General features: G+C 35.1%; 1 protein-coding gene across 1 annotated transcript; it reads right to left on the bottom strand.

Moving 5' to 3' along the window:
• Positions 1–22,225: 22,225 nt before the first annotated feature.
• On the bottom strand, positions 22,226–25,486 carry LOC143631607 (uncharacterized). Its single transcript, XM_077100319.1, has 3 exons — positions 24,567–25,486; positions 22,472–22,723; positions 22,226–22,387 (listed from the first exon to the last, which is right to left on the bottom strand). Exons 1-3 carry the CDS (start codon positions 25,236–25,238, stop codon positions 22,364–22,366), a joined length of 948 nt encoding a protein of 315 aa, XP_076956434.1. The 5' UTR covers positions 25,239–25,486; the 3' UTR covers positions 22,226–22,363.
• Positions 25,487–72,089: the final 46,603 nt, after the last annotated feature.

Genomic DNA, 72,089 nt, shown 5'->3' with positions numbered 1-72,089 from the left:
GTGTGATCAAGGGATGTATACAAGTTATACAAAGGATCTTGATCCAAGTAATTAGTTAAAAGTGTTTAGAATGAATTTTTACGGTTGAAATCTTGTAAAAATGAGTTTCCATGTGAAAGATGGGTGAAAACCCGAGATGAAATCGACTCTTGCATGATCAAGAGATGTATACATGTTATATAAGGGATCTTGGTCCAAGAAATGAGTAAAAAGAGTCGAGAACGGATTTTTACGGTTAAAACCTTTGTTTTTATATAAAAACCGACACTTTGAAAGAAATGGTTTGATTGTTGGTATAGTTTGCTTGGTATAGTGTTATTGTGCTTGTAAGTGTTGTATCTAGCGGCTAGCAAAGGCTAGAAACCGAGATCCTTGCGATCTAAAGCTAGAAAACACAAGATAGTTCGGTTTTCGGGTATTTATGAAATTTGGACAGATTTTCGTGTGCTTAGAGTCGGGTCACGAAATTTCACAGAGATGATCTACACATGAAAATATGAGATCTGTGAACTTTTGGTAATTTTTGGATAAAAGATGAATATTTGGTGAATTTAATGCTCGGTTTTGGCCAAAAATAGTGAAAAATAGCAAAACATGATGAAAAATTCCGGAAAATTTAAGATAAGCTTTTTATAACATATAAAAGTCACCCACAAAATTTGAGCTCAGTTGGAAAAGTCTAAGTAGGCTTTTCGGTGAAACGAGTTCTAGGGCTTTCTAGCTCGATTTTGGGTGAAAATGGCTTGAAAAATAAGTTTTAAATTCTGGAAAAATTCCAGGAAGTCATGAGGATGACAGAGATCATCCCAGAAAAATTTGGGATTTTTCTAAAGAGTTTTGTTATTTTTGATATATTTAGTGTTTTAATAAGATTTAAAAATAGATAAATAAATGTAAATATAGGAAAATAAATCTGGAAAAATTCCAGGAAGTTATGAGGATGACAGAGATCATCCCAGAAAAATTTGGGATTTTTCTAAAGTGTTTTGGTATTTTTGACATATTTAGTGTTTTAATAAGATTTAAAAATAGATAAATAAATGTAAATATAGGAAAATAAATCTGGAAAAATTCCAGGAAGTTATGAGGATGACAGAGATCATCCCAGAAAAAAATTTGGGATTTTTCTAAAGTGTTTTGGTATTTTTGACATATTTAGTGTTTTAATAAGATTTAAAAATAGATAAATAAATGTAAATATAGGAAAATAAATCTGGAAAAATTTTGTAAAATTTTCTTTCTGTCAAAATAAGTTTTGTGCAAAATTTCAAGACCCGAGACTAAACGGGTAATTATTTGTGCTAAAAAGAACGTAAAAACAAATATCTAAAGCTTAAAACGTGTAAACCGGCAAAGTTCGCATAAGCGAGCTGACTGGTACACGAAAACTTTAAAAATGGACTATTTTCATAAATCTAAGTAAATTAAGTAAAAATAAGTCATCCGAAAATAATTCGGATGATTTGGGTAATTTTACCCGATTTTACCGTTTCCGGCACCGAAATACCGGAAACGGGCCCCACGGCCAAACGGGGTGTCAAACCGAGCTATAATTTCATCACCTTAACTAAATTGACTGTCAAACTCTAAGCAATGTCACAATCCGAGTCCTTAGGAGTGTCACGGGGTTAACATTGTCCCCGGATCGAGTACAGTACTGGGTTAACAATGTCCCCAGATGTACCGATTAATACGGATTTAGTTTATGGGAATTATATAGTAATGACTAGATATTATATTACAGATCCAGGCACGTAGCTGTTCATTGTATTACCCACAGACTCACAAAAAGGTGAGTTTTCACGAGCCCCTTTTAACGAACTGTTTTAAATATTTTCCCGGGGCGGAAAGCATGATTGTGTTAAATTATCTAAGTACATACCGATCGTATGGAAACACTTGTATATTTATATATATATATATGGTATGATGCATAGAATAGATAATTTGTTTATCGGGTGGAATTGTTCTGGGGTAACTTAGTTCCCAGAGGGTTATTGGATATATTTCTGGGTTAACAGTGTTCCCAGAGGGTATGGGATATGTTTCTGGGTTAACAGTGTCCCCAGAGGTTACTGGATATGGTTCTGGGTTAACAGTGTCCCCAGAGGTTATTGGATATGGTTCTGGGTTAACAGTGTCCCCAGAGGGTATTTGATATGCGCTGGGTTAACAGTGTCCCCAGGGGTTATTTGATATGTACTGGGTTAACAGTGTCCCCAGGGGTTATTGGATTTGTTCTGGGTTAACAGTGTCCCCAGGGGTCATTTAATGTGTTTTTGGGTTAATAGAGTTTTCATTAACGGGCTTAGCATAATTTCATCATTAACATATGATTTTTATACTGATCTATGGTTTATTTAAATTAGTGAAACTCACCAACTATTCGTAGTTGACCCGTTTTCTTTACATGCTTTCTAGGTATGCCCAAGTTGGAATGATTGATATGTGCTTAACTATCTGTGCTACCTGTTGGAAGCTTGCTGCTCTGTATTTTGTAATGAATATATATTAATGTCTTATTGGTAATATATGTGTGTAACACCTAGACAGTAACGCAACTCGCAACGATGTAATATGTTATAAATTAATGTAGTGGTATTTTCTTTATAAGCAATGCTGTTGATATCAGATGTGTCTGTTGCATCCCGTGTACGTTTCCGCTGCGGTTACGGGGTGTTACAGTAAGTGTATATCCAATATGATTTATGTATGAATGAATGCTTGACGATGCATGAACGATCTTCGGATATTGCATGTACCGTCAAGTGATATTTTAAAGATATGATTGATATATATGATGTATAAATGATGTATATATGTATGTATGTATGAAAGTTATAATTATGAATGTATAGAAAGGTATGGTTAGAGAGGGAACAGACCCTAATAATATATGAAAATGTAGGGAACAGACCCTAATAATATATGCGAATGTAGGGAACAGACCCTAATATTATCTGCGAAGGTTATAGGATGAGGTGTATGTATATTTGTATGTATCAAAAGAAAGAATGAAAGTATGATTGTATGAACGTATGGAGAAAGGTAGAAACGCTATGTATGTATATGTACCTTCGGGTGCGTATATAAGTAAATGTATGGATGTATTTTATGTTACTTGTATTAACTAGAACTCACTCAGCGTAGCGGACTTTTAGTATGCACGCAGGTGAGTAGAATGAGGCAGCTAGCTTAAGCGGGGCACATGGTAGGAGAATAAGAGGCTGGCATCTGAAGACTCATGATGTATTTATAATTAATGTTACATTTTGGAAAAACAAGAATGTTTGTTTAAGACATGTTTATAAATTAATATATAATGTCTAATAAAAGTTTTATATTTCGTGAAAGTTTTAACTAACTCTGATAATTGGAACTGTGTTTATGATTAAATCCAATGTCCAATGTAGGTCTCCAATAACGGGGCCTTTCAAGTTGGTATCAGAGCAAAGTTCGAGAGAATTAAGCATCCTACATGCTTAGACTCGAACAGAGAATGGGATCTAAGTAAGAAAGGAATGAAGATTCCAGTTCAAGATAGCCATGTGTTACTCAAGCAATCTTAGTAAAGGTAAAGTGTATGGTTAAATAATGTGTAATGATGTTAGCTTAATTGCTGAAGAAAGTATATGTGTATGTTAGGGACTGGATTAATTGATTGCTGATTGATTAACTACTTAAAACTAGAACTTAGCACAAATAGACTCATAAAGGGAAGTGTACGGGACACGGAAAGTAACGTGATCAGCTAATCACAGCTGGCCACTGTTATTACCTGTTTTCCTTACTATCCTTGTACTAAATAGTTTCTTGAATGATGATGTTTGTGTTTCCTTATAGAATACAAATGGCTGGAGCTAGGAAAGTTGCTGGATAAGGAGGTCGTACGGGACATCGTGGTAGGCCACGTAGGATCCGAGAACCTTCTGAAGAACCAGTATAAACTTTGCGGAAGGACCAAGTGAGACTCTATGAGGGACAAGCCAGAATGAAGGGTATCAACTTAACCCTGCTGTTCAAGCTACCATTGGTCAAGCTGTAGTTATGGTAGTGAAGAACCTGCAACTTGAAAAGTTTGCTGGAAGTCATGCAAGAACTACTGAGAGGTCAGGGGATAATGCTAAGAAAGATAATGAGGGAGAGAAGGGTCACTCGAGTGAAGTTTGATCTGTGAAGGTTGATGGCAGGAAGAGAGGCCGAGGTGGGTGTAACTACAAGTCGTTCAAAGGTTGCGACCCACCAAAGCTGACTGGTTTAGGAGACGCAATCTCTACTCTTCAATGGATAACCGCAATGGACAAGGTTATCTGAATTAGCGAGTGTCGTCCCGACCAAGCCATGGGTTATGCCACTCAGTCGTTTGGTGATGAAGCTATGTACTGGTGGGAAAGTGTGGAGCAGAGGAAGACCCGGGTTGCGATTAAGGCGATGAGGTTGAATGATCTGAAGGAGTTGGTAATGAAGAGGTTTTATGCTGATGCCAAAGTTGAAAGGGCTAGATGAAGTTTCTAAACTTGAAGACGGGAAAGATGACACATCATGAGTATACTGCCGAATTCAACTGAATGTCTAGGTTGGTGCCTGATATGGTTAACACAGAGGCCAAGATGATCAAGTGCTATGTAAATAGACTGCCGCAGAACGTCCGCACGCTAGTCAGAGCAAATAAACATGCTACTTTTAACTCAGCAATGGAACTCGATGATATGGTTTATGATGACTTGGCTGTTGATGATGTTGTGACGGGGGATGAGAGAAAGGATAAGAAATGGGTCAATCATGCTAAGAGACCCGATACTCAGTTGTGAAACTCCAATGACATGAAACAGAAGGTGTGGGAGAAGAAGTCTTGCAAGACTCGTAGTAAGATGCACGGTAGCGAGTGCAAGTGGGGCACTGGTTCGGATGTGTGCCATAAGTGTGGAAAATCCAATGGTGGGTAATGCAAGTTAGGGTTAAATGCATGTTACAAATGTGGGAAGGTGGGGCATTTTGCTCAGGATTGCCATGCAAAGCCTTCATGTTATAGGTGCGGTCAGACTGGTCACCTAGCGAGGGCTTGCACGGGCGGTGAAACTGGAAGAAGTGAGAAGAAGGATGCTGATCAGGCTAGACCAAGGACAAAGGCGTACATGCTGACTTAAGAGCAGGCCAAGCAAATTCCAGATGTTGTGACAGGTACGTTTCTAGTAAACGGTATTTCTGCTTCAGTATTGTTTGGTTGGGTGCAAATAAAAGTTTTGTAACTACACCATTTAGTAAATTAGCTAAAATGAAATGTTTCCGAGTGCCTAAAAGCTTTATAGTAGAAACCGCTAGTGACACCTCGATTAAAATAATGAAAATGGTTAAGAACTGTAAGATGGAGGTAGAGGGACGTGAGTTCCCTATTAACCTGTATGTGTTGACCTTAGAAGGGTTTGATGTAGTTTTGGGAATGGATTGGTTATCTGAGTTTGAAGCTTAAATAGTGTGTAAGAGTAGGATAATAAGGTTAAAGTCCTTGGATGGTAATGCAGTGAAGGTGTATGGTGATAAAGAAAGTTCAGGGCAAGATTGTTAAGGAGAAGATGCGGTGCCTACCTGGCGTATGTTGTCAAAGCTACGGCTGAGACGAAAGAAATGAAAGATGTTCCTATCGTGTGCGACAACCCATAAGTAATCCTTGAGGATCTTATGGGGTTGTCACCGGAGCGAGAGATAGAATTCTAGATAGATTTAATACCAGGTTCCCAGCCCATCGTGAAGGCCCCATACATTCTAGCGCCGTCCGAGATGAAAGAATTGATGTCCCAACTACAAGAACTCCTCGAAAAAGGTTTTATCATACCAAGTGTCTCCCTGTGGGGCGCACCGGTGTTGTTTGTTAAGAAGAAGGATGGAAGTATGAGAATGTGTATTGACTATCGTGATTTGAACAAGCTTACGGTAAAGAATAGATATCGTTTCCACTGATTGATGATCTGTTTGACCAACTACAAGGTTCCAGTTGGTTCTCGCGAAGAAGATTTTGAGGAATTAAAGAAAATACTCATGCAAGCTCCAATCCTTGCTTTAACTTATGGTGACGAGGAATTGGTTGTTTGTACCGATGCCTCGCATCGTGGGTTAGGTTGCGTATTAATGCAATGAGGAAAGGTTATAGCTTATGACAATTGAAAGTTCATTAAAGTACTTATCCAACGCATGATTTAGAGCTAGCAGTTGTAGTACATGCTCTCAAGATATGGAGACATTATTTTTATGGAACTAAGTGTACTATTTACATAGATCTTAAACGTTTAAAGTACTTCTTCAAGCAGAAAGAATTAAACATGAGGCAGAGAAGGTGGTTAGAATTTATAAAAGACTACGACTGCGATATCAAGTACTATCCTGGAAAAGCTAATATGGTCGCCGACGCGTTAAGACGTAAGAATGAGGAAGTCATTGCAACAGTGAAGTCGTATAAGTTGATTGTTAGCTCAGATCTCTTTGACAAAATCATCAAGGTACAGTCTGAGGTGCTGGAAGATGATAAACTAATGAAGAAGGAAAGAATTGTTGGGCAACAATAAGAACTGATGGAAAACACTCATGGTGTTAAGATTAGGTTTGACCGTATGTGGATTCCACGCTCTGGGGATCTCAGAGGTCGAATCTTAGATGAAGCTCACAAGTCGAGATACTCGATTCATCCAGGATCCACCAAGATGTATTAGGATTTGAAAAGAGACTACTGGTGGCCGAGAATGAAGAATCATGTGGTAGATTACGTCAGTAAGTGCTTAACTTGTTTGTAAGTCAAAGCTGAACACCATTAGCCTTATGGGAAGATGCAGCCTTTGGAGACACCTAAATGGAAATGGGAACACATCACCATGGATTTCATAACTAAGCTACCTCGTACAGTTAAACGTCATGATACCATTTGGGTGATTGTGGACCGTTTAACAAAAAGTGCTCGCTTTCAGCCTATACGAGAGGCTATCTCGTCAGAAACGTTAGCAAGTTTGTTCATAAAAGAGGTTGTGACTAAGCACGGAGTGCCACTGTCGATTGTGTCTGATAGGGAAACTCGATTAACTTTAAGATTCTGGAAGAAGTTCCATGAAGCTATGGGAACAAAACTAAACATCAGTACGGCGTATCATCCTTAAACAGATGGGTAGTCTGAAAGGACTATTCAAACCCCTGAGGATATGTTACGTGCTTGTGTCCTAGATTTTGGAGGAAGTTGGGATGATCATCTGCATCTGGCAGAGTTTCCTACAACAACAGCTACCATTCAAGTATTGGTATGCCACCATTCGGAATGTTGTATGGTAGACGTTGTATAACTTCTGTATGTTGTGGAGAGATTGGTCAGAAGGAGATTGGAAGTCTAGAGTTTGTGCAAGAAAATTCTTCAAAGTTCGATCAGATCAAGGCAAGGATGAAAGTTGCTCAAGATCGTCAGAAGTTGTATGCTGATAAGCGGCGGCGACCAATTGAGTTTAACGTTGGTGAAAATGTGATGCTCAAGGTCTCGCCTTAGAAGGGAATTATTCGTTTTAGGAAGAGAGGGAAGTTGAGTCTGAGGTACATTGGACCGTTTAAGATTATGGATCATGTGGGTGAAGTGGTTTATAAGCTAGATTTACCCGAGGAGTTAAAAGGAATTCATTCAACCTTCCATGTTTCTCATATGAGGAAATGTCTAGCTGATGACACGTCTCATGTGCCATTAGTAGATATTGAGGTTGATGAACGGATGAATTACATTGAGAAACCAGTAGAGATAGTTGATCGCAAGGTAAAGCAACTTCGTCGTAAGGTTATACCCTTAGTGAAAGTGATATGGAAGCATCGCAAAGGATCAGACGCTACTTGGGAAGTTGAAGAAGAGATGCTCAAGTTTTACCCTGATTTGTTTAAGTAGTAGTTAGGTTTCGGGGACAAAACCTCTTTAAGGAGGGAAGACTTGTAACATCCTAATTTCGATAATAATAAATAAAAGGAAATGATGTTCGTTTATTTAAATGTGTGTTAATATTTAGTTAAGATTAAATATAAACATAGGGGTATGGACTTGGATTAATAAGGATGGTTAAAGGGTGTTGATGGGCCTTAGGTCCATGAGCTTAAGAGAGTATAAATACTCCCTTAAACCTCCTTAAAACCCTAAAACCCTCATTCTTACCTTTCAAGTTCCCTACACACTCTAAAACACACAAATACACCTCCTCCATACGGCCGCGACCAAGAAAGAAGTATTCAAGACCCAAAACCAAGCTAGATTTTTATAGATCTTGACTATACAAGCAAGATACAATATTCTTGTTGCATATCAAAGCTAACCGTAGCCTAAAAACGCATAAAGGTATATTCTTTATTCTTAAAGGTTACATTTTTAAGAACGGTTTTCCCTAAAACTTAGCTCTAGAGTAGATCGGGTATGAATGAACCATAAATTTATAAACTTGATGTTTGAAATGGACTTAACGAACTCATGGATATATACGATTCATAAAGAAAACCCTAGATCCTGAGCTGGACGGGTTGGGAGACGGTTTCGGGCTAGTATGGAACCATAACAGGAGTTCCCATGTTAAATACCTTTAGATAAGGAGAATAAAAGAAGTGAACATAGAATCTCACTCGAATACAATATGCATGTCGAATACAATGCAGGTCACTAGATTACAATGAATGGTTCGAATACATGCATACACACGATTACAATGAATGGTTCGAATACATGCATACACTCGATTACAATGAATGGTTAGAATACATGCATACACTCGATTATAACGAATGGTTCGAATACATATAAACACTCGATTACAATGAATGGTTCGAATACGGATAAAATCGAACACATTATAAGATTCGCATACAAGGTGTAAACTCGAATACGTAGTAGATTCGCCTACAGTGGATACTCGAATACAATATGTATGAATAAATTCTTGACGATACATGAACGATCTTCTGATATTTCATGTACCGTCAAGTGATAGTTTAAAGATATGATTGATATATATGATGTATAAATGATGTATGTATGTATGTATGTATGTATGAAAGTTATAATTATGAATGTATAGAAAGGTATGGAAGGTATGGTTAGAGAGGGAACAAACCCTAATAATATCTGCGAATGTAGGGAACAGACCCTAATAATATATGCGAATGTAGGGAACAGACCCTAATAATATCTGCGAATGTAGAGAACAGACCCTAAAAATATCTGCGAATGTTATAAGACGAGGTGTATGTATATTTGTATGTATCAAAAGAAAGAATGAAAGTATAATTGTATGAACGTATGAATAAAGGTAAAAAGCTATGTATGTATATGTACCTTCGGGTGTGTATATAAGTAAGTGTATGGTTGTATTGTATGTTACTTTTATTAACTAGAACTCACTCAGTGTAGCTGACTTTTAGTATGCACGCAGGTGAGTAGAATGAGGCAGCTAGCTTGAGCGAGGCACATGGCAGGAGAATAAGAGGCTGGCATCTGAAGACTCATGATGTTTTTATAATTAATGTTACATTTTGGAAAGACAAGGATGTTTGTTTAAGACAAGTTTATGAATTAATATGTAATGTCTAATGAAAGTTTTATATTCCGCGAAAGTTTTATCGAACTTTGATAACTGGAACTGTGTTTATGAGTAAATTCAACGTCCAATGTAGGGCACCAGTAACAGGGCCTTACATATGAAAACAGTTTCACAAACGTAGACCAAGTAGAGTAGATCACATTTGTATGATAGTAGCCACATTGGTATTGTCGCCCTTCACATCAAATTGACACCAAAGAGCGGTTCCAAGCTTCTTGGTAATAAATACTAGAGATTGTTCGACAACATTGATGTTTGTAAGTCCCGAATATGGGTCACTACAATATGTTATCAACCTGAACACGATGTTAGTGCCGAATCCTAACACAATGGTGATTCAAGAACAATGATACGAAATATATAAATATGATGAACATGATGTAATACTCCAAATGCACACGATTATATAATTAAACCGTCTAGTACATGAGATTACACAAATCGGTATTGCTCTCTAGATGGTGGCTCTCAAAGTGTTCAACCCCTAAACTCTATACAATAAGATCTATTTATAGGGAAACCAAAACACTAGCCCAACCATAGCCTAAAGCCCACCGAGATCAACAAGGATCTCGGTTTACATACATAGCCCTAAACGAAACCCAATAAACATATAACTAAGTACAAACCACCAAATATGGACCCAACAATCTCCCCTTGGTTTGTAGCTTCGTTCTTGTTTATTTCACTTAAGACTAGCCTAACCGAAATCCATAGAGATTTCGGTATTACACCAATGCAATTCTTCAACTCGTCTTTGTTTATGTCACTTTAGTCTTGATCATGTCATGGCCTTTTGATATGCGTCAGTCTAACCAAATTATGGCCCAACAATATCCCTCTTAGACTGATGCTTTCAAAACCTTCAGAATCTTTACTTGAATATGATCAGCAACTTTAGCATCTGCATCCAATACTCTACCATCTCCCCCTTTTTGACAGCATCATCCAATTTGAATCTCAGATATTTCATATGCTTCCGTTGCAAGAAATCAGTCTTGAAAGAACAATCAACTTTGATAGAAAGATCAACCAAAATATTTTTGAAAATAATTAAATAAAACAAAATAAGACAGACATATTATTTAATTTTTTTATTTTTTTATTTTTCTAACTTTTGTGATTTTCTTGAAAAGACTTGAAATGAGATCATACCAGCTTAACCAACTATAACACAATAACCGAAATCATATTTCATTAGCAGAAGACAAATTTTAAAACGATTTCTTAACACATTTGGTTCGACAAGAGTAATCAAGAAGTAAAAATAAAATAAATGAAATAAAATAAAACCAAAAACAACAAATAAAACAAATTTAATCACCCGATCTTCTTGTAATTTTGCCAAAATTTGGGATCAAATTTCAGTTTTGATAAAATCACCCCCTTTTTGAAAAGATCCGAACATGGAATCATATTGTTTAAGGTGCTTTCACAACGATTCATGTTCAGCGTTATTATGACATAAAGAAACAGGTTGATAGCAGGTATAATGAACTTAGCATGATTTTCATTGCATCAGTGATATGAATTAGGTTCAGTTCAGCATAAAGCTTAGATGGACATCACTCATGAACCTGTGGTGCCTCCTATCTCTTCTCAAAGCGTATTTGGCTTTCCCCAGATCACCCCAATTTGACTCCAACCCCTAGTGCTTGATCAAAAAATTTTTATAAATAATCAAATAGAATTTTTAAGCTTTAAGGTTGAACGTTGAACTTACAAGCCATCCGGACTTACAGGCCTTTCATTCGAGACAAGACAGGACTTATTTTTGTGCCCCCATCTCTGTAGTTCTAGTTTGACCCTTTAAGCTTTTGAAATACGAAAATTTTATTTTTGCTTCACAATAATCTTTTTTTATTTTTCTTTATTTTTTATTATATATTTTTCCTTTTTTTTATAACATGAGCAAAAATTAGAAACATAATATTTTTGGTGATTAAAACACTAACGGGCTCGTGTATGACTGGGTACTTGTTTTTCTGCCTATCATTCAGAGAGATGTATATGGAGACATGCACATTTCTTCAAAATGACTCTCCACGGTAAGTTTAGCATATATAGTTTATATCACTTCAACTTTTACGCATCATGGAAAGCTACAACATAAATCAATGACTGTTCTAGAGCCTTTTAAGCTTAATTACTTCACCCGTTAGGCACACATAAACAATTTACCTATCATTTTCCAAAGGTTGGATCAATTTTCATTTGAAAATGTTTTGAAACTTCTAAAAAGCTGTTAACTGAATAATAATATCACTTCCCATAAAATTACAGAAGACACACATGTTAAGAATTCAGTCACCCCGGTCACTCTTCAGTTTTCAGGTAAATGGCTATCCCGTATGACCACTAGTGGTTAACAGGACCAAAACACATATGAGAATACGTGTCCCTACAACTTGGAATTACAGACATAATTTTAAGTGAAAGAATTCAAAACACAAACACATCACAAACGCCCCAGATACTTTCAGTCCTTAGATAAATGGCTATCCTGTGAATCTACAAGTAGAACATCGGACCAAATATATACAAATATATGTTCTTCAAACTTGAGCAACCGACATAATTTTAAGCGAGAGTGAAGTTTGAAAGACATAGACAAAACTTTTATAAATTAACATTTTTATTTTTTTATTATTGTTTTTTATACACACACGCACACACTCTTTTTGAATTTTTTTATTTTCTCCCCCTAAATTTGTGCAAAAATTTTGACCGAAAGGAAAACTTTTATGTACAAATTTAACCTCAAAAAGACTCAATCGTCGAAACGTAGTATTTAATAATAACATATGATGAAGTGTGATAGTCAGCCAACTGATGTACTATCATTTCTCATGTACGTTCAAGTCATTTTCTCATTTTAAATAAAACAAAATAAAAAACTATACTTGAAAAACTATAGGTGAACATATTTTTGTATATTTTTTTAAATTAAAATTTTAAAGTCTTTTTGATTGATCAATCTTTCATACCAAAGTGATACGGTTACCTTTTATCTTCAAGACATCATTTTCCCATTTGTGAGAATCTCCCCCCCCCCCCCCCCCTAAGAATAAGCTTGTTGTGAGATTCGGTATCCTTGCGAGTTGAATGTCTGGAACAAGCCTTTTAATATGCAATGTATTCCCTGATTTGTTCCCACGCACTTAGAGAGCAGATTAAAAACGTTCTATCACCCTAAAATCCCATCCAGGCAACAAATGATCCATTTTATGGTTTAAAGATTTAAAAAACCATGGATATTTGCCCTGTTATGTGCCAGGAACAACCCATTTAATAAACAATGAATTTGTGGTTGTTCCTACACGCATAGTGGGATCAGTTGAACATAGGAACCCAAGTCATAAATGTCTTGGGGTTCCCTTGAGCATCAACATATGTGACCTCTTTCCAACTCATATCTTTCTCATCTTTAACAGAATCATTTGTTAATACAGATTGTGTTTGCTGAGTTTTAAGTTTCCAAGTCTGTCTTGGAATAGTGAAATTTGATAGAACACACTTTGGAGTGGAGCAATTCGAATTCGAATTCTTAGAACTCTCAACACTCTTTGACTTCTGAAAATTTATTTTTCTTTTAACAGTTTCTAAATCATTTGAGTGCAAACCTGTCATATTAACTTTGAATCCTTAAGAATCTGTGACCCGTTGTACAGATACTCGTGGTTTTGTAAAATAAGCATTTGTTTAACCACTGGATTTAGATGAAACCTATTACCTGTCACTTGAGAAGCTTGTCTATTAACAGCACGATAGTGACACTCCTTTGCCAAATGCCCGCCGGTCCCGCAGACGAAACACGCCTTCATCTTTCTTCTAATGTCAACGGAAGCACTTGCTTCATGTTGGAATTCCTTCTTAGGAAAGGTTTTTCCATTCTTCTTTCCCCTTGGCACAACCTTCTGATTTTGTTTGTAATAGGGAACATATAGACGATGAACACAATTTCTGGCTATATGTCCCGGCGTGCCACAGTGTAACATGTTTGCCTCTTAATATAAAAAGCACCCAATGATTTATCAACACATGGACATCCGGAGGGTCTGTGAGGACGAGACTGTCCTTGTTGTGCTGATTTCTTATGTGTTTTCCCTTTGTTGTCACAACTCTGTGTATTATTATTAGTACAACTTTGAGTTGTGGTGTCATCTAAGTTTGATGACACGTTAGAATGAGATTCATTTTCACTAGTCTGAACCCCTTTACTGTCAGAATAAACATCATTTACTATATCTGCATATGAAGTAAAAGCATAAAAATTGTTCACACGTTTAAAAACAGCCTTGATTTCCTCTAGGGATCCTGATCCAACAATTTCAGATTGAACCTGTTTACCATACTTCATGTCTTTTATCTTTTCCTCTTGTTCTTTGATAACAGGGGTAGGGACATAATTGTGGTTGTAAGGTGGGGGAACTTGACTGTATCCTATTCCCTCACCTTCATTTTCCTTCCACCACAATTGATTTTCAATCATTGAGTTACCTACTTTACTGGAACCATCGAATTTTTTAAAATCAAGTTCAGCCTTTTCAAACTTACCAGTTATATTCAAGATTTCTAACTTGGAGGCTTCCAGTTTAGCAGTTAACTCAGCAATTTGTTGATTAGCATCTAGGTAATGACAACTCTTTTTTTTTTTAACCAAGAACTTTAAACTTGGCCGAGAACTAGCTTTGACCGAGAACAGATGTGTTGACCGAAAACAAGAGTTAACCGAAAACTAGGTAGACCGAGAACTCCTTTGACCGAAAACTAAGGTAGACCGAAAACAACTGTTATTGACCAAGAACCACAAAATTCGACCGAGAACTAGTGATTTTTTTACTGAAAACTTAGTTGACCTTGGCCGAAAACTGTGAAAGACAGCCGAGAACACCAGACAACTTGTTTGACTAGTTGATTTTGGTAATAACTAAATCCCTATTTTAGTGGAATTTAAATTATTTCCAAATATAAAGCAATCTTTGGTCAAAATTACCTCTGATCTTCTTCTCCGATCGTATACTCGCCAGAAAAATGCAAAGAACAACCCAACCTTGATATCTTGAATCCGTTGATATCACAATAACGAGCCTGAAAAGGTCTATGGCTTTGATACCATTTGTAAGTCCCGAATCTGGATCACTACAATAACCGAAATCATATTTCATTAGCAAAAGATAAATTTTAAAACAATTTCTTAACACATTTGTTTCGACAAGAGTAATCAAGAAGTAAAAATAAAATAAATGAAATAAAATAAAACCAAAAACAACAAATAAAACAAATTTTTGAGTTTTTTGACAATTTGAAACTAATAATTTTGACTCATTTGAAACCTCCTGTGTAACGTAGCTTCAACATACTTTTTTGAAAGTAATCATCCATTAGAACTTCTTGAGTTTTTTGACGATAACGTTGCGCGCACGCAACATATATATATATATATATATATATATATATATATATATATATATATATATATAGAAAATGGTTTAAATAAAAAACAATGGTTTTGTGATAAGTGTGAGAAGGTTTTAAAATAAAGTACACCACCTAAATAGGACACTATAACATGTAAATATGAAACTATACAACTTTTAGAAATTACCAATCTCAACTACTAGATTCTAGATCCAAGGGTATACATCTATTCTTATGCTTCTCACAATACTAATGTTTTTTACATTAACCCTACCCTATATATATATATATTTGGTGTTGTCGTGTCAACTTACTTCGACAATAGCATCCATGAAACTTCAAGACTACTTAATCGGCAACGGAAAATGTGATGTTGTCAGAGGTTTCGAGTATATTAAATATAGGTGTATCCATTTTGTAGGAGTAGGTATTTTTGGTTTTGAAGGGTATAAAATTTTGGAGTGTGAAGTGGGTTTTTGTTATAAAAAAATTAAGTGGTGTATGTTTGTCAGTATTTGTAAAAAAGACACCTACTCGAGCTAGACACCAAACAAACTGAAGGAAATAGCAATAATTAAAGAGTATAAACGAAATTTGTTGGGTTCGTAGGCCTTTTGTGGCCCGGTTTATTATTTGAAGTTCAAAGGGAGACGGATGTAGGGTTGCCAGACGAAGCCCGGCCCGGGTTTAGATTTCTTGTTTAAAAAGATACAAACCCTAATAGTGTGTGTGTGTGTGTATTTGACGTTATGTACTTGTAATCCCTTGTCACTCAATAAAGAATACCAAGTTGCCACCCGTGGACGTAGGTCAGTTTGAACCGAACCACATTAAATCCTTGTGTTGGTTTTATGCTTTCGTGTTTGTGTTCAGTTCGTGTGTGCGTTTAATCTTATCAAGTGGTATCAAGTGCTTAGGCTTGGATCACACGAAGAACATTTAACCAGTTTCTTACGCAGCCGCATCATCGCTAGCAGTCGCTAGAGTTCTGCCGTCTCCGTCGTATGTTTCTTGTTGCCGCAGTAGCGCCGCTAGGACCGACCGCCGCAATTTAGAAAAATGATCGCCGACTAGGGTTTTGCTACCCATCCGTTGACAATCTGAGTTTGGGTTCTATTTGGAAAACAATTAATTTTCAATTACCACTTAGCATCTTGTGAGTATCGATGATGTAAAAATTGTGTCTCCGTTTGATCTTTTTATTACAAGAAGGAAAAAAAGGAGCAGCTTTATTTTGGTTCTGTCTACTTGTGTGTCTCATAAACCAAATCAAAAGGGTGGAGTTATTATTTGATTTGTTTTAGTCAACGTGGAAAGGCATGAGCTAGTTTGTGTGGGCTAATAAATCATTTATTTTTTTTCTCTTTTGGGTTTTTTAATTAGGACGTGATTACATGGGCAGGAGCCCAGTTTGTGTGGGCCAGAATCTTTGGTGCAAGTTTTTATTCGGTTTGTTAATCTAGTGAGGTATCTAAATCAAGATCCTATTTTTGTTAATCCTATTTTTGTTAAAGTATGGTCATCAATATGAAGATATTGTTCAATGAAACGAAGGGCCGGTGCCAACTGCGTTTTCCAGGTTTTATTGTTTTAGTTTAAAGCTTCAGATTTCTGATTTTTGTTCGTTATTCCGTTGCAAGTTTAAATAGGTTTATTGTTTAACACAGCTCAGTAGAAATGTCACACCCCGATCAAAGGCGGCGGAACAAGCCGGGGTGCAAAGGATTGCTCAAGACACTATGACACTATTAAGTGACAATATTTAATCAAGTCATTTATTTCATATATCAATAAACAACACATCTTGTTCGTACAAAACAAACTTAATACAAGTAAACAAATATATATTGTTTATTCGACTAATTACTTAGTGGTCTCAAAACAAGCTATGTTCCTCAAATCTTCGTTCAAGCAATTATCAAACATGTAACAATGCATAAAATAAACTTTGTCAACACGAATGTTGATGAGCAATTTCATAGTTTTGAGTATAACAAATATAGAATAAAATCCACAAACTCGTATATTCAACAATAAATAAAAGCACACAACTTGGATAAACAACTTGAAAATAAATTGATGTGGCTCTTTTTGAATCGGTAACAACCAATCGTACTCGGACAAATGAGCCACCTTTCTATATGGTAACAACCAAATATACTCGAAAAATGAGGCCCTATTCTATTAGAACTTAAGCTAAAATAGTTAGGGGAGCGTATGATGATACTTATTGAGGCAAACCAACCGAAAGCGATAAACACGTTAGCAAGTAATCATATAGAGCATATAACACCAAATCGACCATTTATTTAAGTGAACATATACTATAGAGTTTTGTGGTTTGAGACACAATGTATAAATCAATTTTGTTTGAATACGTATGCAATACGACACCCAAAACGTAAAGATGAAAACGGGGATGAAAAAGTACTCACATGAAATAAATAACTTAAAGGGTTGTTGTGATAAACCGGGATAATAAGTTCAACGAGTGAGGTCTAGGTTAAAAGGGTTTCGGTTTAGAAGATGGTCTTGAAAGTCTTTATAGTAAAAAAATAAAATGACAAGTTAAATAATTAATCAAACTTTGAGGTTTAAAAACACAAATAATTAAGAACTTGAAGTAACAGTTTTTGAAAAGTAAGTTAGCTCGAAATCGGGACTCAATATTCTACTTATTAGTTTTAGTTAACCCTTTGTTAGATATACCAAAACGGGATTTTAACGAGTGTTCGGTTAGTCGGTTGGGTCTTGATAAATAGTCAAGTCCGAACAGACATTACAAAGTGATAAATATCATGAGATAAATTATTTAAAACAAAGACTTAACTAATGTTAGAAGTTCTACTAAAGGAGAAACTCTAAACTTCATCGTTAAGCGAGTGTTCAGTTTTTATCGGTTCAAACTTGTTATAAGATCAAGTTGGATCCGACATACCAAGTACTTTAAAAAAACAATTTAAAATTAGTTTATAAAATAGTTTTAGAGAAAATATGAGATTCGGTGGCTCAAAACACAGTAGTGTGTCTTAAGCGAGTGAACTCGGTTTAGTTCGTTCTTCGTTCGGTCCTTGACTCGAAATAAGACCGAGGATGGTTGCCACATACCCAATACCATAGAACTTGTTAAAATGAACTTAGAAATTATAATACACACATCTTGCTTGTAACATATTAATAAATCATTTTAAATATAAAACATTTAAACAAGAGTTTGGTTTTGGTTCGGTCCTTGACTCGGAATAAAACTGAGGATGGTTGCCTCATATCCAATACCATAGATTTCATTAAGATAAACTTAAAAATAATAATACTCAAATCTTTCATAGAATATGTTAACATAAAGTATTAAACAAAAGTTCAGTTTTGGTTCGGCTCTTGACTCGGGATGAAACCAAAAATGGTGGCCAAATACCAAATATCATTGAACTATTAAAAATGATTTGGAAACTAAAAGTAAGTAATGACTAAACAATATTGATAAGCATAAACAAAATTAAAGCATAAACTAAAGTATGAATTAAAGCATACATCAAGGACTATAATAGTCCTTCATGTACCCTTGCCTTGTAGCACAACACTTCAACTGACCGTGACCGGAGAAGTGAAATCCGAAGGAAACAAGGGGTGTATATTATATATATGTTGCAACATCAAGCTTTAAGTAATAAGAAGTAGTTAGAACAAGGTTATCATTAGTTTGACCTTAAGTAGTCAAACTAACAAGAGGTTGAAGATGAACACTTGGATCTTATATTTGGAGAGATTTTGGAGAAGAAGAGTCACCAAAATGGTGCATGGGACATTGCTTTTATAGTGGTAGAAATATGGTTCATTCATAAGATGTAAAATTGCATGTGATTGGTTAAAATGGTCAACAATGCACAAAACAACAAACAAAAATGAACTTGTGACTGCAGGTATAGCTAGGCGACGCGCGACCTAGATGAGGAGAGGGGTGGTGCGGCGCGGCGCTCCTATGGGGGGGGGTTCCAGCTTTTGATAATTGACGATTTAGGCCCGCGAAGTTCGTTTTATGTCGTCTTTTGCCATAAAGAGGTGTTTTCGCGATCCGACAAGCGTGAGATGATTATGAAACATAAAATCTATCATTTTAATAATATCGAAAGGTTCAGGATACAAATCGGGTCGGTTTACAATACGAAGGCAAAAACGAATCGAATCCCAAAATGACGAATGTCACAAGAAAAACCGTAAGTTCTGGCCCATGCTATTGTTGTGTCTATCTCTGCTTTTATCCAGGTTTGTGTTTAGTCATTGTCATGGAGAATGACGGAACGGTTTCGATACAAATTTTTAATGGACAGAAGTTTGATTGGTGGAAGATGCATATTGAAGCGCTACTTTTTCATAAAGACTAGATGTAGTGCTTGAGGATGAAAAACCAGAAAAGTTGTCAAATGAATATTGGAAGAAGTTAGACAAGAAAGCTAGGGCTTGTATTACTTTGTCATTGTCAGAAGATGTGGCGTCTAACATCATGAAAGAAATCACAGCACGTGGTATGATGGTGACACTATCCAACATGTATGAGAAGCCTTTGGCAGCGAATAAGGTCTATCTTATCCGAGAGCTAGTAACAACAAGAATGAAAGAGAGTGGTCAGTTACAATGCATATCAATAATATTAATTTAATCCTGTCCTGCTTAGTGTCAGTTGACGTTAAGTTTTATGATGAGGTTCAAGGTCTTTTGTTATTAACCTCTTTGCCCGACACTTGGTCGCAAACAATGACTGTGGTTCGTATTTCGTCTACAAAAATTACCTTTGATGGGATTTGGGATCTGATTCTGGGAGAAGATTCAAGACGCGGAAGTTAAGGTGAATCATCAGGCAATGTGTTAGTCACATAAGTTAGATGTAGGGGAAAACAACGAGACAGTGGGGGTAGAAAAAGGAGTCAGTATAAGACTCGTAAAGATATTGAATGCTGGAATTGTAAAAAGAGAAATGACACTTCAGGAATAAGTGTCTGAATGGTAAGAAAGATGTGAACGTATGACGAGGTCACTAATGATGAGCCTTTGGTTTGTAGTGTTGAGAGTAATGTTGATGCTTAGGTGATGTATTATGGTGTATCGTTTCACGCCACTCACTGTAGTGAAACGTTGAAAAAACTAAAGTGTGGGAATTTTGGAAATTTTCGACTTGCGAACGTTGATATTTTAGAGGTTTCGGGTATGGGAGATGTGGATTTGATAACTTCAACCGGTACTTCTTGGACTTCGAAATATGTGAATGTTATTCCAAGTTTGAAGAAACGTTTGATTTCAGTTGTGTAGTTGGATGACCAAGTGAACAATGTTAAGTTCGAGAATGGGCAGTGGAAGATAATCAAAGGGAATCTTGTGGTTGCTTGTGGCAAGAAAATGGGTTCGTTGTATATGGTCGATATGTCACCAAAAGGAGTGGATCCAGTTTTGGTGAAAGACGAAGTCTGGTTCACAGAATCTCGTGGGCAGAAGATGGTCCGCTTTGCAAGTAACAAACCTAGAGCCAAAGTGAATATTCATGATGAACGAGCTAGGAAGGTCAAATCAGTCAGAGGACATCGTGACAGGGGAGCACAGGTCGTGTTTCAGTTACACTTCCAGGTCGACAGTGGATTAAGAAAGCCAATATTCCAACTATAAAAGTCTCTCCAGTGGATTACTTGCCGAATATGGAGAATGTTTGTTTCTCGGGATATATCAAGATCCGGTAGTGCGTTACAGTGGGAGCCAGTAGGGACAGAGAACGGGTCAGGGGCAATTTTAGCCATGACTGACGTGTTGGAGCTCCGGAGAGCTACAACGTGCCTTCAGGTTAATTGATGAGAAGGGGGTGGCAACTAGAATAAGTTTAATGTTCGGATTAAATAAGTACAATAAAGAGTGTAGACGAGAGTGCTCAAGGCCTCTGAGTGGGAGATTGTTGGGTTCGTAGGCCTTGTGTGGTCCGTTTTATTATTTGAAGTCCAAAGGGCAGACAGGTGTAGAGTGGCCAGACCGAAGCCCGACCCATTTTAGATTTCTTGTTTAATAATATATAAACCCTGATAGTATCTCTCTATATATGACATTATGTACTTGTAATCCCTTGTCACTCAAAAAAAATACATAGTTACCACCCATGGACGTATGTCAGTTTAGACCGAACCACGTTAAAGCCTTGTGTTCGTTTATTGCTTTCATGTTTGTATTCAGTTCGTGTGTGCGTTTAAATTAATGTACTACATAATATAAAACAGATAAATGATGAAGGAGAATTGGTAATTAAGGGAAAGCAACCACTTTTATCAGTTATCATGTTTTAGCTTTAAGGGAAAGTAACCACTTATTTTACTTGTGACGTAGCTTTTTGTCCGCTTACCTGTCACTTCATTATAAGTTGTTCGGATATTTTTATCGAGTTATTAAAAATATGCAAAATAATAATAATAATAATAATAATAATAATAATAATAATAATAATAATATTAAAATATTAGTTTTTACCTTGTCCAACATAGAGTGATGAGGGAAATTAGCAAAGTTAGTCATCTATAAACAGGTATATAGAGGAGTCAACTTGGCCTTTGGTGGAATTATAGAAATTGGCTAGGAGATTGTAGATTTATCTACCTTCTTTGTGCATTTGCTCAATTAACTCTCCGCTTTTGCCCCACGGATCCTCACTAGTATCGTCTAAATTTTCCATGGTTTAGACTAGTTTGTAGGTTCTTATGATAATCCGTTTGTGTATGTTAAAAATATTCTTTTGGTTTCTATATGTATTGACATGTGTCATTAGTATAAAAATTTAAATTTAATGAGACGGTAAGCTTGGGATCAACACTGTAACCTGTAAGATAAACGAGTCAAGTCGAGCTAGCTTTTTTAACTTTGTTGGGGGGGGGGGGGGGGCACTTCCATGTTTTATGTATAAACTATATAGAAATTAGATCAAAAACATCATATGGAGTTCATGAATATGTGATTCATGTCGACTTCATATTCTTAAGCATCATCAATTTAGGACAATGATGCCAATAAGAATATCAAGGTCGGTATGGGCTGGTTATAAATTCAGTGATCTACTCCACTATGAAGACTGAAAACAAAATTGTTGTATTAGTTGGAAGCGATCATGAATAACCGTAACTAACCATACAACTTGGCTGTAAAAAACCATAACTGAACAATTTATTTTTCAACATACTGTTACTGTTTGGTCACTTAATTAAAGATGTAATAATGTTACCTTTATTAGCTTAATTTTGCAATACAAGATACACACATGTACATCATCTAAAATACATGTCCTCTTTAAAAGGGGGGCTTTAACATGAACTTATTTGTTTTACTCAACTGCTTTTCACAAACCTTCCCTGCAAATATTATTAAAATAAGATGAATGTCATAATTAATTTAACAAAATCCTATACTACATCACGATAAGTCATGCATATTACCTTAATGCGAGGGCGTTTCTCGGCATTGAGCTTTCGTACTTCATAGCGAACGGTTTTAGCAAACAAGCGGTTACGTCTTTTCTCTTTGTACCTCTGCACACTTGCTTCTCTATTATGAGCCACTGGGCCCGACTCTCCCGCTTGCAATGCATCATCTCCTCCGCTGATACCATTGTTTTCAATATGTGACATTTGTGGAACCGCCCACAACCCTCCATTGCCACCATTATCTTGCTCATCGCGTGCTGTGACCTATACATTTGGTTTAATAAATGGAACAAGCGATGTTATGTCATTTTCAAAACTCGAAATTCAAAACTTCTAGGTAACTAATAAGTGCAACTAATTTGGTGTATCCAACATGTTTTTATTAAAATTGACGATCATGGTGACTAACAAATTAACCTTCCAAACTTGCGGGGGAACAAATGATAAAGTTAAAAGGTTGTGGGAGTAATAATAGTGACAAAGCGGTTTTTTTTTTCTTTTTTTTTAATCAAAGCAACATATAACATATGACATATATATTATAGGATTAATTTCATATATGCCCTTACAAACAACATAAATATTATATATACCCAAGCAAAACTTGAAATATCATATATGCCCTTACAAAGTAACTAAAATATCATATATACCCCAATTCATTAATAATAATTTAATAAATGACCATTTTATTGTTATTTTTCAAAAAAATTAACTTTCATATATGCTCATTTTTAACAAATAAACCATTCTGCCCCTTCCAGTTACATAATGTGTTTATACCATGTGTTATTATTTTAATTTTTATCGACTTTTCTCACAGTAAACGACAACCAAATCGTCTCTCGTCACTTCTTCAAATTGCAAACTATTCAAAGATTTATCGCATCGAATGGTCTAAATTATAAACCTTTTATCGCATCTAATCAAACTAGAGTAATATGGTCATTTTTTAAATTTTTTTAATGAATTGGATATATATGATATATTAATAACTTTGCAATGGCATATATGATATCTTTAGTTTTGTATGGGTATATATGATATTTTCAATATTTGTAAGGGTATATATGAAATTGCCCCTATATTCTAATGTCGTATCTCATATTTAGTCATGTATTCATCATAGACCCTATTACTAATTACCTATAGGGACAGAAATTAATGTTTTATATAAGTATAAAACGTTACTCGTAAATAATTTATCTAACATATTCAATCGAAACCCCTATCCTTGTTTTAGGGTTAATCATATGGTCAATCTGAATACTTGTCACAAGTTAGAGTTTATCCCTAGGTGGAGGTCAATTCAAAAAAACTTGTACGTTTTATTGAAGCTGTATGACACAAGCATTAAAGTGCAAATAGTAGTGGGTCAGAGACGCAGAGGTCATCAATAGCTACAGGCCCACTACTCTTAAAATCGGCCCTTTTACAAGTGGACGGTAGACAATATTATACAATATGCTTCACACGTGTTTTTTTCTTTTTTTTCTTTTTTGTAAAACCATTTTACGGTTTGATTCATTGATATTTATAGTTTTGATCTAAAGTTTATAGTACTTTAGTATCTATTCTTGATTTTTTTAGCGTGGTGAATTGTGATTCAACAGGAAATTGTTCTTACCCAACATAGTTGAGGGTAGTTTGGTCGATGTATTTTTACAAGACTTATCAAAATTGTATAGAGTTTTAGAAGGATCAAGGGATCAAAATTAAAACTATGTAACATATCATAACAAGGATTCTGTTATTTATCTTTTATATTTACACAAGGCACGTGTCTTTATAACAGATAAAAGCAAAGCATGAACACATGTTTTTACAACTGTAATCATTTACTTATATGTATTGAACGGTGCATATACATACACATCTTCATGACATGTCATATCATTGTTCATTCTTAGTCAAGGTAGTGCTTGTAAGAAAATAAGACATTGAAGAGTAGTACTATCTAGATGAGGTACAACAATAATTCATATACCATCAATCATTCATGTTCCTTCTTATCTCATGTATTATTGACTTATACAAAAGAGAATACAATAGTTATTATATGTTTGATATAACCAAGTATGAAAATAGAAGAGAAGAGCGAACTCACATTGATGGAAGAGGGTAAAAAGAAGTCATCATCTTGGAGATCGGGTACGGATTGTGGTTGTGGAACATCCGGATCCGAATTATTATGAATGTAAAGTGGACCCTTGTTGACCCATGACTTGATGATCTTTTCATAGTCAAGCTTCAGTACCAGTTTGCGATTATTATTACCATGATTATTATGACACGTTGATGTTGTTGTTGTTGTTGATGACGACGAAGAGATCTCCGTTAAGATCTTCTTCCTGTTGTCAACCACCTCGGAATAATAAACCCATTTCTCATGATCATGATTTCTGTCGGTTTTGTGTTTTCTCATCGCCGTTCGTACAAGCTCCTCGTCGGCGTAGTTAACCGACGACGGCGATGGAACATTGTCTGTGTTGTGTTCATCATCATCATCATCTTCTTCGGAGCATAAGAGTCCCGTGAGAGTGGTGGCAGATCCGTCCACGTCATCACAAGATGAGAATATGCAAGCCATGTTATCATGTTCTTCCACTAGATTCTCCGGGTGTAGTGGGAAGAGGTTGATGAGTTGTGACGCCTCGTGGTGGTCGGTGGGCGGTGGTTGTGGTGTGGTGGCTGCGAGTTGAAGACGGAGGCTTAAGTATTTGGGCTTACGGAGTTTGGTTCGGGTTTTACGCGTGGATTTGGAATGTTTTGCGATCATTTTGTGGGAATTAAGGATGAAAAATACGATGCTGGTTTGGGTCGGTTGGGGTCTTGTAGGTGTGGTTTTGTATGGATTGGGGATGTTAAGGAGGTGGGGTGATTTGATTGGATAAATAGTGGATATTTAGGAGATTTCCTTTGGATCCTTAGATAAGAGTAGATGGCTCGCACGTGACAACAGTAAAACTTTTCTTGAGATTATATTATTGGTCTTTGTGGAAAGGTGATAACAGTAGACACCTTTCTTAGGAGCAGTAGAGTTGCTTAGAGCAGGGTCCTATCCAGGAATTTTAGTCTGTTGGTGTAAAAAAAAAAGAAAAAAAAGTTACTTTAGAACGAATCAAGTCAAACTAAAATAGGTCAAACCAAACTGGACGGGTAAAAAAGATTTTATTACATAAACTACGTATAAAAATTTAAACAATAAATTTCATTAAACATAATAAACAAAATACATATTACAATTGACTTGCACGTGATTTCATCTTTTGAAATGGTCAATTACAGTTTTATTCATAACACATACAAATGTTTCTTACTCAATACTACAAACTAGACACGTGTTTAATTAATTCACCGATTCACACGTTTAATAAATTCACTGATTTAATTACAGAGTTTTGTCATTATGATCTTCATTTTTGAAAAAACTCTCAACCGTTGTGGTTGTAATAGGCAAACCTAATGTTAACTTTAATTATAGATAAACAAATTAAAAGAGATAGAGTTTCCACCACGACTCTAGCAAGATCGGTAATGCATTTCAAATTTGCAAATATTTCATCTTCTCGCACACTATCATGTATATGCCAAGTTGAGATGCAAGAACAACTTTATCCCAGTTATCAAAATCATATGAATAAAACTCACACAATCTTATTAACATGTTCATCTCCCACTCCCATATAACTTGCAGATTTCAAATTTTGAATTGATAAAGTGGTTAGACAATTACGCAATCTAGGCTTAATTTGTTATTTTTCAAAACAAAATAAAACTTGCGCTTGTAAGTTTATCTCAAGGCATTGGGTTTGGGCACTCAAAAAAATATGAATGGGGCATTTGGATCTTTTGGCCTAATATTTTAGAAGTTTATAAAAGAAACTAAAGATTTGAGGGGTGCATGCGCCCTCTCTGGCCAAACACTGGATCTGCCCCTGGCTTAGAGCATTCATATTCAATAATTCAAAAAAATATCAGTGAAATTTTTATAATACAGTGAGTGGTTTAGGATGTTGTGAGTAGATTATATAGAAATGCAGTGATTTTTCTCTATATTGAAAAGCTACTATTCATGGCCTATAATTTTTTAATACATTTTGAAAGTGATTGTGAGTGAAGGAAAGAGAATTGGTAATGATAAAAATATAAAAAATATTATTTAATTAAGAAGAATTGAGAAAATTTAGTGATTTTTAGTGTAATTTTGGATTTAAAGATAAGGGATTAGATGTGAATGCTCTTAGTAGCTTTTCATGTCATTGTAAGAAATGAGGCTTTTAAGGCTCTTTTTGTAATGTCCCGTTGTAATTTAAAGCTCTTATCATGTTACATACATATATATATATATATATATATATAGGGTGATGTTAATGTACAATAATTGTTTAACGTACGATAGGTACGCGAGACGCTCAAAGGCATAAACAAAAACGCTCAAAGGCAAAAAATTAACGCTCAGCCAAAACTAAAACGCTCAGCCAAAAACCTAAAACGCTCAAAAACGGTTTTCCTGAAAAATAAAAGCAAAAAATTGCTCGATTAACGATCTAAAACTGTTTTTCCGGTGAACCCATAACTAATTGGATATGTATTGACGATTCCGAGATGTTGGGATGTGATTTCATGGATCGATTTCGTTAAATGTAGAGTATTCGCGTACATATTGTACGTTAAGATTTTGTAATCCATCTTTTCTCTCTCTATATATATAGGGTTGAGATAATGTACAATAATGCCTTAACGTACGATAGGTACGCGAGACGCTCAAAGGCAAAAAATATTTAAACGCACAAAACTCTCAGCCGAAAACCTAAAACGCTCAGGCAAAAATTAAAACGCTCAAAAACAGTTTTCGTGAATAAAAGTAAAAACTGTTTATTTCGGTGAACCAATTATTAATTGGATATATAAATTGACAATTATGAGATCGTGTGATGTGATTTCATGAAATATAATTATTCTTGTACGTTAAGCAATTATTGTATTGCATCTTCTCTCTCTCTCTCTCTCTATATATATATATATATATATATGATTGAGATTATGTGAGAACTATTTTGAAATTAAAACTTTGAGAATCATTTTAAAACACAAAAAACGCAAAAATAAAAAAAAATAAAACAAAAAAAAAACGCAAAAAAAAGTAAAAAAACAAAAATTCCTATTTGCAATCCCGATTTCATTAAAAAACGCACTGGTTTAGCTAAATTATACATATATGTATAATATGTACGTATATGTAGATACGTGTGTTTTTTTATACACATATGTATAATTTAAGTTAAATGATAATGTACATGTGTGTACATTACGTAACTAGAGATTCAATGAAATTATACACGTGTATAATACAAAGTTTTTTTATGAAACCGGAATAAAATATAAGAATTTGGTTTTTTTACTTTTTTAAATTTTTCGTTTTTTTTTGTTTTGTAATTTTTTTAAATATTTTTTAGAGGTTTTTTTAGTGGTCAAAAATGGTTTTCAAAGTTCTCACTTTGCAAAGGGTTCTCTTAGGATTCTTACCATATATATATATATATATATATATATATATATATATATATGAAAAGTGAATACGAGTCTGTTAAGCGTCTAAGTTTATATGTAAAACATTCAAAATTACGTTGTTTTAATTAATCTTACATTAAAACTTCCTTTTTTTTTTCTTCAAGGATTTTACGAAACCACCCAAAAAGAGATTAAAATTTTTGATGAAACCTTTGTTTATTTTTTTTGTTTGACTTATATGTTGAAGACGATATAATAGGTTAAATTCAAAACTAAAATTGAGTAGTCGTCAAAGGAATTCAAGTTGTATGTTTCTGATCTTGATTCTTGTTTAGCTAAATATTGAATTGATTTCATAATATAATGTTTTAAGGAATCTACGAATTAAATATTACAGCTAAAAAAACGAGTGAGGATTTCCATGCTAAATTATATATATACAAAAATGAATCAAGAGAAAGAAGGTTAAAAAAAATTAATTATAATATTTTTATTTATATTGTATGAATGTTTTAACTGAATCTATATAAGGAAATCTGTCATAAAAATGGATAGCTTTAATGTACTAATTGATCAAAACGACGTAGTTTTATATGTTTTATATTTAAGCTTAGACGCTTAACAAACTCATATTCACTTTCCTATACACACACACACACACACAAGTTTTTATCCATCCGTATTATGATGTTGTTTACATTATTCGTTTCTAATATTTATATATATTTTTTATTTTAATTTTATTTGTTGTAAAAAAGTTAATAATATACTTAGGATTTATTAATGAAAGACTTCACAAATAAGTGAGATGTTATAACCCGGTTTAAAAGCTGTCTGGTTTGGTGAGACCCATGACCCGTTTTTTATTATAAAATTGTTTCTTAATTATAAATAACTAGTTTTTATCTCCCGTATTACGGGGGGTTATTTTTCATTATTCGTTTGTAATATTATATATTTTTTGGATTTTAATTTTATTTATTGTACAGAAGTTAATAATAACTAAGTATTTGATGATGAAATAGTTTCACAAATAAATGAGATGTTATAACCCGGTTTAAAAGTTATTTGGGTTTGGTGAGACCCATGACCCGCTTATTTTTTTACTATAAAATTGTTTTTTAATTATAAATAATATATATCTTTTTTTAAGGAAATCAAATATTATTTTTTAGTATATCTCTATATTATAGGTTTTTCACATCAAATATTTGGTGAGATTAATTTTTTATTATGAGGGTTGTTTTATATTATTTGTTTCTAATATTTATTTATTTTTTTAATTTTTATCTTTTTTATTGTGTGAAAGTTAATAATATACTTATGGTTTGATGATAAATTATTTCACAAATAAATTAGTTGTTTAACCCGATTTAAAAGTTATATGGGTTTAATAAGACCAAAGACTCGTTTATTTATTTTACTACAAATTGGTTTTTTAATTATAAATAATTTATATATTTTTTAAATAAATCATAAATTAATTTTTAGTATAACCCTGCTTTATAGGATTATTATATCAAATATTTGATGAGATTAGTTTTTAATTTAATGAAATGTTATGACCCGTTTAAGAAATATATGGGTTTGATAAGATCCATACCCGTGAATTCGGGTCAAATGCATGAGAAGCCTCCGTTAAAAAATCAAGCAAATCTGGTGACTCCAAAAAAGGGGGGAGCGGCTACATCACGACACCTAGGTTTTTTGGTTTTTCGTTTATATATATTATAGATATCTTCTTTTAAAAAATCAAATATTATTTTTTAGTATATTCTAATTTTATAGGATTTTCATATCAAATATTTGGTGAGATTAAAATTTTAATTTAGTTAGATGTTATAACGCGTTTAAAGGCTATCTAGGTTTGGTGAGACCCATACCTGTGAATTCGGATCAAATACATGAGAAACCTCAAATTACAAATAAAGCAATCTGTTGGTTTGAGAGAATATAGAGAGCAACCAAAGAGTTATTAAATGTTTCGTTTATATATATTTAAGATTTAATGATTACAAAAATTGTTTCGTAAAATTAAAGCATATTAGAGTTTTTTATTTATTTACAATCTTCAACAATATACATAGTATAATATGTTGATGATAATATTTTAAATTATACTCTTTTCAATCTTTAACAAACACATTTTATTGTTGATTTTTGGATTTCACCAAGTATGTTGTGAAATATATTTTAAAAACGTATATTAGTATAATATGTAAATATTATTTTTATAAAAATTTATAGATATAATATAAATAGAGTTTAAAGGAAAATGAATAACTTAATCATGTTATAAATATAATATAAATGAAGTGTAAAAGGAAAGTGTATAATTATTGATATATGACATATATTAGTGTTGAAGTAAAAAAATTATCAGGATTAACCACAAGCGACACACGTCCCCAACTTTTTTTGCCAGTCAAAATGGTCCAGTACCCATCGCCGTGGATCAAAATCCATTAAGAGTCCAAAAATTGTTTTTGTGGTGGTGGCTTGGACACTGATTCTTCATCAACGTCTAAGTGAACAATTTAGGGTGTATGTGATTCGTATGCTATCTTCCCCTACATCTTTCAAAATATAGACCGGAATAAAAGGGTCAGCGTTAAACTAAACAATCAGATGTGTTTATGGGTTAACAAAGTCAAACATGTTGCAGGCCTAGTATGAATGAAATGTAATATTAAATATATAATTATATATATTTATATATGACCATTTGATAGAACCTCATATCTAATGTCTAATACTATTAAACACGGATCTAGTTCATTGATTACTCTTAATTGATATTAGTTACATATATATATATATATATATATAGGGGATGGTTCAAGAGAGAATTAATTGATATTGTTTTAAGTTTTAAATGCTTAAATCTAAATAAAGAAAATATTAATTATTCTCTTTCTTCAATTAATATAACTAGTAAACTATAATACTTATCTATTTAATTAATATAACTAATTAAATTATTATAATTAGAAAATATTAAGAACTCATTTATTTTTTGAATTTTTATCCTACACAAGTATAATTTATTCATACATTAAAATTTCTTTCTATCCAAAACTAATTTCTTCCAACTCAATATATTAATATCCATCAACACATACTTACATTATGATAAATAATACCAAAAAACTATTTTACATGTGTTTGTATTAGATCTCAACAAAAAACATACAACCTACACAAAAACGTATAATCTACACTTGTTCTAAGAATAAGAAAACATATAACCTACACACGAAAAACATTTAACCTACACACAAAATTCATCATCAATAAAAAACACACGCACACGAAAACATTTAACCTACACACAAAAAACATATAACCTGCACAAGGAAATTTTATCTTACACAAATACAATTTATTCCTACATACTTTTTGTATGTTGTACGTTTTTATTGCTCAAAACAAGTGTATGTTATATAACTTTGTGTAAGTTGTATATTAATTGTTTACATTTAATGGACACATTTGTATGATATTTTTTTATTATTATTTATGACAATAATTTTTATAGGCGTGCAAATTGAAAAAAATATATATATTATGTTTTGATATTTAATGTTAAAAAATACGTTGATATGTGCTAATATAATGAGTGGAAATTATTTTTTTAATATAAAGAAATAGTATTATATGAATAAATTGTATTTATGTTGAATAAAATGAAGAATGTGTAAATAAAAAATAAAACTAAAGTAGTGTTTTTATCTTTTTAATTATTATAGTTAAATTAGTTAGATATATTAATTAGAGCGAGATTTATTATGGTTATATTAGTTATATTAATTGGAGAGAGAGAGTGCATTTATTGTTATATTTACATTTTTTATTTATTTTTAATTATTTAAAACTTAAAAAAAAACTAGTGGTCCATATTCATTTCTTACATTTCTTTCAATAATATCATTTCTTTCTTGAACTCAAACCTATATGTATATGTATATATATATATATTATTTGTATTATGTGTATTATATAATAGATTATGCGAAGTTTGGATCCAGAGAGAATTGGACTGACTATTGTTACTTTAATCCCCAAAACTTAAATAAACCAGAGGTATGAACCTCTTTAAATGGAAGATGGATCATATTCATTACACATGCCGTAACGAATTAGCATCCACTTCGTTACTTTACATATAAATAAAAAAGACATAACGAATCAACTGATTCGTTATTCCCCATTCGTCAACATTCCATAACGAATGAGAATAACCATAACGAACTACATCACATTCGTTAAACATCCGTAACGAATGGGAGGAACAATAACTTAACAATCTAGTTCGTTAAACATCCTTAACGAACTAGACATACTTTAACGAACTAGACTATAATATTGATAACTTTTCGTTATAATAATAATAAATACAAAACAATAAATACAAAGACTCAATACGCAAAACCGTGCACTAACAGACACCCCATCGTCTTGAGCTCTTTGTGTTTAACTTATTTGAAGCGCTATGTTTGCCAGTCCCGATAGCTGTGAATTCCATGCACGTGACATACACGAACAACACGTTGAAACTGCATTGCTCGGTCATAGTCTTCACTACGCTCAATCAATATTTTTATTCTTGAAGAGCACGTCATTGTCAGTCTTAGTCAAATTCACGAGCCACATTGGATCAATAATCTTAATCAGCTTGGTCTTTAAACCCTTTCCCAAAACAATAAAAGCCTCGCAAGTACGATTGTCATAATACCAACGGTTGAAAGATAAATACATATGCTGATTAAGCGTCTTGACTGGTACACGCTTAATCGTCTTTGGCAGTTTTACTTTAAGCACGAGCTTCCTCCAACCCGTCCTTGGATCAATTTCGTCAATACGTTTACGGGTTGGTATCTGCGGCTTAAAGAATTTAAACCCGTGGTTCACCTCAAACAACAAATGTTGATGAAACCAATTTGCTTGGTGATTTCTGATGTGTTGCAAAACACATAGAGTTTTATTCCGATTTTGTGTCGTTTTGTGCGTAAACTGTTAACGAATATAACTTTTTCTTGCATGAAATTAAATGTTTGTGTATATGATAGGTCCCATGTTGAAGAGAGCGAGAAAACGAGTCAAATAAAAAAAGAATCAGCTAAAACGGAGCTCGGATGAAGCCGGTACGCGCGTACGAAGATCAACGAGCTGGAAGTCGAAAAACGTTAGAAAATGGCATGGCCGAGCTACGCGACCTGGTCATACCATTCAAGAAGCATGTGGTAGATTCCAACATGTCCCAAGGCTACCAAGAATGTTCAAGAATCAGCTACCACGTCTATTTTGTCTTCTAGTGGGCCTAGTGGGCTTGTTTTAACCTATTTTATATTAGGAAGGAGGTGATTAAACATATATATAAACCCTAAGACCCTATGAACGATTTTATTCAAGTTTCCAGCCATCCCACACCTGCTCTAGAGGAGAAACCAAGGAGGAAAAGCTTACGGTTCCATCTTTTATCCTTCGGTTGTCGGTTTTGACTATTTTAACGTTTGTGAATTCGTTTTTGGTTTTTAAGCATTCAAACCTTTTGTAATCAGATTTATATGAGCATGTTTATCATTTATATCTATTTTATCTATTGTTCATTGATTATGATTGGCTAAACTTATTTGTTCTACCTAGGTTAGATGATTATTGTTAGGTTTTAATGAGTTTTATGGATTGTTGATCATCATGACTTGAATTGTTAATGAAAAGTTTGGTTTAATATTGAATTAGGTTGTGTTTAGTGGCTGTGAATTTATTAGTTATACTCATATACCTCTTGCTTTGATTAATTGAATAGGTTTTGATTGATTGTTGCTTGTTAGAACTCTTTACTTGGTGTTTAGGGTTTGTTTGCGGGGTGATCAACCGTAGGGTTTAAGTGAGTGTTTTAATTGAATATAATCAGCGGGTGAACACCTTCTTAGAGACCGAGAGGTGATAGGAAGTAAGGTCGTCTCTTAACTTTTACTTGTTAGGATTAAGATCGCGCGAGAGCGGGTTTGGTTCTTGTCGGGTTTGGGTTTTTGAGCGATTAGTTGATCTAATTTAAGTTAAACTAAATTGTTCCTCTATCCTTGGTTGCGTAGTATTCGTCTCCATTAGGGTAGTGTGTCGGTGAGACCGAGAGGAGAGTCAACATTAGAGCACTTTAACAATTCGTTTCCCGGTTTGTTCTTTAAATCAACTAAGTGTAAGTTAGAGTTTGTTGGTGAGACCGAGAGGTGATCTAGCTTCCTTGAGTGAACCTTAGTTGTGTCATCCTTAGGAACCGGTGTCGTGAGAGTCCTCAATCCATTAGCTTATTATACCTTCAATATGATTCTTACCTAGGTAGACGTTTTCTCCGATTGCAGTTAAGTTTCTAAGTTTCAAGTGTTTAGTTAAATTAAGTTAAGTCTAGCTAATTAATTTAGTTAAAGTAAGTTAGGTTAAGTAGTTAATTATTAAAAATCATTTAAATATTGTTAGGAGAGTCTTGGTAAGGGTTAAGTATCATCAACGTTTTCAAGTGTCCTTGTGTTCGATACTCGAACTTCCTTAGTGCTATACTATTTGTGATCGGTACACTTGCTGGTTTTGTGTGGTTTCTTTAGGATTTTCGTTTAATAAATTTAAAGCTTATTTGTGAGAGCATCATTAACAACTACAGTTTATGAAAGGTCGACACGCGAGGGAACGGACATCCCAACGCGGTAATGAGAGAACGTCAGTAATGTTTTCATAGTACTGGACGCCGTTCTCCCATTTAACAATACAGAACTTTAAATCAGAATCGCAAAGCCATGAAATAATATCACCTTGTACTTCTGACACAACTTTAAAGGAAGTCATCTGATTGGCTTGAGCACGTTCAATAGCTTCCACTTGCAGTTCTTTATCAACATACCTGTATGCATCAATAATCTTACGTGTTCTCTTGTCTCTACATACAAACCATCCTTGAATATCATCAACAGATGGATCAGGCTTCGAACCAAACCTTGTGTCAACGCTCTTGCCCTTTGAGACTTTCTCCAACTGATCTTCGGCTTCTTTGACGTTTTCTTCAGTAAATACAGGAGCACCTTGATCAACATATGATCGTTGAAATAGATCAGTGTATTCCTCAGCCGTCACGTCCTCAATCTCGACCTCCTCATCTTCATAAATAAATGACGTGTTCATTTGAATCATTGGATCATTCAAGATTTCCTCGTCATTCTCAACCACCACATCTTTCTCAGTCTCTAGCACCTTCAGCTCATCTTCATTCAAACCCAGCAGTATAGAGATCTGCTCTCGTGTTAAGGACCGTTCCACAAACTCTCCCACTTCTATTTCATCAGCATTCACAATGCTTCTGATTACCCCTGTACCATCAATAAATATAACAGTATTAGCCTTTATCGACTCAATTGGCTTAGCATTCGTCGAGTCTTGATCAACGACCAACTGTTTGTCAAAATTACCAGCAACCCCGCTCGTACCTGCACCGGAGGATGAACCGTGAGTTTGTTTCGTCTCATTTCCCCCTTGCACCTGACTCATCTGGATCTTCATCATCATTTCTGAGCTTCTTTAGTTCATCTTCTTTACATGTAAGCTGTAGAATCATGTCATCTTATTCTTTTATCTTCACCCCCTGAGACGTAACAATATCACGAAGGGCTTTGGTCTCTCTTTGGCAGAAAGAGGCATAGCTCAACAGCTTTCTTTGATTGTCCGTCATACGTTCTTGAGTCAGATGGTCAGCACCCATTTGATTTTCATAAAGATGAAGTAAGATCAAGACCATATTCATTTGTTGATCATGTGTCATAGCATGAAACGATGGAGGGATCGACTGAACGGGACCTTGAGGATGATTAAGCCTCATAAATGAAATATCCATAGGCGGTGGTGGCATCATCGTCGGTGTTGGTGAAACCACCGATGTTGCAGTCGTAGGTCTTGGAAATGTAGATAAAACAGATTGCGGAATCATACCAAGCCTAGGATCAGATGTGAGTGTGGTCGTCAGTGTGAGTTCTGGGGTGTTAGTAGTAAGCGGCACCACCGGTCTTTCATATGCTCCAACTTCAATACATTATTTCGGAGTGTTGGATCGATTACCAAATCACGAATCGCATCCTGAACAAGCAGTTGGATAAATCGTGGATACATTAAGAATTTCTTACGTAGATTCACTACAATACAATTCTCTTTGAGATGATTGAAGATGATCATCTCCGAGAAGTTGAAAGGTTTGTTCAGACCTAATGCGACGAATGCCAATTGAAGCATGATACAGCGTTCATCAAAACCACCTTTCCGTCCACCAAGGCAATGTTTAAGAACAAGTAATAAGTACTTGTATGTGGGACACAAGTACGCCTTGTTATACATGGACATCTCAAGATCACCGGCGTAGAATAATCGGCCAAATAACCCCCTAATCAGCTCTTTATCAAATTCACTCGGATCATCCGTAGTGTCACCAAACCTCAACACTCGTTGGATATCCTTGGCTGATATCACAACCGGTCTTTCATTCACCACAACAGCAATATGATTTTTCATCTCCACATATCTAGCAGTGTTCCAGAATTGACGGATAATGCTTAATGGAACCTTCGGATTTGCTGTGACAGCATAGTTGATACGTGAGCGTCGAATAAAAGCCAGCATCTCTCCAAAAATATCTTCATCAGCAAAGTTTGTACCAACAAAAGCACAAATGTTATGCTTTTTGTCGTACGGGAGTAATGGAAGATCTTGTTCTTGTTGTTGTTGTTGTTGTCAGCCATAACTAATAATAAATAAATCCAAGACTTAGTAAAATGATCAATAAATAATATTAATATAAGTAAAAATTTTATTTTATAATACTTGATAATGTCATTCATTAATAAGCTAATTTGTTACAACAAACATATGTTAAGTTATCACGAACTGACTAATTCGTGATCAAGTAAATTATACGAATTAGTCATAACGAATCAAGATTAAAAGGATGACGAATTAAAGGGCGAATGGAATTTGATTTGTTATCAATTAGTCATAATGGATTTTGATTCGTTAAGCCTTGGTAACGAATTGAACACAAATTAGTTTCAATTCGTTATCCTATGATGAATGGTCACGAATAAAACTTTCTGTTTGACTAGTTATTGTCAAAGTCAAAATTAGCAAGAACACGAACAGTCAAAGATTGAGACTGATTCAATTCTCACATAATCGACGATGTAAATCCAATCAAATGACCCTAAGGATCTTGGAAATACAGCGAAACACGATTCGTGTTGTCCAGTTGGATTAAAAACATGGTTTAACTTACGTAAAATGCATGTTATAAGTATAACTTAGAACCGATGACATAAACGATGAATTAAACCTGGAAATGTTCATCAAAACTGACAAAAAAAAATTGCATTTGAAACCCCTTACCTTGCGATTCAGAATTGATGATCAAAATAGGGTTTCGTTAAGGTTGAGTTTTTCTGAAAAATTTGGCCAGAGTGCCTTTGCTTATTGTGAAGAAAGTGAATAGTGAAACAAGTGGGTTTCACGAATCCATATAAGTAATATCTTGACACCGTTTCCAAAGTGACGAATTGTCTGATTCGTTTAAATTTGAAATAACGAATTAGTCGATTCGTTATCTTCATCGTTACACGTGGCAAACGAATTTAAAATTAATTTATTAATAAATAACACAAATAAATAATGAATTGGTATTAATTCGTGTTTAGTTCGTGCCTTTAATTCGTTAAGTAATGTATAACGAATTAAATCATTAATTACAGAGTGGCGGAAGCGAATTAGGTTAACGAATTGAAATGTAATTCGTTGTAAGTGACCCCAATTCGTTATTCATAAATAACTAACTAGATTTAATTAATTTTAAATTAAATAAATAAATCAGTTAAATAAATGAATATTTAAAATAATAAATAAATCAACGAAATCCCGTATCCCGATGATCAAATACTTTAACAACCTTTACCCAATGTGATAAATTGTAATACCTTAACGTGTTTTACGTTCAAAAACACATAACTTAAAAATGATTAAATAATATGTAAAAGGAAAAATAAAATCTTTTTGGTATTTTGCATTTTTGTTTCAAGATATTTAAAGGTAAAATATCCAAAAATAAAACATAAGACAGAAAAAAAATATATTTGTGTTTTTGTATGTTTTTCAAAAGCAGTACATATTTTAGGATTTTTGACAAGTTTAAGCAGAGAATCATATGACCAAATTGTCCTTCCATCACAGTTTTATATTTCAGCGATATTATGACTGGCGTTAAGTCGGTCATTGATATTGTTGTCAACTTAAATCTTATAACAAACTTTCAAGCGTTTCTGTGATATGATTAAATGTTCAATTAGAGCACAGAATATCAGAAACTATCAGCGTCTAAGCTCGGTTCAAGCTTAATTTGATTTTTACCGTATCACCCCAGCTTGACTTAAACCATTATATTGTTGGTCAAAATTTGAATATATAAAAATTTTTGAGCAATGCATTAAGTTTCCTTTACTATGAGTGAGTATGCACGAGTCCATCTGTTGGCTTACATGCATTGTATCCCCTGGGGTCCGTTTCTTACTGGTATTGAGACACGCACAAGGGAGGAATAGATGTATGACTAACAACAAATTTTGATCAAGTCAGTAGTTTAAATTTGTACGAGGTACAACAGTGATCAAGTTTAATGACTTTGGGTTTGCTCTAAGAGCGAATGAAATATTCATGTATATGAATACCTAGATGGTTAAGCCGCATAAAGACTCGCAGTGTCAAGAATCCTAACGCTTGTTATTTGCTTTATTTTATTTTTGGTGATCAAACAAATATAAGGCTTGAGCATGATAGGCTATTACATTTCTGCCATCCTTACCGAGATTTTTGTTAGAGACTAACACCTCTTTCAATTTGGAATATATTTATGTTTATATCACATACTTTACTCTAACAACTTGTTTAAGACCTATCAATGCACCAATGTAATTAAGCATTCAGTCTTTTAAGCTTATTTCTTGCTAGATATGGGACCAGATGATCAATGTATTATAATTTTCTCTTTTTGCTTCAAAACTCAATTTTGAGGAGCATAATTAATAAAAATTCAATCGCCACAGTCACTTTCAGTCGATAGATTAATGGCTATCCTATCAATCTACAAGTAGATAATAGGACTAAAACATGCAAGCATGTTCCACAAACTTTAATAAATGACATACTTTTCAGCGAGAGAATAAAATAAAACACATAACAATCGCCCCAACTACATTCCATTGTCAGGTAAATGGCTATCCTGAATTTTTACTAGTAAACATCAGGACCAAACATATACACGTATATGTCCTTCAAATGTAAGTAATTGACATAATTTTCAGCGAAACTATGCAAATTTTTTTTTGGGTTTTCTCTTTACATACCTAAAACACAATCTTTTTGTCTTTTTTGAGTTTTATAAAACAAAATAAAACTTCACAATGTTTTTGGTTTTTTGGATTTTTCTATACAAACAGAAAAACACAATATTTTTGGTTTTTCAAAATTTTTAATGTTTTTGGATTTTCAGAATATTTTAAACAGGAAAACACAATATTTTTGACTTTTTCAAAATTTTCAATGTTTTTGGGGTTTTATCTATACAAACTGAAAATACAACATTTTTGTAGTATCTATTTCACCCCCAAAATCCAAAACAAAATAAAATAAAAGAAAAATAAACCGAGAATAAAGATAATTATCCTTGTTTCAGGATATCAGCAAGGGTTTTTAATCCATTTAAACCAAGCAAAAAGTTAAAACGAGTTTTGTCAAATGCCTTGGTAAATAGATCGGCTTTTTGAAAATCGATATGTACTTTCTCAAGATCAATTAACTTCTTTTCAAAACAATCTCGTATGAAATGATATCAAATTTCGATATGTTTCATTTTAGAGTGTTGTACGGGATTTTTGGTTATGCTAATGGCAACAGAGTTATCAATTAAAATTGGAGTAGTAAGAAACTTCAAACCGTAGTCGCGCAGATGTTGTTAGATCCATAAAACCTGTGAACAGCAACTCGAGGCTGCCACATATTCTGCTTCAGCGGTTGAAGTGGAGACCGTTGTTTGTTTCTTACACTGCCAGGAAACAAGCCGGCTTCCGAAGAATTGACACCCTGCAGTAGTCGATTTGAAATTGATCTTGCACCCTCCATTGTCTGAGTCAGAAAATGCGGTGAGTTCAAAGTTATCGTCCTTGGAGTACCATAACCCGATGTGAGGATTACCCCTCAGATATTGAAGAATACGCTTGACCGCTGCTAGGTGAGTCATTCGGGGACTTGTTTGGTACCTAGCACATAAATAAACTGCGAAAATTATTTCAGGTCAATAAGCAGTAAGATACATTAAGAAACCAATCATTGCTCGATAAAGGGTAGGATCGAATGTATCCTCAAATTCATCCGGTGATAAATTGTGACCAACGAAGAGAGGAGTTGAAGGGATTTTTCTGGCAGTTATCTTGAATTGGCTCAAGACATCGCTCACGTACTAAGTCTGGTGAACGAAGATTCCTTTCTCTGACTGATGAACCTGCAACCCTAAAAAGCAGTTCATCTCTCCCATCGAGCTCATTTCGAACTTTGTTTGCATTGACTTCTCGAAATCCTTACATAACTTGTCATTTGTTGACCCAAAGATAATGTCATCGACATATATCTGAACAAGGAGAAGATCATCACCAATATTCTTATAAAATAAAGTGCAGTCTACGGTCCCTCTCTTGAAGCCGTTATCAGTCAGATGGTCGGCAAGCGTGCCATACCAAGCTCTCGGGGCTTGTGTAAACCATACAGGGCCTTGTTTAAGCGGTAAACTCGGTCCGGATAATCAGGATCTCCAAAACCAGGAGGTTGTAAAACAAACACTTACTCATTTAATTTGCCGTTGAGAAAAGCACTTTTCACATCCATTTGATAAACTTTAATATTCTTGTAAGCCGCATAATCCAGAAAGATTCGTATAGCTTCCAATCTTGCAACTAGAGCATATACCTCAGTGTAGTCTATACCCTCTTGCTGATGGAAACCTTGCACCACTAACCATGCTTTGTTTCTCACGATTAGCCCACGATCGTCCTTTTTACATTTAAATACCCACTTAGTCAGAATTGGCTTCTTGACTCTAGTAGGTTTATCTATAAGATCCCATACACCCAGTCGGTTAAACTGTTGCAATTCCTCTTGCATTGCTTCTACCCAAGAAGGATCATTAAGTGCCATACGAGTCATTTTTGGATCTACTTGGGATAGAAAGCAAGTGTATTTGACAAGATTTACAATTCCAGAAGAATGTAAATCCGCATAAGCACACAATACATTATTCTCACTCGAATTAGCAACTTGATGACGTGTTTGCACACCCACATCAAGTTCCCCAATGATCTTGTCCTTTGGATGATAATTATGAATCCTAAGAGTGGGATTCTCAGGAACAACAACATTGTCTGTTAAATTAGTGAGATTCTCCTCAGCATCATGAGACGATTCACCAATCTCATGTGTTTCAGGAAATGGAACCGAGGAAGAATCAACAAAATGACCATCATTAGATGAAATAGAAATTACATCAGATGTATCAGGAAGATCATCTTATGAAGAATCAACATAAACCGAACTAGAAGATCTTGGAGGTAAGAATTGATCTTCTAAATATGCACGAACCAAATCTTCATCCTGTTGGTTCTCCATATGAGTAAAAGAATTAAATAAACACTCATAATCAAACATCCAATCGGGACCTTTTCCTTGGGAAGGTGTTGTGTACCTTTGACAATCAACATGGTACCACTCCTCTACACAACCCGAGGTAAAGTTAAATACTCTCTTCTTAGGTGATGCGTAACTCAAGAAATAACCTTCAATAGCTTTTTCTTTGAATTTTCCCGCATCTTTCTTCAACATAGTACAAGGACAACCAAATGGTTCCAAGTACTTTAAATTAGGTTTTCTCTTGTTTAGAAGCTCATAACTCGTCTTTTGAAGCTTCTTCACAGTCAAAATATGATTGAGTGTATAGCAAGCAGTATTCACAGCCTTGTTCCAGAATTGAACAGGAAGCTTAGAATATGCAAGCATAGTTCTTGCTGCTTCAATCAACGTTCTGTTTTTCCTTTCAGCCACCCCATTCTGTTGTGATACATAAGGAGCACTATATTCTAGATGAATTCCCTTTTTAACACAAAATAAATCCAACACATTGTTTCTAAACTCCGTACCATTATCACTTTGAATACGTCTCACTTTCAGTTTGTATAGTGATTCGATCTTGGTGATTAAGTTTTGAACCAGAATGGGTGTCTGATCTTTTGAACTCATAAATAAACCCATGAATATCTTGAATAGTCATCAGTGACGACTAAACAATACCAATCCCCAACGATACTCACACGATTCACAGGATCGAACAAATCCATACGAAGTCGTTCTAATGGAGTGTCAATGGTATTGATTAACTTAGTTGGGTGTGACTTCTTTTTCTGTTTGCCCTTTTTGCAAGCAACACAATGGTCGGATAATTTAAAGTGCTTCAAGGAAACACCTTCGACCAAGTTATTAGTCATTAAATAATTCATTTTCCTAACATGAATATGTCCCATCCTTCTGTGCCAGAGAATCGTGTCCTTTTCAGTTGCCTTAGAAACAAAACACGTTTGCACAGAAGTTGATACTTTAGAAGACATGTTCAACACATAAATATCATTCGATCGAGGGGATCGCATGACAACCATGTCCTCGGAAATGACGTATCCCGGTTTTAGAATCAGACATTCTTTATCAATAAATACGGTAGTGTATTTCTTATCACAAATTGTGACACACTTAATAAATTATGATCACCCTTATCACAATAGTTAACTTTTTCAAATCTGATACTCCCATTCGACACATCACCCTCTTTTGTGATCATACCTCCCGAATTTCCAGCAAACACAACATACTCTCGTATATTTTTCACATTTGTTAAAAGATCAATGTTGCCAGTAATGTGACGAGAGCATCCACTATCCATAATCCAGTTTTCACCAGAAATGGTCTTGGATGAGCCCTACACACGCAAAGAAAATGATTAGTTCAAAAAGGCAGCCCAGGCCTTAGTCTTGGGCACCTCTTGAGTTTATCTTGGAAGCTTAATATTAAGTGAATCTGAATGCTGTTTAGCCACTTGTGAGTATGTCACAAGTCTTTTTGAATTTCGTCGTAAGTAAGCAGCTTGAAAAATATTCGCGTTCACATTTTTGCAAATATGTTCAGTGGGTACAAATTTGGGCTTATCATAACTTACATTCTCGCTAATATGAATCGCCTTTCGAGGATTCACATATGAAAACATAATGTAAGTTTCATCATCAAACGACGTTGGTCGTATCAAAATCTCCTTGATCAAAGGAACGGGTTTGGATTGTTCCTTGATGAATGGATGAAGATGTTGAGATTTATTCAATCCACAGTTTCTAACAACATGACCATGTTCACCACAGAGAAAACATGTTCTCATGTCAACACGTTCATGTGATGGTTTAGTAGAAACATGTGCTGTTGAAGGTTGATGATAAAATCCAGCAATTGGACCCTTATCCAAGTCATCAAAAGTCACAGATTTCCGTTTCATATAAAAATCCAAATTCGAACAATTTGAAAAGCTTTGTAAAGAATCAGTTCCATTTGACTTTACAAACTGAACATATTTAGCAGATTTTATCAATGGATCTACCACTTTTGATGTCTTAGATTTCACAAACTTGTTTTCAAGGTCTTGTACCTTAGAGGTTTCACTCTGAAAGTCACTTTTAATCAATTGGGGTTTGATGATATCGAGTGGAATGTCTTTCACAGTGAACATTGTGCTTATTCCTTTAAGCTTAAACACACGGCCAGTTGATGGCTTCGAAGCGACAGGATTGATAAAACGCATCAAATCCTCATTAGAAATTTTAGGTTTTTCTGATATCTTGGCATTCACCGGTTTAACCTTAACTGGTTCCTCCTTTTTCACTTGAGTTGTATTTGAACCATACACAGCCTCCTCAAATTCATAAGGTTCACATAAAATGTGATTTGAACATGGAATGTCCTGATTTTTGTGTATAACTTCCGGTTCAAATACATCCTCGACAAGTACTTTTTCAACATTAGTTTCAACAAAGACCTTGTTGCTTTGAATATGAAGTTTTTGTGATGAAACTTGAGTATTCACATTGTCATTTTTAGAACTTTTAAGAATTGTGTCAACAACTAGTTCATTAACAACAATTTCTTCATTTCCAGCAAAAGGATTTGCTGTGTAATCATTGTGAAATGGTGGTGGTACTTTAACAAATCCCACACCTTTCTTTGAATCTTTTTGCTTAATTGATTCTTCAATAATTTCATTTAGTAAAAATGATGAATTTCTAAACTTGCCCAATTTAGTTTTCAATTCAAGAACCTCATTTTCAAGTGCAGTTATCTTAGAACGATGTTTCAAGATTTCTTGAAATTTTTGATCATTGGTTGTCATTTTGACTGACAACTCAACTTTAAGATCAAAATTACTAACAGACAATGCTTCAATTTTCTTCCTAGATCTCATTTGATATTCTAAAGATTGTCTATAAGTATCCTTAAGTGAAGTAATTTCTTTCACTAAAAAATCATTATGATTCTTCAATGTTTCTAACTTAGGCTTATTTTTCTCATAATCAACACAAGGAACAAAAGAACTGTTAGGACATGAAATGTCATGTGTATGTCCCCAGTTCTATCAGGATGGTTCGATATGAAAATAACGATCGTGAAACCAAGTTAACGGACTGAAAATGTCAAAAGAAACTGATTCGATCGAATCAGTGACTGATTCGATCGAACCAGGACTCATTCGATCGAATGAGATACTCATTCGATCGAATCAGTATACGATATATAAACGAAACTTAGGAAATTTCACAAGAGAGAGCACACATTACACACAGTCACGAACCTGCTACTGCCGAAAATCCTCTCTGCCCATCTTCGTCGTGTCGGTCTTTTCCTCCGTCCCTAGGTGTCAAACCGTCTTAGGAATCGTAACCGTGCGTTGTTGATCACCACCGAATCGCCGTGTTAGAGGATTCCGCACTCTAACACGTTGCCCCGTGAATCGTTGGGAAACCGTGTCCCGCACCGGTCCGACAAAGTGGTATCAGAGCCTTTGGTTCTTGATTCACGTTAGATTCGTGGTGAAATTCGTGTTTTTCTCGCGAAAATCGTAATTTTTGCCGGAAAATTCCGAATTTTTGGTGTTTTTGATCTTGGTGTTCGTCGTGTTCTTGTCAAAAACTGTTAAAATTGTCATATTTTGGTGTTTTGATCTTAGAATTGTGTGTTAAAAGTTCGAGTTTCGTCAAGAACGTTCTTCGCGTTCTTCGTGTTCTTCGTATTTTTGGTGGTTTTGATCCGTTTTTTGGTTGGTCTTAAGTTGTTTTTGTGTTAAAAGTCATATTTCGATCTTAATTTGCCTCTTGATCTTTCAAAATTCGTGTTTTTGATTCAAAATTCGAAAATCCGTCAAAATCTTCTAATTTTAGAATTTCCAGAAATTTCGATCGAACCAGTCTATTTTTGGAACTCATTCGATCGAATAGCCTTCCTATTCGATCGAACAAGTTTAAACTTTGACCGAATCAGTTTTTTCCCGCCGAGAATTACTCCTAGTTCATTCGATCGAACCAGATTTGTTCGATCCGCCGATTCGATCTTTGTCTTATTCGACTGTCAGAACCCGTTCGATTGAACCAGAAACTCTTTCGATCGAACCAGATTCACATTCGATCGAATAACTTTCAGAAGATCAGATCAGTATTTCAGAGAGACATTCGATCGAACCAGAACACATTCGATCGAATAGGTCACTCATCCGATCGAATCAAACCCATTCGATCAACAGTTCAACGTTAAAGCAAAGAAACAAAGATGGCTGCAAGTTCGAGTACCAACAAGAGGATTCAATCGATTCTCGAAAGTGATTCTGAATCGGGAAGCTATAACAAGCCACCAAAGCTAATGACTTTAAACGATTTTACAACCTGGAAGACAAGATTTCAAATTCATATAACAGGTGTAAATCCTGGACTTTGGGAAGCTGTCCAGACAACTTGGGTGCATCCAACGAATGATGATGGTGAGTCGTTGAGCTATTTTAGGCTATCTGAAGAACAAAAGATAGCCTTCGATGCTGAGAAGAAAGCCTTCTCCTTACTATCACAAGCACTCTCCAGTGATCTTTTTCATCAGTTTAACCAGTTTACTACAGCGTCAACTCTTTGGAACGCACTGGTTGAACGATGTGAAGGATCTGACTCACTTAGAGAAATTCACGCACGGGAGCTCAAGCGTGAATTTGATTTGTTTGGTCCAGAATCGGGAGAAGAGATTGAATCGTTACTGTCAAGATTCTATCATCTTATGTCAGAACTCAAGTCCTATAATGTCAAAACAACAGGGACTGAAAAGGTTAGATGTCTTGCTCAAGGACTTCCAACCAGCTGGAACACCTTCCTGACAGTAATGAGAAGAAGTCATCAGCTGGAGACGATTCTCCTGTCTGATTTTATTAAAGAAATCAGACAAGAAGAGGCTGAACTAAGAGCCTCCTCCAGAAAACCGAGATCAACTTCTGACAAATCACTCTACATGTCAAAACCTCCTATGTCAGATTCAACTGATCATGCTCCGATGAAGACCGCTTTTGTCTCCTCAACGTCAAATCAATCAAAGGGGACTGAAACGAGATCTTCCGTCCCACCATCAACTTCTGGAAACTCAAGTACTAACTCCGGACCCAAGTCAACGGAGAAAGCAACGTTGAATACTGAAGGCTTGGGAACAGTAACAGTGGAGGTTGCCAAAGAACACATGGCAACTCTAGGCACGATAATTGAGTCCTACAGTTTAATGGTGGCGGGTAAGCTAGGAAATAGTCATCTGGACAGTGATGACTATGAACAGCTTGACGAAGATGATATGGAACGCATAGACATTATGTGGGCTCTTGGCAGTGCGTTCCGAAGGGCCAGAAAGTGGACGAAGAAAACAGGTCAGGCCCTCTCAATAAACAACAAATCCAAGTTCAGCTTTGATAAAAACAAAGTAAAATGCTACAACTGTGGCGAACTTGGTCACTTTGCCAAGGAGTGTTCGAAGCCAAGAAGGGAAGGTCACCAATATCCCTTCCGAACCACTTCATCATCATCCACTCCTGCTGCAGCTGCTGCAACTGTCAACCTTGAGAGACAACTGGTCCCTCAAAATCAAACCGCAGCAAACAACGTCAACATCAACAATGAAACTGCTCTTGCAGTTCAAGGGGATGAAGGCGAGACATGGAACTTCAGCATCAACATGGCTGATGTCACAATAGTAGATGGAAACTCTGAAACCGAGTCTGTTGTTTCCTCGACCAATGAAGAATATATTGTCAATGAACCAGCTGCTGAAGTCCATGAAGAAGAACCTGAGGTTGAAGTGGTATCTTTGGAGATTAAGGAGGATCACGATAAAGAGTCAAATGTTCCTCAAATATCTCCATGTTCGACAATTCCCGCAGAGGCTGCTAAAGTTGAAGAAGTCAACGAAGTAGAGTCTAAAGCAACTTCTGCATCGTTTCTGGAAAAAGCTGGGAATCTTTGCTTTGCATTCATGGCAGAGACATCAAATGCCAAGGTAAGTTCTAACCCATCAACTCCCAAACCAGAAAATGTTAAATGTTTAAAATGTGAATTGTATGAACAAGAAATTCAATCTCTAAAAGAGAGAATTGAAGATCTCGAGGCTTACAAACAAGCAGCCTCAAGATCTTTAATGGAACTGACTGACGCGCTTGCACAGAATAAGGCTTGGAAGCAGAAAGAGTCTGCTTTTAAAGAAAAGATTGATAGCCTTAAGCGTCAGAACAAGGAACTTGAAATATGTGTTCTGAATCAACAAGATTCTATCAATTTTCACATAAATAAGAATAATGTTTTAAAAAAAGAATTGGAAAACTTGAAAGCTGATTTTGAATCATTGAATTTCAAATTAAAAAGTTACTCAAATTCATCTTATTTTTTAGAACACATCATTCCCGAGTTCCGAGGCAAAAAGGAAAAAGGCGTGGGATATAACTATGTCCCACCCCCGATCCTGAATCAATTTGCAAGCACACCAGGAGCTGTGCCGGATGATGAATCAAATGATTATATACCCGAGGACACAAACCAAATTTCTAAGTCTAAGGGAAAAGAAGTCATTGACCCGGCTCCTGAGTCCAAACAAAATGTTGTTGCCACAGACTTAGGTTCCACAACTAAGTCGGGCCCACCACCATCTAAGTCAAAGGCAACAACAACAAGAAATTCTCAGAAGAAAAAGTTTAATCCTAAATCTGAGAAAGTCTATGTGGAACATAGTACCCAGTTTGTAAAGGAGGGTAACGTTAATGAAAAACATAATTTCCCAAAACACCCTCCTAGACAAACTACACCCCAAAATGTCAAATCCAGGGGGTACTATGATAACAGACAAAACCAGAGTTATTTCTCTCCACCAAGTCAAAGGGGGAGAAACTACTGTTTTTCGTGTGGAGAGGTAGGGCATATAGCAAGATTTTGCTATAAGTACACGGATCCTAAGCAGTACATATCGACTCCGGATCCGAGGTATGCCAAGTCACCTCCTAGGAGGCGACCGACCATTGACGTTCAAGGTCAAGAACGGTTTCACACACCGAGGTCGGTTTCTCCTCGGAAACCTCAGCCAACCTCACCACACCAATCCCCAAACCCCTCAGATCCAAAGGTTTCCACTTCGACAAGTGAAACTCAGTCTTCAACCAGCTATCTCAAACATGTTGAGAAGAAGACTGACTTTTGGAAACCAAAGAAAACTAACACTGTTGATAACAACGTCAAATCTGAAAACAGTGTTAATGAGGGTAAATGGATTGAATTGTTCATTCGTGATGAAGATGGAAAACCTAAGACCGTAAGGGCTTGGGTTTCCAATGATATTTAAACCTTTTGTTTTTGTGTGCAGGTTGCTCTATATGATCCAAGATTCAACATGTGGATCATAGACTCAGGAGCTTCCAGGCACATGACTGGAAACATGAATCTCCTTTCAAGTGTCAGACAAATAAAAGGAGGTGCAGTTTCCTTTGCAGGAAATCAAGGAGGTTATATCACGGCCCAAGGAATTGTGTCTAATGGGCGAATTTCGTTTGAGAAAGTTAATTTCATCAAAGAGTTGGAGAACAACCTGTTGTCGATAAGTCAAATCTGCGACAAAGGTTTCAAAGTTATGTTTGACGACCGAGATTGCCACATCTTGGCTAAGGATTTCAACTTTCCTGAAGACAAGGTTTTAATGTCAGCTGCACGCCAGAGTGATCTCTACATTCTGGATATGGCTAAGGCAGGGTCATCGTCTCCAACGGCGACATGTTTTGTGTCCAAGGCATCCGAACGTGATACTGTCTTATGGCATAGACGGATGGGACACATAAATGTCAGGAACATGAACAAGCTTGTGCACAACAGACTAGTTGAGGGAGTTAATCTGAGAAGCTTTCGTCTCCCTGATTCGTGTGTGCAGTGCAAAGCAGGAAAGCAAATAAAAAGGTCCCACAAGTCTAAGAGTTTCCACTCGATTGATATTCCGTTGGAACTCCTTCATATGGATCTTTTTGGCCCAATAAGCGTCAAAAGTATCTCTGGGCACTCATACTGTCTAGTGGTTACTGATGAATATTCTAGATTCTCTTGGGTGTTTTTCTTGAAAGTAAAATCAGAAACGTTTGGATGTATACAACTGCTGGTTACAACTATTGAGTCTCAATACAATCTGAAGGTTCGAAGAATGCGGTCAGATAACGGTACAGAATTTAAAAATGCGAATGTTGAATATTTCTGCAAAGAAAAAGGGATCGTTCAGGAGTTCAGTGCTCCATATGTTCCACAAATGAACGGGGTTGCTGAAAGGAAAAATCGTACGTTAATCGAGACAGCAAGAACAATGTTAGCCGACTCAGTGTTACCTGTTACGTTTTGGAGTGAGGCAATTGCCAACGCCTGTTTCACATTAAATCGGGTAGGCATTGTCAAGCGCCACGGCAAGACAAGTTTCGAGCTTCTTCAACGACGAAGGCCTAACTTAGAGCACCTGGAACCATTCGGAGCTCTTTGCACGTTACTTAAAAGGCACGTTGATAATAAGTTCGAGGAGAAGATTATCAAGGGTTATTTTCTGGGTTACAGTGTACCTCTCAAAAGGGTCTTCAACAGAACAACAAAATTAGTTGAAGAATGGTACCATGTCGATGTTCAACGCTACACAGAACCAGCCAAGGGGACAGGAGAAGACTGGTTGTTTGATTATGACAAATTGTTCAAGTCTTTCAATCTGTATGAGATTGCTATTCAAATGATGTATGAGGCGCAAAATGCACCTCCTGATGAATCTTTGCAATCTTCAACTCATCCTGGTCCGTCATCATCTTCCTCCACAGAGTCTAGCGATCAAGTTCAAGAATTGAATCTGAAGATGAATCTCCAGCAGATGATGTACAATCGGCACCAACTCAGGTTACTTCACAACCTTCATCGTCAAATCAAGAAGTGCCGAATGCAGATCAGCCTCTAACGTCTACTTCAGAGGCACCACAATCCGCTCCAGTTCCTGAGCCGAACTTAACTAACTTGGAACAAAATGTTGTCGTTCCTGACAATCCGGTTGTTAGGACTGAACGTGATCATCCACAAGACAACATTATAGGGGACATTCAACAGGGTGTCAAAACTCGTCGACAGTTGAATTTTGGTCTCTACACAGAAATGATGGAGTCAGGATCAGTTGCTCTTAATGCCCATGAATGCTTCTTAGCACAAGAAGAACCACACAGCACCACCGATGCGCTGAAAGATCCCAACTGGGTCTCAGCCATGCAAGAGGAATTATTGCAGTTTAAAAGACTTGGTGTGTGGAAGCTGGTGGATCTCCCCAAAGGACAGAAGAAAATTGGCACTAAGTGGGTACTAAAATGTAAACGTGACGATCGTGGAGTGATTGTTCGCAACAAAGCCCGCCTGGTGGTCCAAGGGTTTAGGCAAATCGAAGGCCTAGACTACAATGAGGTATATGCTCCGGTTGCTCGTTTGGAGGCAATCCGGATGTTCTTGGGGTATGCATCTTTCAAGAAATTCAAAGTATATCAAATGGACGTCAAGAGTGCCTTTTTGTACGGTCACATCGAAGAGACCGTATATGTGGCACAACCTCCAGGTTTTGAAGACCCATATCACAAGGACAAAGCCTATCTGCTCAACAAGGCTTTGTACGGTCTTCACCAAGCCCCGAGAGCTTGGTATAAAGAACTATCCAAACACCTTCTGAACAACGGGTTTAGAAGGGGAACCATTGACTGCACGCTATTCTCAAAAGAAAAAGAAGGAGATCTAATTATGGTACAAGTGTACGTGGACGACATCATCTTCGGGTCCACGAATAAAACACTTTGTAAGGAGTTCGAACAAGTGATGAAAGAAAAATTTGAAATGAGCTCCATGGGTGAGATGAAGTTCTTCTTAGGACTTCAAGTTGATCAAAAAGAATCCGGTATCTTCATTCACCAGACAAAATACGTCAATGACATCTTGAAACGGTTTGAGATGTTGAGTTCTTCTTCACAGGGAACTCCTTTAGTGGTTAATCACGGGATTAATCCTGACGAGAAGGGTGAATTGATCAATCCAACTCACTATAGAGGGATCATCGGATCTCTAATGTACCTGACTGCTTCTCGGCCAGACATAATGTTTGCTACGTGTCTCTGTGCACGTTACCAGTCAAAGCCGAAGGTCTCCCATCTGATTGCAGTCAAAAGAATTTTGCGTTATCTGAAGGGTACTCCAGATTGGGGTCTTTGGTATCCTTATGATGACAACTTCGATCTTCATGCGTATAGTGATTCGGATTATGGTGGTTGTAAACTCGATTACAAATCAACAACAGCAGGATGTCAGTTCTTTGGAAGTCGTTTAGTAACGTGGCAATGCAAAAAGCAGACGTCAGTCTCCACTTCAACAGCTGAGGCGGAATATATTGCGGCTGCCAGTTGCTGTTCTCAAGTTATTTGGATTCAGCAACAAATGCGTGACTACGGTATTGAATGTTCTACTACTCCCATATATATTGATAATTCTGCTGCAATTTCAATTACCAAAAATCCGGTCCTTTTTAGCAAAACGAAGCACATCGAAATTCGATATCACTTCCTTCGTGACTGCTACGAAAAGAAGTTAATCGATGTGATAAAAATCCCCACTCAGGAACAACGCGCTGATCTCTTCACTAAAGCATTTGATAAACCACGGTTTTTATATTTACTAGAGATCAACGGCGTTAAACGTATATCAGAAGATGTTCCTGAAGATATCATTTAAATTGTTTTCATTTTTTCTTTTCTTAAAAATTTTAAAAAAAAAATCCAATAAGATTTTGTTTTTTTTATAAATTCTAGGGGGAGAAAGGTTTCAAGAAAAACCAAAAATTTTCAAAATTTTGAGAAGTTGATCTTGTTACAAGAAAGGTGATAGTACACAGACGCTATCATACTGAGACATCAAAAAGATTTGTTATTTCTGTACAGCTTATTTTCATTTTTCTTATATTAAATTTTTATACATCACTATCGCTTAAAATTATGTCGGTTACCTCAGTTTGATGGACACATTTTCGGATGTGTTTTGGTCCTTACTTCTACTAGTAGATTATGAGGATAGCCATTAACCAGATGACTGAAAGTGATCGGGGCGGGTTTTGATGGGTTTTTATTCTTTCGCTGAAAAATAGTCGGTTATACTTAGTTAGAAGGACACATACTCGTATGTGGTCGGTCCAGTTGATCCATTGGATCTTCAGGATAGCCGTTTACCTGAAGACTTTGACTTGATCGGGGCGAAATAATTTAAACGTTATTTTTTTTAAAAAAAGGACATTCATATATATTCAGAAAATGAGAAATTGATCCAACCTTGGAAAATGATAGATACACTGATTCTGTGAGCTTAACTAGTGAAGTTATTAGGCTTAAAAGGCTTTAGAACGGTCATTGTGTGTCATGGTAGCTTTTTATGGTGCGTAAAAGTAGATGTGATACAAACTAAATCTACTCGATTTTACGTGGAAACTCCTTAAGAGTTTTGTATGTCTTCATATATATCTTTCCGAATGATAGGCAGAAAAGCGATTACCCAGTCATACACGAGCCCATAAGTGTTCTGATTCCTGTAAAGATAGTGTGTGAAGAAACTGCAGTGATCCAGATTCGGGACTTGCAATTGTTTACTACTCTGAAGTCTATGTAACATTCAAAAAAAAAAAAAAAAAAAAAAAAAAAAAAAAATTTTACCTTATGAGTGATTGAAACATTCTAGAGTTAACAATGTCAAGACTTCTCAATCATGGAGTAAGAAAGAAAACGGGAAGCAGATGAAGACACTTACAACCTTAATCAGACACTATGGGTCAAGGTCAATTCGGGGTGACTTGGGGAAAGCCAAATACGCTTTGAGAATAGATAGGAGGCATCATAATCTCTGAGTTGTTACCCACTTAAATTTTGAGACATAATTGAACCTAACTCGTATCACAGAAAAGATGAAAACCATTTTAAGTTATTTACATGCTCACAACCTGTTTCTTTATGTCATAATACAGCTAAACACGGATCTGTGTGACAGTCACGTAATTAGTATGATTCCTGTTCGGATCTTTCTCACAAAAAGAATATTCATTATGTCTTGTTTAACTTCGTATATTCTGTTAAAAAAAAAAAAAAAAAAAAAAAAAAAAAAAAAAAAAAAAGTCTCAGTAGATATATACGTCTGTATGATTTCTTATTATAGATCCTTCTCAACCAAAAATAATGTGTTTTAAACTTTTGTACAGTTGTTTATTTCAGTTTGAATATTATAAAAAAAAAAAACATACAAAAAGATTTTTATTCTGAATTAATTTTTTTTTAATTTTATTCTGTTTTTTTTTTAATGAGAAATCATCGTGACAGGTAGTCTGATCCCTGTCTGTTCCTACTAATTGTTTATCCAGTGTGTAGGAATGAAAGAAAACTTCATGCAGGTTGCTAAATGTTCATCTGTGCAACAGGCTGTGCATGAAAGAAAGAATGAAGTGACAAGAAAACCCAAAGATGTTTGAGCCTGATATTTTTCCATTTGTTACTAATGTATTATGATCTATATGTTCTGTAGGAACGAAGCTTCTCAGGATATGCGGAACCTATGGTAAGTCTGACTGACTGAACCATTTGATCTTGAGAGAACTTCATGAAGAAAGGAGTTCGTGGATGCAACGTGCGCACCACTAGCTTTGAGAAAAGAGAGAGTGAGATAACTCCAAGGGGGAGTTACGATCGAGCAAGAGAACTCGATTGATTATAAGTAAATAGAACTGGCTCCAAGGGGGAGTTTGTTAGGACATGAAATGTCATGTGTATGTCCCCAGTTCTATCAGGATGGTTCGATATGAAAATAACGATCGTGAAACCAAGTTAACGGACTGAAAATGTCAAAAGAAACTGATTCGATCGAATCAGTGACTGATTCGATCGAACCAGGACTCATTCGATCGAATGAGATACTCATTCGATCGAATCAGTATACGATATATAAACGAAACTTAGGAAATTTCACAAGAGAGAGCACACATTACACACAGTCACGAACCTGCTACTGCCGAAAATCCTCTCTGCCCATCTTCGTCGTGTCGGTCTTTTCCTCCGTCCCTAGGTGTCAAACCGTCTTAGGAATCGTAACCGTGCGTTGTTGATCACCACCGAATCGCCGTGTTAGAGGATTCCGCACTCTAACACGTTGCCCCGTGAATCGTTGGGAAACCGTGTCCCGCACCGGTCCGACAAGAACTAACCTCGTTAATTTTGGCCATGCAAGCAAAAGCAGTTGGTTGCATCTCACATGAGTCATCAGAATTAGACTCAGTATCATTGTCAGAAGATAGCTCATTCCCACTTGCATCTTGGAAATTCTCAGTTGACTCGAATATTACTAAGTTTGCTTGATTATCATTGCACAACAACCTTTGTGACCGATCAGTTCCATCAGCAGTCAGCAATGCTTGTGTTCTAGAAGCAGATGGTTTCTTTCCAGAAGACGTATCAGTATCATTACCCCTTTAACAGAAGAGCTTCTATCTTGACTACGAGGACCAGTATACTCCTTCTTTTGTTTGTCACATTCTTTGGCAAAGTGTCCAAACTCTTGACAGTTAAAGCACTTAACTTTCAGCTTATCAAAACCAACCTTCTTGTGATGGAAGATCTTTGCCAGTTCTTTGCATGAACTTCTTCACTTTTCTCACTATCATTGCCATATTTCATTTTAAATCCATGAGCTCCAAATCATCAAGATCGATTTGGTCATAATCTTCATCAGTTAACTCACTTGTCGCAATTTTACTACCAACCAAATTCTCATAAGAAGTCATGAAGGCACACAAAAGGCAAAATTTTGTTCAGCCTCTTTCATGTTCACATTAGGTGGTTCTGAGAATTGATTTGTAGTAGCCGAAGTTCCAGAACCTCCAGAAGAACCAGAAGCACTAGATGATCTAGAACTCCCAGAAGTCAAAAACATGCACGTGGATCACTATAAATTGTTGTAGCATTTTCATTTGCATTCTGAGTGAGAAATGCAGTGATCGGAGATATTTTTGAACTTAAAGGCATACTTCCACCATAAAAAGCTGGATCTTGGCTTTCCTTAGATGACTTTTGACCCTTTAGATCATATTCCCGAGCTTCAATCTCTTGCATAAACTCAGACGCAGTCAAATCTTCATTATTGAAATAATTATTCTCTTTCAACACGATCAAGAATGTTGAGTATGAACTAGGTAAAGCACCTTTAATCGTCTCTATCTTGTCTGATTCAGAAGGTTTAATCTTTAACTTGTCCATTTCAGCAATTAAATGATTGAAACGAGTTGTCGTTTCTTCAACTGTTTCACCTTTGAGTAAGTTAAAATTTCTGAATTTGAACTTTAACATTACTTTCTTACTCTCAGTAGTATTACCCATGCTTCTCATTCGGATGTGTTGAAACAAAGAAGCACTAATCTTGATTCTTCCAACCTGATGGAATATATTATCGGGTAATGCCATAGTAAGAGTCGAATACGATTTTGTTTCGATCTCCAAAGCCTTCTTTTCCTCTTGAGAATATTGTGAAATAGCTTTAGGAATAAAACCAGTAGTCTCATCACCAATTATAGGTACAGTGTACACTTCATCAAGACAATAGGAACAGTCAGGATGAACATAACCAAGATGAGCACGAAAACGAGGTTCCCATTTTGCAAAGTCACTGAATTTCATCAGTCATGGACATTTTGAATGAGATCCAATTTCCGTATCCAGTTGTAACATTTGTTGCATGAGTACATTTTGAGAAGCTAATGCATACAAACCAGCCATTGTAAATAACTAGTTCAAAATGAACAATAATTCAAAATTCAAGGACTGAATTTGAAAAATTGTAATGAACTGGGAATAGTGGTTGTAACGAACAACGAACAGTACCACACGAATTAGCTTATAACGAAGTGGTAAACGAATCACTAACGAACTGAGTCAACGAATCAGGTTAAGTTGACGAATCAATCCCACGAATAAGATTAACGAACCAGAACTGAATGTAACGAATCAAAATAATGAATCAATGATTCAACTTAACGAATCAAGGTAACGAATCAAAAGTTCAAGGTGACGAATCAAGGAGCACGAAGTAGCTACAGTTGATAATGAATCAACTATAGTTAATTAACGAATCAGGTTGTTAAAATTGTTATAACAAACTTTGCCACGTGGCACAAGTTTGTTAGAGACTATATTAACGAATCAGACCACTTGCTTGATGAATCAGGTAACACGAATTAAACTTGATGACGAACTACGATAACGAATTAATTAAAGTTAACAAATCTTCAACAGATGATGATGATCTTCAAATCTTCATCATAAATTTCCAGAAATGTGGAAATTTGATGAACACACGAAACCAAAACAAATCCGTAATACTCCTTTAATATAACACCAAATAGTCCAACCAATAGCTCAAATTACTCGTATACACATCACGAATCCAAATCGCAATATCTCGTACACTAATTCAACCAATACCGAACACAACTTAACCAAAACCCAATCTCTGTTTCGGACAACTCAGATCCATATCCAACTCAATTCAAAACCATACCAACTCTCAATTCCAATCACACACACTATCCTTATAGCTTATCGAACACAAATCCACCTTAATTCAATCCATAATCAACCAAATCAACAACTAATTCAATTGAATTCATTATGAACTAAATAAATAAAAAACAATTGAAAACACTTCAATTATCAATCAAATAACATCAAATCAACAGCAATTCGAACACCGAAGATTTGATACCACTTGATAGAACCTCAGATCTAAGATCTAATACTATTAAACAAGGATCTTGTTCATTGATTACTCTTAATTGATATTAGTTATATATATATATATATATATCTATGATATATTATTTGTATTATGTGTATTATATAATAGATTATGTGAAGTTTGGACCAGATAGAATTGGATAGAGTATTGTTACTTTACTTCCCAGAACATAAATAAACCAGAGGTATGAACCTCCTTAAATAGAAGGTGGATCTAATTCGTTACACATGTCTTAACGAATTAGCATCCACTTCGTTACTTTACATATAAATAAACAAGACATAACGAAACAACTGATTCGTTATGCCTCATTCGTCAACATTCCATATCGAATGGGAATAACCATAACGAACTACATCCCATTCGTTAAACATCCTTAACGAATGGGAGGAACAATAACTTAATAGTCTAGTTCGTTAAACATCCTTAACGAACTAGACATACTTTAACGAACTGGACTATAATATTAATAACTTTTCATTATAATAATAATAAAGACAAAACAATAAATACAAAGACTCGAGACGCAAAACCGTGCACTAACACCATTATAATCATTTATATTATAATAGATCAAAATATTAATTATACCTTAATATATTTGTTTCTTACTAATTAATAAAGGGTTTCCCCTTGGGTGTATATATATAGAGAATAAATTAACATCATAACCTAACTCACATACAATTTTATGTGTCTCCTCTCTTCTAAACCGGGTTCCTCTCAAGAACCCTAACACCATCCTTAACTATACATCCTAAAGGGGAACTCGACCAAGGTGATAACCATGTCGTATACATCTTTCTATGTTGCGGTTACTACTCTCTGTAACACCCCGGCTAAAGCGGAATACGCTCGGGTGTGACGTACAGATTGCTCAAAATACATGTGACACTATTAAGTGACAATAATATTATTAAGTAATTTAAACATCATGTACGCAAGTTTATAACAAGAAATACTAGGAAAAATACTAGAACAAATAACAAATTGCCCATTTATTATTATAACCTAAGTTCTAGTGTCCTCGTCACGGCAACATTATCTAAATAAGGTACCTGTAGCATATATATAAAATAATGTCAACTAAATGAATAGTTGGTGAGTTCACACAAATTTTGATAGAAGTATATAAAAATATACAATTCCATAAACAAGTTTAAATCGGCAAGTAAAGTCCTTTCCAGTTGGGATTGCGCACCGACGTACTCGGATAATAGCGGAAGTAAGTGTATTTTCCATTGTTAACAACCAACGTACTCGGATCGGGGGTACCTATTCCACTCATAACATCGAGGTCTTGAGTGCATAGGGGGGGGGGGGGCGTATGATCATACTTATTGGGGAAACCATGAGTAAGTAATCTTTGAGCAAGTAAGCAAATAAACACACAAGTCCATGTAACGAATTGTAGTTTGTAAATAATAAATAAACGAAATTGTAATGTTAATAGGATATATATGCTACCCCCAAAATATGTAAAAGCGTTAAAAAGGGGGTGTGAGAAACTCACCTTTGAATTGAGATAACAAACTTGAAAATGAAACGGAAAGCGCGTTATATGAAACCAAAAGATCGAATCTCACGAGCTAAAAATAATAAGAACAAGAGAATTAATACTAATTTGATGACATAAAATGTTGGTTTTATAGTTCATACGTTTTTATTTATAAGTATTTTGTTACACATTTCTAAGTGTATTAATATTTAAGTTAACGGGTTTTTATGAATTATTATTATATTATTACTTTCAAAATTAATATTAATGTTTACGGAATTTGTCGTCACCGATATGTTTTATTATGTAAAGTTGTATATTATCTATATAATTATCTAACGAGTTTAATGAGCGGTTTGGGTTTGTAAAAGTTAATTCTTAAAACGAAAATTGTTAACGGAAATCAAACATCTTTTATTTAACTTATACTAATTTTATTTATTTTGAATGATTTATAAATATATATTTGATTTATTAAAATTGATAAAAATGATTTTTAAAAGAAATAAAAAGGATCTGTTGTGACCCGGGTTTGAACCCGTGTCTACATGACCACAACAAGCATACCCAGCCACTAGAGCAAACCATTATTATTGTTAATAGATGGAAACATATAATTATAAACAACAACCCAACTTCATCTTCCTCACCCTAACTCTAGGGTTTCCAATTCTCCAGATTCATTCAAGGTCTGTTGAATTAAAGTTAGGGTTTTTGTTTGTCGGGTTAAAACGAATCAAAACCATGGATTAAATATTTTAGGTGGTGCCGGAAAGTGAAAGAACGGTGAGTTGGCCGGAACCGATATATAAGAACAAATTGATGGTATTCGCTAGTTTGTTTGTGTAAAAATGTGTTTATAGCACGTTTATAAGAGTATTAGGATGCTATTTATAGTTGTAATTGATCAGTTGGGTGATTAATACGCGTTAATGAAATTTTATATTATTATCCGGCGGTTTATGGATGAATCCGAATGTTGTAGTGTGTTATTACGCATAATGGGGCTTGATTAATCATTAGGTTATGGTGCAACGGTATTAAAACCTTAAAATTGAGTTAATTTGGCGTTTTGAAGTGTTTTAAGGGCTGCCGGAAGTTGTTCGTCGCCGGCCGAAGGGTGTCGCCGGAAAATCAAAGGGGAAAGGGACGGGGGGTATTTTTATTAATATAATAATATAATTTAAATGTAAATGTTTCACTTCCAACCCCTGAACTTCTTAAATATTTGTAAACTGTTTTTAAACCTTATTAATCTTTAACCCTTGAACTTTATAACCGCTCATACTTGATTAAAACTTGATATAATTTAATATCTTTAGATTGTTTATATTTTATACCCGATAGTTTAGAGATTGATTATTTTATAAACTTTTAAGGCTCGGAGATTCGTTAATTGAACAATACGAATATCGAGTAAACGAATATGAACTATAAATTGTCACACCCCAACCTACGGCGGAAATGCCGGGGCGTGAGCTGATTGTCACAGCTCTTAAGGTACTACTATGCAATATTATAAGTTTCGATATCTAATAAATAAATTTCCAAATAACAAACATCAATACAAAATCCAAATACACAAGTACATACAATAATAAATAACACTATGTCACATTAAGTTTTCTTCTAGTATAAATCCTTAAGTGATCTTGTACTTCACATCAAACGAATTCCTGCATATGCGTTAAAAATATAGTTTTGTCAACACAAGGTTGAGTGAGCAACACACTAGTTCAAAAAGTATAAACCAAAAATAAGTAGTTGCCACAAGTCATATGAGCATAACAAATTAACCAATGAGCAAGTATAACTGAGATGTCGAGAAGCACAAAGCTATAACGACTGGCGTATGATCATACTAGACTGAGATTATGTTGGACCTCTCCGAATGCGAAAGCATACAAAGCAAATAAGCACATAAACAATTAAGGTATAAGTTGTTAACACATAAGACAAAGTTGCAGTTTTAAATATAAGTATATATGAGAAATATAAGTTTTACGCATATGTCCCCAAAACATGAAAAACGAGTAAAATAGGGGAATGTGGTACTCACCTCGATAAACGAACAAAGGTGATAGAGATAATAAGAATGCGGAAAAATCACACGTGCGGATGTTAAAGCCTAAAGAGGAACAAAAGAGAAAATGGATACGCTAAGTAAAGTATAAGATCGATTACAACAACTCGATAACCATTTATAATATACTATAATACATAAAGATTTATTACATAAAATAATTAATTAAAGTAATAAAATACATCTTGGAAAATATTACTTTTAAATTCTATAAATATAAATGGTTTACTTGATTTACATATGTATATATACATATCAAAATATTTGTTTCCAAGTTATATTATACTTATATATATATATACACACGAATGAAAAAGAGAGTTAAACGAGTATTACAAGGCCGGTTTCTATTAAAATAATCTTATTTAGTTATTATTATTATTATTAATATAATTCATAATTGATTAAAAGAACATTTTAACAAAAATTTAACTAAAATCTTGGGGTGCAGGGGTCGAACCCGTGACCTCCACCCCGTAACCTTTGTGTTTAACCAAATGTGCTATCCAGCACTTGCAACAAAACCCAGTTCCTATAAATTATAAATATACGCAGAAACAAATCAGATTTAGAACAAAAACCTAGAATAATCAATCGCTTAAAACAGTAATTGTTAAACGAAATAAGCTTAGGGCTTTTGATTGGCATCAACTCGCGATCATGATTGTATAAATTAATTACCTTAACTTGTTTTAATCTAAGGTGAACGAGACTCGGATGGTGACGGCCAGAAACGAAATCAGGAGGCTATCGGGATCACAATAAAAATGCAATTGGTTTTAGGGGATTAGTAGGCGATGGTGAAGGGATGTTAAGTGTGAATTTAATTGTGACTATATGCTCGTTTATATAGAAAATGGATTTTAAGGTTTCGGTTAGGATAATACGGGATAACGATGACCGATTTAAATATATTAAACACATTTATAATGTTATTTAGGCCGTAAATATGATAATCATGATAATTCCGAGATCAAATTCAAAGTTCAAATTATAGATTAGGCAAATCGGGTATTAAAATTGTATATGGATTTGGGTTTGGATCCAAGGGTATCCAGATTGGTTAAAATGGGTTATAATAATAATTACATAAAGGACCCTAAAGTTTGAGGATGGATACAAACAAAATTAAAGCCTATTGTTTGGGTTAAAAATGTCAAATGTAAAAGTTATAATTATAAATATATAATTATTAATAAAAAAATCAATTTAACTTGCTAAATGAAATATTATTTATAAAAAAAATAACCCGAACATCGAATCGAGTTGGGTAAAAGTGTAAGTTTGAAAACCCAAGTTGTTACAGTCTCCCCTACTTTAGGGAATTTCATCCTGAAATTATGGAATATTATAACAACACTATAAAAATACATAGTATAGAACTTTAGATATTTGAAGTAACGCTCCAAATGAAAATCCGATAAGGGCACTTATATATAGGATGTACCATCGGCGTATCCACCATGTCCTTATCATCTTTATATTTGTACCGTTATCTCAACTACTTACGGTTCTTCATTATGACACACAACTCTTCGGATCATGATTTCCATGCGAGACTTTGGTAATTATGTATGCATCCATAATTACTTAGATCGTCGGATGGTCCACATAACCCATCACATTGTGTGGGTTACAAAACGTATAAGTAAAACATGATTGCGGGGAAATAAAAATTTCAAGGAGTTTTTAACTAGAAAATCACAAATGTATAATTCCCAAAGTTGCAGTGGATTTTACTAAAGCAAGGAAATTTCCAAGACATCGCAAAAATATAAGTATTTAAAGTTGCAGAAAAGATTACTTATTAATAGCTAAGGTTAATGAAAGTAAGGAAATAAGGTATGAGTAGGCTTTAATAAACAATCTATTTAAACAAAAGGAACTTTATTCATAAGATAAAAGATAAATAGTTCAAATGGGAAATAATTCAAAGCCATAAAGAGGCGTTACAATACGAAGACAAAATAAAATTAAGATAAAGGGAATGGAAAAAGTCTTCATGATCCGGGATTAGTTTAAATTATGTGACTTGAGGAACCATGAGGAGTTGCAGGAGTAGGAGCAGTTGAGGTAGATTGACTAGGAATAGCTTGAATAGGAGGTTGAGCTTGCATAGCAGGAGCTTGAGTAAAGTACGCTTGATATCCTTGAGCTTGGGGATGCAGAGCTTGATAGAGTTGAGGTAGGTATAGATGACCTTGATTGATAGGTGGAGCTTGAAGGATATGGGGTGGTTGAGTTTGAACTTGATGAGCATGAGTCAAGTAGTAGAATGTAGTAATGGTTTGGGCTTGATGGGCAAGGATAAGTTGAGGGCACATATTACGGAGATGGTTTGGGTATCCACAATGATAGCAAGCACGGATATTAGGAACACAGGGTTGAGAACGCGAGGTGGCTTGTGCATTAGGCGGGATACGGCAAGTGTTAGCAAGGTGGCCATAAAGGTTGTATTGAGTTCATAGTCGGAAACGGGTTTGGGGAGAGTGATGAAAGTTACACTTGGCACATAGGAGATGAGGACCAAGGTAAGTCTTCCTGTTTGGGGCAGTTTGGTTTTGGTTAGGATGGGGTTGGTTAATGGCATAGGCTTTACGCTTGTTATGGTTGTTGTTGCGGTGTTCGTTGTTGGGAGCAGGTTTGGGTTCAGCTTTAGCATTAGAGGATGAGTCGGCTTCGGTATTGTCGGGATTAGGCTTAGAATCCTTGCGAGAAAAGGTTCCATCCCTAACATGACTATCGGTGAGGGAAGCAGCTATGTCCATAGCCTCACCAATGGTTAAGGGATCACGACTCGTCACAGCATCACGGAAAATGCTTGGTAAACCGCGAATGTATTTCTGAATGCCGCGGTTGTCGGCGGTTACAAGATGAGGTACGATTCGACTAAGTTCACGGAAACGGTTCGAGTAGGTAGAGTTATCCCCACCAATCTGTTTAAGTTCCCAAAACTCAGTCTCAAGCCGTTGCAGTTCGTGTTCCAGACAGAACTCATTCTTCATTGCCTCCTTAAATTCTTCCCAAGGCATGTATACGACCAAGTCAGACCCTTGGTCAGTCCTCAAAGCATTCCACCATGTGACAGCTCGGCCCTCGAACTTTCTTGAGTTGAACTTGGTCCGTTTGACATCCAGACATTCGCAGTGGATGAAGATGTTTTCTATTTCCTCAAACCATTGAAGCAAGGCGGTGGCATTTTCCTCACCACGTAAGGATGGGGGTTTGGTGCTCAAAAAGTTGCGGAAATCATAGTTATTTGGTGCGGACGACGAGGCAGATCCGTTGGAGTTGAGGCTTTGGATCTGAGTGACTATCGTGGGCATTGCGGCAGCAAATTCCTTTGTGATTCTAGAATCCAAGCGGCGATCGCGTGAACCAGATGAACGTTTGTAACATCCTACCTTTGGTTATAATAATAATATAATTTTCGGTAATTTTATAGTGGGTCGTTATCGGTTTAGATAACTAGAATATGAGTTGGGCTAGTGTTGGGGTAAAAGGATATGGGTTATGGACTTGGGTATGAAAGAAAGAAGGAAAGACCATGGGCTAAGCCCATGATCCATAAATATATAAACCTTTAATACCCAATTTTCATTCATTTACACATATTCCATACACCTCTCAAACACACATTTAAGCTCTCTCTCTCTAGCCGAAATATAGAAGAAGAAACCGATCCCGATCCAAGGTAATGATAGTATGATATTGTTGGAGCTTAAATCCGTAGGATATGGTCACGAAACGACGAGCCGACACCGTTAAACCACGAGATCCGGGTGGAATCGGGTATAAACTGAACCTATGATGAGATTAGGGGGAACCCTAGCTCGGATCGGGATCGAACGGGACGAAAAACGGTGAAAAACGAGTTTAAACTCGTTTTTCCGACGTGTTCGCGGTTTTGCCGGCAGCTTTCCGGCGCCGCCGGAAAAGTTAATACGAGGATGTCAGGGAATGTTCTGACATTCCCTGACCTAACCCTAGTTCGCTATGTGAACTTAATGAATTGAAGGGTGATTCGTTAGTTAATTCGCATAAGGGAGCACGATGAACTAGCCTTAGTTCGTCTCTGATTCGTTAGGGGAAAAGGGTAATGAATTACCTGTGATTCGCTATGATCAGTTCATATAAGGATCAGTTTGTTAAGGTCCAATTCGCTATATGGACCAGTTCGTTAAAGGGTCCAATTCGTCATAAGGACTATTTCGCTATAATGTTTGATTCGTTACCAGCCGGATTCGTAATAATAGTTAATTCGCTATGAACTCCAATTCGTTAAGGACTGAATAACGAATCAGAAGTTTAATAAATGACAGAACAGTCCCTGGACTTAGAAAAAGAATGATTTAATTACAAAGAAGCCCTTGAACATTTTAAGTTAGCAAATTTATAATGATTCAAAATCCTAATGGAAAATGTGTTAAGACAGTTAATAAAAATAAAATTTTTCCAAGCTGACCTGGCAGCTTAACCCCCAGCCAGGGGCTCTGCCCCTTGGACCCCGGTAGGGGCTGCCGCCCCTAGAACCCTGCTGCCAGGGGCGCTGCCCCCAGACCCCCGTTCGTTGAGGGTAATAATTAAACTAGAAAGGCGATATATGTAGTGATAGTTTACTGAAACGTATAATTATTATATAGTTAGTCGTACACAGCTCAAGAAGGGAATAACCGTAAACGGTGAAAGCAATCGCATTGAGGTGAGTTTCTAGCCCCACTACCTTGTTATGTTTTCGGGGCTGTGTGCATACTCGATGTGATAGTTAATACATTTACCTTAAGTGGTAAGTGTATGCCTTGTATGATTTATGTATGATGATTGCTTGATGGTGCGTGAACGATCTTCGAATATTGCATGTACCGTCAGGTGGTAGCTAAAGATGTGATTGCCATGTATGATGTAAGATAAGATGCATGTATGAATATATATGATGTATGCATAATGTACATATGATATGTTAATGGTACGTGAACGCTCTTTGGAGATTGCACGTATTGTCAGGAAAAGTATTTAAGAACAGGTATAGTATGAAGCGATGGAAGAAAGGGTACCGGACCCTAATAATATTCGAGGATAAGGGTACCGGACCCTAATAATATCCGAGGATAAAGGGTACCGGACCCTAATAATATCCGAGGATGAAGGGTGACCGGACACTAATAATATCCGAGGATGGAGGGTACCGGACCCTAATAATATCCGAGGTATGTAGGGTGAAACGCCCTTTATAATGTACGGTTAGATATGAATGTGTATGGACGAATTCTGAACATGATATGCATGTAATGCGTACCTTCGGGCACGTATATGTGTATGAAAAGCAAGTTATGTGATTAACTGGAACTCACTCAGCGTAGCTGACTTTCAGTATGCACCCAGGCAAATAGGTTGAGGCAGCTCGCGTGACTGAAGATACATGGCATGGAATCGAAGATACTAGCATCTCGGAGAAATGTTGTGATGTTTTGAAGACTATGTTTTGTTATAATTGACTACGAATGTTTTATAAGACATGATTTGATGGTTATGTAAAATGTTATGGTTGAAGTTTTATTATTCCGCGAAAGTTTTTATTAACTCTGATATTTAGAACTGCGTTTATGAGTAAATCCAACGTACAAAGTAGGGCTACCGGTAACGGGGCCTTGCAACGTTGACGAAGTTGGTTTCTTAGAGACGACATTCTGTAGGGATAAAAAATGATGATTTGTAAGATGAATGATAAATTGAGGAAATCGTAAGGATAGTATAATGTTCAATTATGTGAAAATAATAATGTTGTTTTAATAAGTGAGGGGATTTGCACCAAAAAGATTAAACGTAAAAGATTATAAGATGATGAGGTACATAGCGTAAATAGTTGTTAAATGATCTAGTCAATAAAATTATTGTGTGATAAGGGCACTTATATATAGGATGTACCATCGGCGTATCCACCATGTCCTTATCATCTTTACATATGTACCGTTATCTCAACTACTTATGGTTCTTCATTATGACACACAACTCTTCGGATCATGATTTCCATGCGAGGACTTTGGTAATTATGTATGCATCCATAATTACTTAGATCGTCGGATGGTCCACATAACCCGTCCCATTGTGTGGGTTAAATCCTTAAGTGATCTTGTACTTCACATCAAACGAATTCCTGCATATGCGTTAAAAATATAGTTTTGTCAACACAAGGTTGAGTGAGCAACACTACAGTTCAAAAAGTATAAACCAAAAATAAGTAGTTGCAACAAGTCATATGAGCATAACAAATTAACCAATGAGCAAGTATAACTGAGATGTCGAGAAGCACAAAGCTATAACGACTGGCGTAGGATCATACTAGACTGAGATTATGTTGGACCTCTCTGAATGCGAAAGCATACAAAGCGAATAAGCACATAAACAAGTAAGGTATAAGTTGTTAACACATAAGACAAAGTTGCAGTTTTAAGTATAAGTATATATGAGAAATATAAGTTTTACGCATATGAACCCAAAACATGAATAACGAGTAAAATAGGGGAATGGGGTACTCACCTCGATAGACGAACAAAGGTGATAGAGATAATCAGAATGCGGAAAAATCACACGTGCGGATGTTAAATCCTAAAGAGGAACAAAAGAGAAAATGGATACGCTAAGTAAAGTATAAGATCGATTACAACAACTCTATAACCATTTATAATATACTATAATACATAAAGATTTATTATATAAAATAATTAGTTAAAGTAATAAAATACATCTTGGAAAATATTACTTTTAAATTTTATAAATATAATGGTTTACTTGATTTACATATATATATATATATATATCAAAATATTTGTTTCCAAGTTATATTATACTTATATATATATATACACACGAACAAAAAAGAGAGTTAAACGAGTATTACAAGGTCGGTTTCTATTAAAATAATCTTATTTAGTTATTATTATTATTATTAATATAATTCATAATTGATTAAAAGAACATTTTAACAAAAATTTAACTAAAAACTTGGGGTGCAGGGGTCGAACTCGCGACCTCCACCCCGTAACCTTTGTGTTTAACCAACTGTGCTATCCAGCAGTTGCAACAAAACCCAGTTCCCATAAATTATAAATATACGCAGAAACAAATCAGATTTAGAACAAAACCTTAGAATAATCAATCGCTTAAATCAGTAATTGTTAAACGAATTAAGCTTAGGGCTTTTGATTGGCATCAACTCGCGATCATGACTGTATAATTTAATTACCTAAACTTGTTTTAATCGAGGGTGAAAGAGACTCAGATGTTGACGGCCATAAACGAAATCAGGAGGCTATCGGGATCACAATAAAAAATGCAATTGGTTTTAGGGGATTAGTAGGCGATGGTGAAGGGATGTTGAGTGTGAATTTAATTGTGATTATATGCTCGTTTATATAGAAAATGGATTTTAGGGTTTCGGTTTGGATAATACGGGATAACGATGACCGATTTAAGTATATTAAACACGTTTATAATGTTATTTAGGCCGTAAATATGATAATCATGATAATTCCGAGATTAAATTCAAAGTTCAAATAAATCGGGTATAAAAATTGTATATGGATTCGGGTTTGGATCCAAGGGTATCCAGATTGGTGAAAATGGGTTATAATAATAATTACATAAAGGACCCTGAAGTTTGAGGATGGATACAAACAAAATTAAAGCTAATGGTTTGGGTTAAAATGTCAAATGTAAAATTTATAATTATAAATATATAATTATTAATAGAAAAGTCAATTTAACTTGCTAAATGAAATATTATTTATAAAAAAAATAACCCAAACATCGAATCGAGTCGGGTAAAAGTGTAAGTTTGAAAACCCGAGTTGCTATATAAATCATTGAACATGATAAAATTGAATACTTTCAAAAACAAATACATTGAACTGATAAAACGGGTCAGTTAAACGACTTTAATATAAAAATAAATAAACAAATTTGAAATATATATATTTATATATATATAGAACAAAAACCAAAAATTTATAATGGGTCGGGTTTTTGGTTTTGAAAAGTAACGAATGTTACACTCACTACTGTAACAGGTTCATAGATTTAATATTTATCATGTTTTCCATTGCTTACATGAAGAACTGATCAACATGTGGTATCAAAGCGATGTTGATTAATCAGTTCTTAATGTTTTCCCTAATCTGGAATTATAATCGAAAAACATGAATTTTGATTAAAACCCTAATTTTTTTAGTTTTCAAGTTTTGTTAAGAAAACTGGTTATAATTGCTAAAATTTATATTTAAAACTCTAATATATTTGAAATTTGTTAAAAATATGTGTAATATTTCTATTTAAGAGAAAACTGATTAAAGATTTTTCGAAGATGTTCTTCATGTTCATCATAAAAACCGAAGAATCGTCCTTATTTTGGATGAATCGTAGGAATAAAATATGTTGTTTTCAATTTTGATTGCTTTTTATCTATTAAAGAATTTTGAAACATGATATATATTTATCAATAAAAGATTTTAAAATCTTGGATAATTATAATTAAATCTTTTAAATTTGGAAACAAGATAATCCATTAAAATTCGAATTGCATCTTTATCATAAATTAGTTTATGAAATTTAAAAATAATTGATGGGATAAAATAATTTATGGGTTAAAAATAGTTTATGGGTTAAGGATTTAAAATTAAATTTTGATTTTTTCCCTTCTATAATGATTTTCGTTTACCAAAATCATGAAAACCTTATAAAACCCGAATACTCTCATAATCCCGAAAACCCACTAAAAGTCGGGCTCACTAGAATTCCCCAAAACTCATAATTCTCAAGAACTCAAAAGTCTCGAATAACTAAGTTCCCGAGAACTCTAATTTTCCTATAAACTATTCCTAATTAAATGTTTTGTAAACAATTAAATCTTATAACATTTTACAAAACATAAAAAGCTTAACTTGAGTGAATTTTGAAGTATCACTTCAGCACAAAGGTGATGTGTTACATTTACCATATAATTCAAGTCTAATTTAAAGCTTTTGTTAGTTTTTGCATAACATGATACAAATGTCTCACTTCTGCCCAAAGGTGATGTGTTACATTTTTATCTAGCAAAACTAGCACGTGCATAATTAAAATAGTTGTCTCACTTTTGCCCAAAGGTGATGTGTTACAATTGTTTTGCACACATACTTAAATAAATTTTACTCCTGCTCAAAGGTAATTTTTTTTGTTTAAGTAGAACTTTTATATGTAGTCTATTAGTTTGATGTTAATAATAGACATATCACATCTTCAGTAAAATATAATGATCCTCACATTAATGATCCTTCATTAATCTAATGATTATAAATTTGAATTTGTATTATTTTAATATTTCATAACATTACTCACTATAACTTTCTTCTATAAATAAATAACTATTTCATCCAAATCGTCCACTCTAATATTAAAACATAGTATAAGTTTTACATCATAAAGAGTTTCAATAACATTTAGCTCTTCTCAGTTTTAGTTATCCCTTAAGACATGATATGACTATCCTACTGGTCTTTCTAATAACAATAAGTAACTAGAGCATAACAAATGGGATAAGTCAATCATAATGCCTCTTATGATAACGGTAATCAAGAATTTTCTAAATAATTGCTATCACTAGAGTTATTCTAGATTTTGTTTTTCCTAAGACTAATCAAAATAACTCATAAGATGCATGCATTCATTCTAAATACTAACTATAAGGTTAAATGGTATCACTGAATACATCATAATGTACAATACCATGACCCATAAAATTAATGGTTCACACATGAAAATAAGTACAATTTTATAGTACATTACATACTAAAATTTTCAATAGTACAATTTGGTGCTTTAAGAATAAACTATAACACTCAGAAGTACCAAAGAAAAAAAGAGTGTGTTGATCAGCAACATATGTACAAGAATAAAAATATCTGGTACTGGAAATAAGATGTTATTCAACTCTTACCACTAAAATTTAAAAGATGATAATTCCAAGGTTCACAGACAAAATACAAGTATTACTTCCAGATTTAAGTTCTCTAAGAATAAGTCTCATTGCAAATATATGTCATTAGATTAGGCATAAGCATTACATGACTATCCATAATTCAAAAGAACAACTAGCTAAAACTGATAGTTGTATAAATATATTTAAGGTCTGCGAATCCTAATAATCCCATTATGTAAGGCCCCGAACCCGGTAGCCCTACTTTAACGTCGGATTTACTCATAAACACAATTCTTACAAATCAGAGTTAATTAAAACTTTCACGGAAACGTTAACTTCAATCATTCGTTACAAAACATTTAATCTTTCTATAAAACCATAACATAAAACAACTTATATAAAATATCATTTCTTCCAGCTTCAGATGCCATCTGTTTAATCCATGCCTTGTGCCATCCTCGTTGGCCTGAGGATCACGGATGCTTGTTCGGGCAGTAGGAACCACCATTTCTGTAGGAATCAAAGCTTCTGCTCCAAACACCAATGAAAAGGGTGTTTTACTTGTTGCATTCTTGGGTGTTGTTCTATCAGCCCAAAGAACATTAAGAAGTTCCTCACCCCACTTGCCTTTCTTGGATCCTAGTTTCTTTTTCAAGTTGTTGATGATAATTTTGTTGCTTGAATATGCTTGACCATTGACTTGAGGATGAACTTGTGTAGAAGTGATCATCTTGATACGCCAACTGTCACAAAATTTAGTAGTTCTTTTCCCAATAAATTGGGATCCATTATCACAAATAATTTCAGTTAATGAAAGATATAACTTCTCTTTCACGGACTTGAACATAGGTTCTCCTGGCTTATGAAGAATGCTTCCGTGTCTTAGACAGGCATAACACTTCCTTGAGTACTCCATAGCATCCTTCTTCATTGTCAGTCAGAAGTAACATGTCCTGAGTATCCTGGAGAATAGAGCCCTGCCCCCTGTATGGTTACCACAATCACCTTCGTGGAAGTCTTTGAGC

This window comes from Bidens hawaiensis, unplaced genomic scaffold (genome assembly GCF_021521415.1).
Source record: "Bidens hawaiensis isolate Kalapana, Puna unplaced genomic scaffold, B.hawaiensis_p1.1 tig00006131_1, whole genome shotgun sequence".
NCBI classification, from domain to species: Eukaryota; Viridiplantae; Streptophyta; class Magnoliopsida; order Asterales; family Asteraceae; genus Bidens; species Bidens hawaiensis.
This window is presented reverse-complemented; position numbering and strand designations above follow the sequence as displayed.

Bases quoted from the DNA above. Each gene is read 5' to 3' on its own strand.
- LOC143631607 (XM_077100319.1), bottom strand. From the start codon at position 25,238: ATGATCGCAAAACATTCCAAATCCACGCGTAAAACCCGAACCAAACTC. The intron at 22,724-24,566 runs GTGAGTTCGCTC...CCAAATGTATAG, and splicing joins TTTTACCCTCTTCCATCAAT to GTCACAGCACGCGATGAGCA. The intron at 22,388-22,471 runs GTAATATGCATG...TAATATTTGCAG, and splicing joins AGAAACGCCCTCGCATTAAG to GGAAGGTTTGTGAAAAGCAG.